General features: G+C 53.9%; 15 protein-coding genes across 15 annotated transcripts; 7 read left to right on the forward strand and 8 right to left on the reverse strand.

The window, feature by feature from the left end:
- Positions 1-949: 949 nt before the first annotated feature.
- BZA05DRAFT_457082 (uncharacterized protein) lies at positions 950-6,117 on the forward strand (the record flags this gene model as incomplete). Its single annotated transcript, XM_051487567.1, has 5 exons — positions 950-1,218; positions 1,279-1,352; positions 1,428-3,789; positions 3,851-6,029; positions 6,109-6,117. The coding sequence occupies 5 exons, from the start codon at positions 950-952 to the stop codon at positions 6,115-6,117; spliced, it is 4,893 nt and encodes a 1,630-aa protein (XP_051343894.1).
- Positions 6,118-6,691: 574 nt separating this feature from the next.
- On the reverse strand, positions 6,692-9,224 carry BZA05DRAFT_331031 (putative beta-glucosidase L; the record flags this gene model as incomplete). The annotated part of the gene is made up of 4 exons (XM_051480569.1): positions 6,692-7,645; positions 7,721-8,372; positions 8,434-8,904; positions 9,004-9,224. 4 exons carry the CDS (start codon positions 9,222-9,224, stop codon positions 6,692-6,694), a joined length of 2,298 nt encoding a protein of 765 aa, XP_051343895.1.
- A 3,022-nt stretch (positions 9,225-12,246) lies between these two features.
- BZA05DRAFT_331567 (uncharacterized protein) lies at positions 12,247-14,023 on the forward strand (the record flags this gene model as incomplete). Its single annotated transcript, XM_051480597.1, has 3 exons — positions 12,247-12,578; positions 12,656-12,714; positions 12,813-14,023. The coding sequence occupies 3 exons, from the start codon at positions 12,247-12,249 to the stop codon at positions 14,021-14,023; spliced, it is 1,602 nt and encodes a 533-aa protein (XP_051343896.1).
- Positions 14,024-14,601: 578 nt separating this feature from the next.
- Positions 14,602-16,333, forward strand: BZA05DRAFT_386130 (glycosyl hydrolase). The gene is made up of 4 exons (XM_051482464.1): positions 14,602-15,125; positions 15,180-15,325; positions 15,377-15,893; positions 15,974-16,333. The coding sequence occupies exons 1-4, from the start codon at positions 15,004-15,006 to the stop codon at positions 16,161-16,163; spliced, it is 975 nt and encodes a 324-aa protein (XP_051343897.1). The 5' UTR covers positions 14,602-15,003; the 3' UTR covers positions 16,164-16,333.
- Positions 16,334-19,206: 2,873 nt separating this feature from the next.
- Positions 19,207-19,808, reverse strand: BZA05DRAFT_457089 (uncharacterized protein; the record flags this gene model as incomplete). Its single annotated transcript, XM_051487568.1, has 2 exons — positions 19,207-19,359; positions 19,431-19,808. 2 exons carry the CDS (start codon positions 19,806-19,808, stop codon positions 19,207-19,209), a joined length of 531 nt encoding a protein of 176 aa, XP_051343898.1.
- Positions 19,809-20,756: 948 nt separating this feature from the next.
- On the reverse strand, positions 20,757-22,585 carry BZA05DRAFT_367974 (putative carboxylesterase). The gene is made up of 4 exons (XM_051481577.1): positions 21,993-22,585; positions 21,852-21,937; positions 21,124-21,797; positions 20,757-21,073 (listed from the first exon to the last, which is right to left on the reverse strand). The coding sequence occupies exons 1-4, from the start codon at positions 22,517-22,519 to the stop codon at positions 20,828-20,830; spliced, it is 1,533 nt and encodes a 510-aa protein (XP_051343899.1). The 5' UTR covers positions 22,520-22,585; the 3' UTR covers positions 20,757-20,827.
- A 3,270-nt stretch (positions 22,586-25,855) lies between these two features.
- On the forward strand, positions 25,856-28,022 carry BZA05DRAFT_386134 (cytochrome P450). The gene is made up of 3 exons (XM_051482465.1): positions 25,856-26,215; positions 26,331-26,841; positions 26,906-28,022. Exons 1-3 carry the CDS (start codon positions 26,040-26,042, stop codon positions 27,776-27,778), a joined length of 1,560 nt encoding a protein of 519 aa, XP_051343900.1. The 5' UTR covers positions 25,856-26,039; the 3' UTR covers positions 27,779-28,022.
- Positions 28,023-28,852: 830 nt separating this feature from the next.
- On the reverse strand, positions 28,853-30,488 carry BZA05DRAFT_386144 (4-hydroxyphenylpyruvate dioxygenase). Its single transcript, XM_051482466.1, has 2 exons — positions 29,562-30,488; positions 28,853-29,511 (listed from the first exon to the last, which is right to left on the reverse strand). Exons 1-2 carry the CDS (start codon positions 30,260-30,262, stop codon positions 28,962-28,964), a joined length of 1,251 nt encoding a protein of 416 aa, XP_051343901.1. The 5' UTR covers positions 30,263-30,488; the 3' UTR covers positions 28,853-28,961.
- A 168-nt stretch (positions 30,489-30,656) lies between these two features.
- BZA05DRAFT_386145 (uncharacterized protein) lies at positions 30,657-31,581 on the forward strand. The gene has a single exon (XM_051482467.1). It carries the CDS (start codon positions 30,730-30,732, stop codon positions 31,312-31,314), a length of 585 nt encoding a protein of 194 aa, XP_051343902.1. The 5' UTR covers positions 30,657-30,729; the 3' UTR covers positions 31,315-31,581.
- A 3,804-nt stretch (positions 31,582-35,385) lies between these two features.
- BZA05DRAFT_386146 (uncharacterized protein) lies at positions 35,386-36,949 on the forward strand. The gene has a single exon (XM_051482468.1). It carries the CDS (start codon positions 35,603-35,605, stop codon positions 36,710-36,712), a length of 1,110 nt encoding a protein of 369 aa, XP_051343903.1. The 5' UTR covers positions 35,386-35,602; the 3' UTR covers positions 36,713-36,949.
- Positions 36,950-38,306: 1,357 nt separating this feature from the next.
- Positions 38,307-39,131, reverse strand: BZA05DRAFT_441435 (cutinase; the record flags this gene model as incomplete). The annotated part of the gene is made up of 4 exons (XM_051486660.1): positions 38,307-38,559; positions 38,633-38,745; positions 38,814-38,908; positions 38,963-39,131. The coding sequence occupies 4 exons, from the start codon at positions 39,129-39,131 to the stop codon at positions 38,307-38,309; spliced, it is 630 nt and encodes a 209-aa protein (XP_051343904.1).
- A 3,705-nt stretch (positions 39,132-42,836) lies between these two features.
- On the reverse strand, positions 42,837-43,754 carry BZA05DRAFT_457100 (cutinase; the record flags this gene model as incomplete). Its single annotated transcript, XM_051487569.1, has 3 exons — positions 43,429-43,754; positions 43,266-43,360; positions 42,837-43,199 (listed from the first exon to the last, which is right to left on the reverse strand). Exons 1-3 carry the CDS (start codon positions 43,589-43,591, stop codon positions 42,837-42,839), a joined length of 621 nt encoding a protein of 206 aa, XP_051343905.1. The 5' UTR covers positions 43,592-43,754.
- Positions 43,755-47,715: 3,961 nt separating this feature from the next.
- BZA05DRAFT_457104 (uncharacterized protein) lies at positions 47,716-48,831 on the forward strand (the record flags this gene model as incomplete). Its single annotated transcript, XM_051487570.1, has 3 exons — positions 47,716-47,927; positions 47,996-48,342; positions 48,396-48,831. Coding segments are annotated over 3 exons (864 nt in total), but the record flags the coding sequence as incomplete, so codon positions are not given.
- BZA05DRAFT_117158 (Endonuclease/exonuclease/phosphatase) lies at positions 48,681-50,097 on the reverse strand. Its single transcript, XM_051478641.1, has one exon. The coding sequence runs from the start codon at positions 50,022-50,024 to the stop codon at positions 48,963-48,965; it is 1,062 nt and encodes a 353-aa protein (XP_051343907.1). The 5' UTR covers positions 50,025-50,097; the 3' UTR covers positions 48,681-48,962.
- Positions 50,098-50,381: 284 nt separating this feature from the next.
- BZA05DRAFT_386151 (fungal-specific transcription factor domain-containing protein) lies at positions 50,382-52,948 on the reverse strand. The gene is made up of 7 exons (XM_051482469.1): positions 52,784-52,948; positions 52,555-52,722; positions 52,384-52,495; positions 52,017-52,320; positions 51,519-51,948; positions 50,998-51,451; positions 50,382-50,943 (listed from the first exon to the last, which is right to left on the reverse strand). The coding sequence occupies exons 2-7, from the start codon at positions 52,665-52,667 to the stop codon at positions 50,482-50,484; spliced, it is 1,875 nt and encodes a 624-aa protein (XP_051343908.1). The 5' UTR covers positions 52,668-52,722; positions 52,784-52,948; the 3' UTR covers positions 50,382-50,481.
- Between the last annotated feature and the right edge of the window lie 5,918 nt (positions 52,949-58,866).

Raw genomic sequence — 58,866 nt, forward strand, 5'->3', positions numbered from 1 at the left:
TTCTCCGCGCCTCGAGAGCGGGGAAGAATGGTTCTGCGAAACATCACGTCGAGGGGGCATGGACGGCGCCGCCGCAATCGTTGGTAGATGTCCACTAATAAAGTATTCGCGCGGCTCCCAACGTGCGGAGAATCGGCTTCCATTGTGGCAGAAGGTACCGCGAGCGTGATAATGCGAAAACCAGCGATGCCGATGCGTTGATGCGTTCCAAGGACTTGATGTACGTATCGACGCTTATCGGACGTCGTCATGGCGCTGCACTCCAGCTCGGTCTGGCTGTCGATTCGGCTGGTGACAAATCACTGTTGATACGCGCATTGAATGTGGACTGGAAGAGCGGATTTTGCCTCGCCTTCATGTCGCCATTCACGGTCGATGCGAGATATACCGGAAGACAACTCGCTCCAATAGCGACGAGACAAACATGCGAGCTCTCCCCCGAGAGATGGGGAAGGCCTAGCGGGGTATCCTCGAGAAAAACCACCCCTTCGAGTTGGTCTATGGCTTCAAGTCCCGTAACCGTTTTCTTTGTTTGACATCCATCGTAAACAACAACAGCAGCCAGGCAGCTCGAACAATCCTTTGTTCCGACTGCGCGACGAACAGCTTCACCGGCTTATATTCCGACTCAATTCAGCGCCCCGCGCGCAAACCCTGCGGTAAAGAAAAGCAGAGTCTTTCGTGACAATCTCTGTCGCCTTCTCCTCACCTCACCTCCTCCTCCGCACCATCCATCACTCTTGCCCGATTGACCTGACCGGCGGAAACATTCAGAACAACATCGACAACGTCTCCTTTGAGCGCGTAATCGTAGAGACCCTCCCTCATAGCCGACGCTAGACGGAACAGCGGCACTCGCATCTTTACCAGCCAAGTTCGGTCGTAATTAGCCTACTCTTCCTCAACTTTTCGTGTCGTTTTTTTTCTTCTCCATCTGTGAAGCCCTGTGATGGTTTCCGATATGATGGTGCTCGACGATGTTCCGCCGCTGGGGATGGACGCAAGTGTCTCGTACTGGATAGAGGCCGTGCGAAAAGTCCTTCGACAGGAGGGGCACGAAACAGCTTTTGAGAATATATCCGCACACGAAACCGGCGGGTACATCGCCGAACGCCGACCACGGATCGCAGGCATCCTCTTGCGACTGCTGCCCCACGCGGAGGGAGACACGCCTCGGGTTGTCGTGGTAAAACACGGGCAGATAGTCACGCTTAGCAGGTGCGTTGGCGATTCCCTCGAGATTTACTGCCCGACGGACTAGATGGCTTACTATGTCAGGTCTGAGCGAGAGCCAGAGATCCACCCAAAGGAGTTTGTGGAGGATAGGATGGAAATCGACGAGATCGTGAGCGGTGAGAGATTTGCTACATACCTCGAGCGACTCCCCCGGCCTGCGCAGTGACTGATTGACCGATGCACCGAATCAGAACATCCGGTTACACCGCAAAAAGTCGGAAGGGTTTCTTTGCCTGCTGGCGCCACGGCTCTGAACTTGCAAGTCGCGCTGAATGGAAATGCCTATTGCCGGCCCGCAAACGCCGATGCCGATTTCCAGTATTCAGTCATCCTTCTAGACAGCCCTCTGGACAGATCTGCTCTCTTGAATCTCGAAACCTCCCTTTGGGTGTGGTTCGATGCCGAAACATGTGCGGCTGGATTGGATTCGGGCCCGGTCGACCTTGGAGGTGTACTGCAGAGCATACGTCGCCGACGGCACGAAACGTCGTACAGCAACTCCGAGGATCTCTCTTTCGCCAGTGGATCCGCGTGGGAACAAACAGGTATGGAAGAGTCGCGGTATCGCCAACTACCGTTGTTGTTGCAAGGCGGAGCCGGACCTTCCCAGAGCCCGGGACCAAAAATAAAGATCGATGGCGCACCACCCCCGGTACCGCCGGGCCACCCTCAAACGATGCCGCATTTCCATGGTCCACTGCGCTGGCGCCACAGTTTCGACATCACATGGGAAGCCAAAAACCTGCCGAATGAACATGACGCTGTCACACGGGTCGTCCGCGACCCGACCATCTTCCAGAAAATCCTCCGGGAGGCCGATTTCACACAGGCACGGGTGGATGACCGCACGAAGAAATTCGGCGAATGGAAGCTCGACGAGTATCTCAACCAACCTATAGAATTCGACGTCGAGGTGGCTTTCCACCCGACCAATCCCAGGGCCTTCGAGATCTACAAGCATCTCTACCACGCCGAAGATAAAGACGACAGCGGTCTTTCACCCAAGGCGCTGGTCTCGAGTGCTATCGGCGAACACATATACCACCAGATGTTCGAGCCGTTCCGTCGAGAACCGTACAAATGCGACATCGCTGTGATCGGCCGGCACGAGTTCATGTCGGGTCACCTCAATCTGAGGTTTCTCACCGGAGCACGTCCGGAACCTCTGCTGCATTATAAAACCGCCGATAGGGTGGATACGAGGCCCGATCTGCACATTGAGGAGCTCCGGAATAACCGCTTCTGGGCCTTTTACATGCACAACACTGGAGAGTGTGTGTATGCGATCGACCAGGAAACCACGATATATTTCGAAGACACCGACGGCGTCAAGTTAGCCGCGGTCTCCGTCTTCGACCTAAGGAAGAAACAGAAGTTGCCAGGCCCCGGACTGGGCGAATACGAGGCGAAATTGTTCGAGCACATTCCCAACGACTTGCTGAAACTCGAACCGAAACTGTGGACCCGCTTGACAAAAACCGGAATCACAAAAAGCGAGATGTACTACTACATCCGGGAGGAGGAAGAACTGTACAGAAAGTTTAGCGTCACCAGGCCGAGGAAATACTACGCTCTCAAGAACGAGGCCGATCTCAGAGTGCTCGAGTACAAGGCTCGTTCCGCTGCGGAATCGAGTCGAACACCCGACAGAGTCCACATTGTGATCTCAGAACTCCCTGCTACGTGGGAAGAAGAGATGATCACGCATGACTTCCCCCAAAGGAGAGGCGAGATTAATAATCACTGGTGGCTTATGATCTATGACAGGACAACCGCAACCCTATGGGACCACAACACACGTATGCCCAAAGAGAGGATACAAATACGGCGGCTCGAGGTGAACCTGCAGTGGCTCAGCCGTCTGCACAACCTTGGTATGCCCGCAAAGATCAAAGTCAGGCAAGCGCACTCCTACCCACAGGAAGACGATTATAGTTGTGGGATTCTCGCAATCCATACCCTGTGGATGTTCCATCTTGACCGTGATGCGGCGCTCCGTGGTCAAGAGACTTTGGGGGAGATAGACCCGAAGAGACAGTTCAAGGACGCAGCAAGTTTACGTTACACGAGCCTAGGTTTCGAAGCTAGGTCCGACAGAAAGTTCCGACAAATGCTGAACCAAATCTGCCATGTCAGTCAGGAACTCAGAAGCGGGGATTGGCACATCAAACAGCGTGGGCGCACGGAGACCATCCCACACACGGAGATTCTTCGCAATTGGTGCCCGCAGAAGTATTTCCTTGATCCCGCACAAACCAATGTCGAGGAGGAGGAGGAGGGACGTATATTGTCTTATAAACACCCGGATTTTTCCGAGTGGGTCCAATGGTTCCAAGATTGCAATGTCATGGCTTTGAACCTGATACACGGCAACCACAACAACGCGCTCGAACGCATACGATACCACTTGGATCACGCTGGAGGCGTTTTATTTTCTTTCAAAGAGCATCCCGATCTGATCCTAAAACCGGCAACACAATGCAAGGGCAAATCGTGTCCTCACTTGATCGATATTATTCCCGTGCCCGTGAACTGCCAGGTCATCTTGCAACCGTGAGTGCCTCTATGGGTACATACCCAATGCGAGCAAGCCCCCCTGTTGACATTGTACTAGTTACGAGCCACAGACGGAGGATAAGAATGCAACAGTCAAGCAAATGGCCGACCGTCGTATTACTGCATTGTGTACGCAGAACGACAAGGTCATGATTTGTCACTCGATCGATGGGTTTTTCTCGAGAACGAGCTTCAATCCTAGAGAAGACAACCAGACACTATTAGAGTTCAACGGGTACCCCTTGACCAGTGAAGAAGAAGTCGAGCATGAGTTCCGAACGCTCAAGCTTCCAGAATTTGGATACTTCCAAGTCGGCGATGACAAGTGGGGTTTTGTGACGCGGAAAGTTCCCGATCGCAGGGTCCCCAAGCGGTGCCTTGAGATCGAGCCGAAGAAGGTTTCGGGACACCTCATGTGCGACACCATCATCAGCAGATACCTCTCGTACGAGTTCCCACCCTCATACATCGGGGTTTCCCACTGGAGGGGTCATCTGGATCGCTTTCTGTACGCGACCACCGACTACCCACGATATCCCTACGATGGAACCCGAATCAAGCCTCTATCTGAGACCCGGAGAAAGCCTCTATCGACTGGGATCGAAACGCCGATGACGGTCCCCGAAGAAAACTGGACCGCAGATGATATAAATGTTAGCGGCGACGAGACTTTCGGGAACAGCAGCGGCAACGAATCTTTCGGGAACGCCAGCGACGACGAGTCTTTTGGGAACGCCAGCGTCGAGAGCGCCAGTGACAACTCATCCTGGAGTGAAACCACGCCGGACGACACGGCTAAGCCACGCTACTTCCGGGGCAACGCCACGGCGGTCATAGAACCCAAAAGTGTCTCAAGCTTCAACTGGAACCACGTGCGTGGCACCCACCCTGATGTCGCGGACAGAACAGCCATGGGATATATCCTTGAGCGATACCGCCAGCGGGCGAACCGCCGGCAGGACGCCGTGGTGCCCAAGCGGCGCAAGCTCAACGCCTTCTGGGAGCCCAGGGAGCACGACGACGCCTCGTCATCGGAGAACTCAGTCGACTACCAGCTCGAAATCTACATGCCGTCCGGAGTGCGGCCCCGGAGGCGACTCCGTCGCGATCCGGACTTTGACGGGCCCAAGAATGAGGCGCCGTTCATGTACGATCTGACGTCGTCGGACGACGACGAATCGAACTTGCTCGATCCTAGTGGCCAGACGAGAAAGAGACGCAGAGCAGATAGGGCCACGAAGTGGTCGACGAGCCGCGCTTACGAAAGAAACGTTGGTGTCCTGGACACGGTTTTGAGGGCGGGGTGGAAGCCCGAGAAACCGTTTATAGTGGACGATCCGCGGCCGGGGGATCCTGGTGGGCAACGCGGAAAAGGGCCTAAGAAGCCACAGAGGCCGCAAAAAGGTATACGGAAGACTGGTGAAAGAGCTGTGTGTATAGGGGAGAAGCCGACAAAACCGACGATCAAGACGGGACGTCGAAGAGCTGATGCATCAGATGGGGAAGATGGGGAAGATGGGGAAGATGGGGAAGATGTGGATGTGACGGAGGAAGCGGAGGCGGCGGCGAAGAAGAAAGAGGAGGAGGAGAAGAAGAAGGCTGAGGAAGCGGCAAAGAAGAAGGCTGAGGAAGCGGCAAAGAAGAAGGCTGAGGAAGCGGCGAAGAAGAAGGCTGGGGAAGCGGCGAAGAAGAAAGAGGAGAAGGAAAAGAAGGAGGCGGCAGCGGCGGCGGCGACAGTAGCGAAAACCGCGGCGGAGACGGCGGCAAACGCGTCCACGGAGGCGGAAGCAGCGGCGAAAGCGGCGGGGGCAGCCGCGACGAAAAAGAAGGATAAGACCGCGAAAGCAGCGGCGTTGGCAGCGGCGAACAAGGCGAGAGCCGAAGCGACGGCAGCGAAGAAAGCGGCAACGGCCGCTGCCAAAGCCGCGGCAGATGCGGCGAGAGCGGCGGAGGCAGGAAATGTCGAGGCGGCGGAGGCAGCGGCAGAATTTGCAGAGAATCAGGCGGAAATTGCCACGCAGGCGGCTACCAATGCACAAGAAATCGCCGAGACAGCGCAGAAGCCGGAAGTGAAGCCAAAGGGGACAAAAGAAACTCCGGAGGCGCGGAAGCAGAGACTAGCAGACGAGAAGAGTGAACAGGAGAGACAGAGGCTGGCCGCTAATGGTGAGGAAGTCGACCTCCACAACCAATCCACTTGGAAAGAGCATAAAAACAGCACATTCAAGTTTTGCCCAGTTTGTGGAAAAAACTTGCTCTCGCAGAGTTATCAGGTATGTATTCAGTTACCAATGGTTGATGGTTTGATACGTGTAGGGTGACTAATTTATTTTAGAATGCGGTAAGAAATCACGGACGAAATTCCAAGTGTGGCGTGACAGATTGGACACGTCTCCTGGACGTCAAGCCGTGATAGGTGCCGAAGGGTCCCGCGACAGTAAGGAGGCAATTTTAAGGGAAGAATGGGAATGGGGAACGGTTGGCAAGGAGCAATTGGATGCTGAGTTATGACTGGATGGTTATGTTTTTTTAATCATGTCCGAATGTGTTGTGCGATATCAGTGTATGTTCTTAAAGCTGTGGTAATAGAGCTGGGCCCGGTCTGCTTGTGGGGAATCCCAAAAATGGTGATGAGCTTCTCACGAACCCTTGAATAGGAAGTACTCCCGTATGTGCGTGGAAAAGGTTTCACACATCACCTCCCTCAAAAGAGAACATCTCGAATCAAGGAGAAGGAAGCACCAAAAAACTTAGTGAATGGATTGTTTTCTCGGCTTCATATAAGGGAGTCAGAGGTCTGTTGCCGGAAGACACGAGCTTCTATACGAGCGACAGGCCATTTACTTTAATAACTACTAAAGTAAATACTCTGATATCCACCATAGCCTATGTATTAAATTCACGAAACCACCACATTCGCCGTAGCCAACAAATCTCTGGAACTTGCGCCTACAGAAATCTCATATGCCCCCTTCAACGCGAGCCACCCCTTCGCAGTCTCGTCCCAATAACTCAGGTCCCTCCTCGTCACCTTGAACGATACCTGTTTCGTTTCTCTCGGTTGCAGAGCAACTTTTTCGAATCCCCGAAGCTGCCGCACAGGTGTACCGGCCGGCGCAGCAGACGGCAGTGATAGATACAGCTGCACAACTTCTTTCCCCGCGACATCCCCGCTATTCGTGACCTGCGTCGTGACCGTGAAGACGGTATCCACGAACCCGGTCGCGGCCAAAGATTTGGGCGTGCTGATACCCAGTGTCCCGCCATATGTGAAGTTGGTGTACGACAGGCCGAACCCGAACTCGAACCGGGGTGCAATCCTCTTAGCGTCGAACCATTTGTAGTCGATCAGGAGGGCTTCGTCAAACTTCTGCTCGGGAAAGAACCCAGTCCATTCGTACTGCACTCGGCAGCAGTAATCCGCTTCCTGCTTCGCGATCGTATACGGTAGTTTTCCGCTGGGGTTCGTGGCGCCCCACAGGACGTCGACGAGGGAGTTACCGCTCTCCTGCCCCGGTAGGTTTGCGAGAACGACCGCGGTGACGTTGGGATGCTCGATCCATGGTTCCATGATTATCGCGCCGACGCTGTGGATCACCACGATTGTGTTGGCACACTCGCCGGCAACGGTCCGCACGAGCGTGTCACCGTCGCGCCACGCTGTGATGTTGTTGCGGTCGCCCTGGTTGCCTTGAACGTTGTTCGTGCCCTCACCGCTGCGCGAGTTAATGAAGGCCAGACACACGTCCTGGTCCCGGGCCTTCTGGCGGATACCCGCATAATCGTAGTCATCCAAGACACTGTCGACACTTCCGGAGAGCGCGGACACGTGTTCGGTGATGGCCGAGAGGGGCTAATAAACGTTAGCTAGTGTTCCCGATCACTCCGTCTGGAGTAACCGATTGCGGTGATGATGATTGGCACGAACATCAACAACATGATCAATGAGGCCGCTACCGCTGCCCCAACCCACAACCAGAGTGCCCTCCTCACAAATAGTGAACGTGCCGCAGTCCTTTGTGATCGGTCCAGCATCATTTCCGAATATTCCCACCCGCTTGATTCCTGCACCTAGTGGCAGAGCGCCCTTGGTGTTCTTGAGCAACACCGTGCCCTCGGCCGCGATTCGGCGCGAGATGGCCGCATGCAGAGGCGGATTCGCCGGGACGTGGAAGTTGATCTGACCGATATACGCCCTATCTACCCAAGCGCCAAACTCGGAGTCGGGATTCCACGACGAGAAGCTGATGTTTCCGAGGCGTCCCTCGTCCTGGCGCATCTTGAACCACGCCGCTAAGGTGCGCACTGCCATCTCGTCCAGCCTCGTCCCGTTGAAGCCGGTCGATGCGCGCTTCGTCGCCGCTGCTATTCCGGTCAACCCGAGATCCCCGGGCATCACCATGTCCACGCCCGCCGTAGCGGCTAGGTCCGGCGCCGCGGACGCGAACCAGTCCGTCATGACGAAGCCGCGGAAGCCGAGGCCGCCCGTCGACGAGTTGCCTTTCAGATGCTGCGCGATCATGGTCGCCGACTCGCAGGCGTACTCGCTGTTGACACGTTGGTAGGAGCACATTACACTCCTGCGTATCTTCATCAGCACCCTATGACATGTACCAACATCGAGCCATCGGACATAATCACCCAGCACCAGCCTGCACCGCATCGAAGAACGGCCACTCATACAGCTCCCTTAGCGCACGCTGCGACACCTGACTATCCAAGCTCTTAAATATCGGGCCGTAGGCGATACTATCGATGACCAAGCGATACTTCTCCTGTTCGTTCGCGATCCAATGTTTCGCGCAAGCGACGACGCCCTCATCCTGCAATCCCCGGACGCTCTCGGCATTCGCAACGCCATTCAGCCATGGATCCGCTCCGAACGACTCCCAGCCGCGGCCCGCGGCAGGGGCCCGACCGATCGCTCCGCCGACAGGGGCTAGCGCTACGTTCACGCCCTTGAGCCGGTTCTCGACGCCCATGGCCCGCGAGCGCAGGTATAGCAGCTCGCGGTCCCAGGTCGCGCCCGTGGTAATCCCCGCGGGGAACAGGGTGACCAGGTCCACGCCACGGAGACCGGCGGGCCCGTCTTGGAGGCACAGGTAGCGGAAACTTGAACCCCGTCAGCGATCAAACACCAACCAATCAAAAATAAACAATAAAACAATTAAAACCCCGGGAAGGGCGGGGAGAGACAAAACGGGGACTCACTTTAGCCGCGGAATGTTCGCAACGTTCCCACTGCACGGCCCGAGCGCGATTCCCGTCCCGGTGGTGAGCGAGATCTTTTCGGTAAGCGACAGCTGCGCTACGAACGGCGCGGCAAGCACATAGGCTTCGTCCCAAGTTCGAGGTGTGATGGCGGTCGAGAACTGGGAGAGAAGATCTGCATGCTGGCCGGCTACGAACGGCGTCGCCAACAGCACAACCATCGCATATCCTGGGAAGCGCATGTTGCCGGTGATAAAAAGATCGGACGGTACGAAAGCGCACGATTAAGTAACTGACTCTTCGCTCTCGCCAGGACTCCTGGGCTTTATACATCTTTCGACGATCGCGGGCACCGGAGACGGAGATGAAGACGAAGGTGATTTCCTGCCGCCGCCCCTTTCCCCCTTTACTGTGGCCCGGTGATCTATCCTATTGTAGCGGCCGTGTACTCTATGTAGGTACCAGGTAGCCACCGGGTACTAGGTACCACCTGATAGGTAGCATCCGCAGCCACCCTCAACTCTTTACTTTTATAAGCAAGCTGAACTCAGGCTCTATACGGCAACACAGTTGAGCAGCCACATTTAGCCATGATCAATCAATCAATCAATGCCACAGTGCCCCACCAAATCGCGAGAGGCAGGAGAACAGGAGTTGCAATGCATCGGCAATCGCATTGGGTCGTCGACCCGTGGCGCTCCATGGCAGCTGCCCCCTGTGGCCATGAAAGTCCTGTACTACGCAGGCGTGACTGGCAATCGAGCCCGAACTCGGTCCAGAATCTAGGTAATTGGAGCGTCTGTTTGCGCGCGTGCGCCCCGCACAGAGGACGCTATGTACCAGTACGGATGAAGGGTCCGCCGCCAGGTGGGTTTTCCGATTCCAGCGAGTGCCTGTGTCTGCCTCGGCCCTCGGTCGTGCACGGTGGGCATATGGTACCTAGTAGAGACGGAAGTTGGCGAGATTCTATGGTGGAGAGAGTGGAGAGTGATGGCGTGTGATGGGGTATGAAGGACGGCGAGGTGGCTTGATATTTGAGCAATGCCGGATGTTCCTTCTACCTAGGTGGGTATAAGTTATTCCGTAAGGATCGAGGGAAAGTGGGTATGTGGGCATCTAGTGGCCGACACCCACAGTATGGCTTCCGAAGGGTCGGGAGTGGGCACCCAAGGATTGGTACCTATCCGGCCGTGGATATCTCACCCACACGCCGCTAATGGCTACGAGGGTGTTTTGATTATGTAGGAAGTATTTACTCTTACTGTAAACTGTGGGGGTAGGCGGATGACCTCGATATATTGCGTACTCGTACCAGACTTGTACTTGTACCAGAGTTGTATTCGTACCAGACTCCGTACTCTACCTATGTCCATGATGGATTGCATACCAAAGGGTTTTTATCCAACTTTGTGTCGTGTAAGTACATTAAGGACCTGTATAGATCTGATGCTGAGCCCGACATAATTGCTATTTCCGTATTGAATCCACCATTCATTCTTTCCTCCTATGTATGATTCATACCTTTCGTTTTCAACATGAAGATTGTTCCGTCAGGTCGCCACCGAGGATCAAGTGTTGTCGTACATACTCAAGGGCTACCTATGGTATCTATGGTACCTATGCATACTTGCTCGATGATGGCGGCACCTTCCGTCCAGACATTTTGCCACTGGGCTGTGCTGTGCTGTTCTGTGTTGTGCTGTCGAATGCAAGAATCCCCCACGCTCAGCGCTGTCTGTGTCGGTGGTCTTCCCGCTATATGTGACCAATCCAAAACTCCACAACTCCACAACTCGATAACTCCCAAAAATCAGGTGCGCCAAGTGCCAAGCACAATTGCTTTTTCTTCGCATCGACTAGAGTGTGAACTGTGCGATGTCTAGACTCCATAGTAGGAGTATCCATAGTACTCGTATTCTGTCTGGACTCCAGAGTACCTATATGTACTCCGACGAGACGAGTGCGAAACGGCCCCCCTCAGCCCTGGAGGATCGACTGGGGGCTAACCAAAGCATGGGTAACTACCCAAGACTCTACTCTACTCCACTCCAGCGTAGAGTGGGTACTTTGGAGTAACTTCCGGTACAGTAACAGCGAACCATAAAACGACGTACATACCAAGCTGAGCGTTTGGCCGCTCACCGTGCATCGGCATCGACAGCCAATCACCAATCCGCCTCAACCGAGTTTTTGAAGATTCGCAGGCTCGGAGAACCGCCCGAGCATGACTTTGATCGTGAGTGGCTGCGAGCCATCACGGTGTCACTACCGACTCTATGCGTATTGGCAACGGCAGTTGCTGGTTGGCCGGCACGTGCTCCGTAGGGCTGAAGCTGCAATCGACCTGGGCCCACACCGCTCCGCACTGCGCCGGCTGTGGAGAGATATAGATGGATCGAGTATGCAAGGAGTAAGCGACCTGACTTGGGTGCCTACCTGGTGTGCTATCGGCACGGGGAGGAGGAGGAGGCCTAGTCGTGTGGCCAGTGCCCACGACGTCTACATACAGCGGGGTAGATACCTAGAGTCGGTACCAACCTCTCTACAACATCGACAGCGGGGTACCGAGAGTACGGTACTTATCTCTACATCAACTTCCTCGCCCCTTCCATACGGTATCTCCCGCTGTGGCTTGCGCCCCCAGTCATGCAGTGCCCCGCTCTGAATAAGAACCATTGCTGATTCAGAACTGTTCCCTTCAGCTCAGGCGCAAACTAGTGCCACATCATGAATCCCATTGGCCGCTTCGAGGCAGCCTCTGATCAGTGCTCGAGAGAGTCACAGCGCCCCCCCTCAAAACCCCCCTCGATCGCTTTCAGTTGGTCCCGGCCCTTAACCGTACCTTGCGTCCTCCGCGATTCAACTGAATATCAGCCAAAAGCCCCCTCTCGAACCTTCGGCTGACCTCGACTCTACATTGTACAATACTAGATACCACCCGGTACCATGGAGCGACACGGTCCACATTCTCGCTCGGACAACTCGAACTACATCCCCTTGGAGAACATGGATTCGCCGCCTCAGACCGGACGACGGTTCTCACAGTCCGAGCATTCTCCATCGCGATCGCTGTCGTCATCGCCAACCTTTCCGCTCGGACCGAGTATGGAAGAAATGCTACCACCGGAACCCGATCGGAGCGCATCACCGGATCTGACGAAAGAAGCGCTGGAGTACCGCGGCCGACCGCGCGGGCCATCATCGCGGCACTCGGACGCCCCGTCATCCATGTCCCGGACGCACATGCATCGCTACACGTGGTGGTTCGAGTTCGTGTGTTTGATGTCGTCGGCTACTGCTATCGCCATCACCACGGGATTACTGATTCACTTTGATGGCAGAGAGATCCCGGCCTGGGCAACGGCTGGTTCCGGTCTTTCCCTCAATTCAATCTTGTCCGTCTTCTCGACCATGTCGAGGGCTAGCCTTCTGGTTCCTATCGATCAGTCCATCGGCCAGTTGTATTGGCTCGCAGTATCGAAGCAGGGCAGGCAGCTGTCGGAAGTCGAATTGTATAACGAGGCTGCCAGAGGACCATATGGCGCGATGAGGTTACTCTGGATGAAGAGGGGAACGTGAGTGGCAACCCGTGGAAGCCCCCTTCCCCCCGGCCGTATTTACTACTGATCGATGGATTCTGACTCTTCCCTAGAGGCCTTGTATCGATGGGATGTGTCTTGACTATTATGGTCGTAATACTAGGTTTTGCGCGTAGGACTTGCCTTTCAGTCCCTCAACCGCTCCCACCGCCGCCCCCGCGATGTGAGCTTGACGCTGACCTGACGCTGACCTGACCTGACGCGTCGCAGAACAACAACTGATCTCGTACCCAACCCGAACCTTTACCACCAGAGATCCCCGCAACCTCACCTTGGTTGGTCGTTCTTTAGAAACATACGACACCTTCCAGGAAATCACCACCATGCAGGGCGTCTCGGTACCATCGGTCGAGTTTGCCGTGACTTCCTCCGTCTTTTCTTCCCTAGTTCACTATGTAGTTCACGACCCGCTTTACCGCTGCGACTCCGGCAACTGCGAATATCCCGCCTTTGCGACGCTGGGCATATGCTCCCACTGCGACTATGCCCAAAACGAGATCGTCTCCGCCTGCGATGGCGATCGGGACCACTGCTGGGCCACCTATCGCGACCTGGTCGGACACGCATGGAAACACACGGACGAGAACGCGTACTCGACCATCATCAACCAGACCACCAACACCGATTCCGCACCCATCGTGGAGACCTTCACCCTCAACGTCAGCATAGCCACATGGCCGCCGACATACAACGCCTGGGCCTGCGAGATCTACTGGTGCATTCGATCCGTCAACGCTACTGTCATTGATTCCACCTACCGGGAGCGTGAACTGGGAGAATACAACAGATCCACGGTCCAGCCCGACGGCAGTGCCCTGTTCCAGTACACCGATCTCGAAAACCAGGCCAAGAACTTCACCGTCACACGGAACGCCCAGCTAGCCTTCAAGAACCTCGGCTTGACGCTGCGGGGGTGGTCCCAAAAGTCGCGGAGGGGCCAATGGGTGCACTCGTCGCCGCTGTTTGGCGGAATAGCCGCCTTCGCCACAGCGGACATGACCGTGGGCGGCGAACACATGCACCGTCACAAAAAGAATCCGATCGCTGTCATGGCCGACGGCATGTCCAATGCGATCCGCACATCCCTTTCGGCTAGGGGCAAGAAGGTCGAGCGTCGCACTATAATCGTCGTGCGTTGGTGGTGGATGGTGTATCCTGCGGCGATTTGGATTTTCAGCGCCGTCTTCGCGTGGGGCGTCGTTTGTACTACGAAGTTGCACGATGAGTTTGTCGGTGCTTGGGGGTGCTCGAGCATCGCGTTGCTGCTGTGGGGCGTCGATGACGATGTCAAGGAGCGTGTGGGTGATTGGAGCGCTGAGGGGATGGCCAAGAAGGCGGATAATATTATTGTCAAGCTGATGAGGGATGGGGATGGATGGAAGTTGAAGGAGGTGAAAGGGAGTGAAGGCTTCGGTCCATGAGTGATCCGGGGGAGGGGGCAGGGAGGATGGATGGCGATAGCGACGATGAGATGTGGGATCGGATACGGGGTGCGGGAGTTCAACTCGGCGTATGCACATTACAATATCAGTTTGCAATTTTGGTTATGATCACATGTTGAAGAAATTCCGGGTGAGTTGAGCGGTTGATCATGAGCCTCCCTTCGTCGCCGCGCCGGTCGGAATTGAGAATGGTACTAACTACGGCCACACCGCCATCCGACGGCCGGACAAAACAGACTCAATTTCGAAGGCTTGAGGACCCCTAATATCGCCGGCTGAAGACAAAGACCTCGTACACCCCACAGTCATCTGCTTGAATTCGCTTCAATGACCTCCGAACGCGGTATTGCGTACGGAAGCGACCCCATATTCCCGCTTAATCCTGCTGCTGCCAGGGCAGCTGTTATACAACAGGAAGAGGGCTGAGCTCACTTTCATCCTCCTACAGGCAATCAAAAAAACTTCCTACAACTAAATTGAGTCGCAATTTAGCCAGAGTCGAGCTTCGTCAGTTGTGCGGGGAACGCCTGTATTCCCCAGGGACTGATTAATATCCGAAAGATTTTCGTCACCATCGGTATGTACATATCGTCTTCAGGCTGATTTGTCCCCCATCCTTTATACCCCACAATTTTAAACGGCAAGGTACACGCTGCATACAGGTACCATCGCCGCCTAAATGCAGTTAGGCGAACTGATGTTCTTTGCATCATACAAACAACGTGTCGGACATTTTCTGGGCAGATACTTCTGTACTCACCCAGCATCACGGGCACCTCGGGGGTTTGACACACGCGACGGGGCTAAATCACCCGACACCGGGCGGCCGATATTGCTCGATACCGGGACCCGGCGCGGACGAAAACATCTGGGGTAAAAGACAAGCATATAAAGCCTCCGCCATGGGACCGTGGGTCTAAGTCAGTACGACAAGATTCTTGACGCCAACATCTGCAGCTATGTTGATCACTCCCGCTCGTATTCTTTGGCTCTTTGCCTTCCTCGTTTCCGCCGTGTCTTGCGCTTCCTTCACGAACCCGCTCAAGGCAAAGAACGGTAGTGACCCGCATATCGTTTACACGTAAGTGTCACCGCTTCGACCTTGAGGAGTGACCATTAGGCTGATTTTGAGAAGCGGCGGCTACTACTACCTCGTCACCACCACCTGGACCAACATCCAGGTGACGCGTGCCACCACCCTCGGTGGCCTCAAGACCGCAACCCCCACGACGATCTGGACCGACTCTACCGCCAGCCGAAGCGGTAACTTCTGGGCTCCCGGTTAGTCCTTCGCTCCCGCACATCCCACGTACAATCACTGACATCTCCCAGAGCTCCATTGGATTAATGACCGCTGGTACCTCTACTACTCGGCAGGCACCACAGCCTGCTGTGACAACCAGCGCTCGCACGTCCTGCAGGGGACAACCGACATCCTGGGCTCGTGGTCATACCTCGGCCGCCTCTCTGCAGAATGGGGCATCGATTCGACCATCCTCCGGATGTCTGACGCGAACTACTTCGTGTGGTCCCGTTTCTCGCCCAACGGTCTGCAGTCGCTTTACATCGCCAAGATGACCTCACCCTCGGTGATCGGCACCCCATACCTCCTCAGCGAGCCCACCTTGTCGTGGGAGACCGTCGGCGGCGCGGTAAACGAGGGGCCGGCGGCCATGTACCACGGCGGAAAGACCTACATCGCCTACTCGGCCAGTTACTGCTGGACCGAGAGCTACCAGCTCGGCCTCCTGACCTGGAACGGCGGCGACCCGCTCCTGCAGAGCTCCTGGGCCAAGACCGGCCCCGTCTTTAGCAGCTCCAACGGGAATCTCGGCACTGGCCATAACGGGTTCGTCATCCCCTCCCCTCCTCTCTCCCCCCCCTCCCCCCCCCCTTCGGCAGAGGTCTGACAGCGATGGCGATAACTAGCTTCTTCGTCTCCCCCGACGGCACCGAGATCTGGAACGTCTACCATGCCACCACCGTCTCGGGCGGCTCGTGCGATGGCAATCGCTACACGATGGCGCAGAAGGTTAACTGGAACTCGGATGGTACCCCGAACTTTGGCAGTGCGCCGAGTCTGTCGACTGTGTTGCAGGGGCCGAGTGGTGAGCCGTAGATGGGGTACCTACCTAGCTAGCTATTTGCATGTTGATGAGAGGATGAGAAATGAAGGATGCATTGCTGTCTATGATTTCAGACTATCTTGTGTTACTAGTGATGTATGTTGTGAATATACGATGGGAGAGAGTATACTGAGATAATAGATGATGTTAATTGCTTAGAGAATAGAAAGGAGCTCGGTACAAGACGGGGGTATGGTGATAGCTATGGTGATGTCAAACCCGAAATGAGACAGTCTAGGCCAGAATAAACAACAATGTGCGGGAGTGCTGGTTCGAGTGATGTCCGTCGTAGAGTGCAACATCAGGGAATGCCTACGTACGACAGAAATAACACAGCCAGCCAGTCTGCTCGATACACCATCACCTACATGTCCGACGTTTGTGAATTTGTTGCTCCCCAGGGAGTCCCTGGCAGTGACCCCACACTAAGTTGGCTCTGCAACGAGAGATATCCAAAGCATTCGCATGAATTCCGCAGAGCAACTTGTGTAAGCCAGGAGAAACCTCCCTACCATGACGTATCTACCGTCGTACATTCCCACTTCCCTCATCCCGAAGCGTTTCGAAACACTCGACAATGTAGCAGTGCTAGTAGCTAGAGTCCGCCGCCGGTGTAGTAGCATCCGCCGGTGGCCCGTCTGCAACCTTTCTGCGACTCGAGTCTCGGCCCCATAACCTCTATATCAACCCTGTTGCTTATTGTCTCTGCTATTTGTTGGAAAGACTCGAGATAAGGATCGCTAGAACGATGGAAATAGAGTGACGTGGGATGTTCGTGTCGAGGAGCTACGGGTACAAGGGAGAGGGAGAGAGAGAGAATACCAAACTTGGATCCGCTACTGCACCGAATGTTCCAAGCACCCACGACCGGCCCTCCGAACAGCTAGTGGACTACTCACAGGAACACACGCGTTCCCACAAACCTCTGTATCAGGTTTGTTGCTCCTCATTGTCTCTGGTACTGGCACCGAGGATGTATGACGTTTAGTAGGCAAGAGGCGGCGACGGCCACTGTCATGGTAGCAACCGTGACTGCTACCTGCACAGCTGCAACAAGACTAACTGAGCCAGTGAGCTGTGTGGTTGTGTGGACGCACTGCCGCCTCCCAATGGGGCATACTACCTATGCAGTGCAAAGTGTACACATGGCCTGGACATGTAGGGGAGAGTCGACGTCTAGAGGCGGGCATCGGTCTCGCGTAAGCGTGTTGGCCCTTGGAAGCTAGCCCGCTCTCCGGCCTTTTTCATTCAAGGTGCTGTCCCTCTGTTCTGTCCGGTCGAAGCAACTCTCACAATACTACATTTCAATCCTCTACATCATTGCAATCCTCTACGTCCTCACCGTCCGCTCCTCACCGTCCGCTCCTCGAAATACGCTGCGCGCAATTTGCTACTCACAATACGCCGCATAATTCGATCCTTCCATCCTCCCGCCTCCCCGTCCATCCACTCTCCCGCCGCCCCTTCCATCCGCTCGTCCGCCTCTCAAAACCATCCACTCTCCGCCATTCATTCTACACCCCCTCCTCTCCACCACCATTCAACGCTCTCTCCGCCCCGCCGCCACTCATTCCGCCAGTCTATAAACCCACCACCCTCACCACCAGCCACGATGTCTCTGTCCCTCGAAGACAGCAGCAACACCTTCCCCCTCGCCCCGGCCGCCGCCTTCCCCAGAATGGCCACGACCTTCCACACGCTCACCAAGCACGAGTCGATCGACCACCCACCCCAAACCCTTGTCGACAGCGCCCGCAACCTCTTCTTCGTCACCGCCCTCGAAAAATGGAACGAGCAAGTCAACCCTACCAAGGTGTTCGTGCCGAGTCGTCTCCGCCATTGCGAGGTTCCGCCGTCTGACGAGAAGGCTGCCGCTACTATTGCTGCCGATGAACGGAAGGAGAGGCTTGAAAATGAGGAGAGGGAAAAGAGGTTTGAGTTGCAGATGATGAGAACTCAGGCGATGTACGAAAGGTTGAGGAGGAGGCAGTTGAGGCGGGAGGAGTTGGAGAACAAGGAGGAGGAGAAGAAGGAAGAGGAGGATGACAACGAGGAGGACGAAATTCTGGTGGCGTAGGTTCAGGGAGATTGCGATCGTGAAGGTGGACTTAATAGGGCTGGAGAGGGCTTACTCTGTGGATATATATCTTAATGTGGTCTTCGGTACTATTGTTCTTGCGTTGATGATGATGTTGTACACATATTCTTGCGGTATCTTTCGCCTAGGCACAAGCGTCTGACGTTTTCGGGGATTGTTAATACTAAATACCTAATTCATCCCATCGTGCGGTATTATCTGCCAACTCCCGGTTGCAATCTGCATTCGGCTGTGCTAGTTCTGTCTATTTGTGGTAGCGTGCATAGAATCGGCAAAGTCAACGACCATTGTCGTGTGAGTCGCTAGATAGTAGTCATGTTTCGGTTTCTCGAGGAGCCATAACTTTTAAGCAGAGCCAGGAAGAAGAAGGCGGGAGTGGTCTATAAGTATGCCCTTGATGTCCCATTAATGCAAACAGATGCAACCGCGTTCATGGATATCACTCGGTTAGATAGATTCATGAATATCACTCGGCAAGATGGATTACGATGGGTGTATGATTCCACCGGTGACAGCCTTTCTATTCGCACACACACCTCACTCTTCCTCGGTCTTCTTTCCGAGTGGACGTTCATGATTTGAATACAAAACCAGAATCCATAGATTATGCAAGTGATGTAAGTACAATCAAAATTCCGTCCAGCAATACGTATGGTGCCTGAGTCATCTCGGAAGGTTAGACGTAGACTCTACAACATCCTGTAACTCCAAACCCGATAAGGAATTGAGACAGAAGGATTTCCACCTCACCTGTCGCTGACTCCCATGACTTATTCATCCAAGTCTATTCAAGTCCTCGACAGCAGATCACTATTCGTGATTAAACAGATCAGCCTCACGAACGCCAGAATCATTGATTAGCCAGGTGCAGAGGGCCACAAGTGACAGCCTCCATACTTGGCGGAACGGGAAAACGGCCAAACAAAACTCCGAGCACTTCACCAAATGTCGGCTCCTCCATCGTCGTCGTCGTCATCATCGTCGTGGTGGGAGGGGAGGAGGGGGACAACATACGGCAGCCAGAAGCCCACAGTTACCGCGTTGAACAGCGCCACCACCCACATCTGGTCCCCGGTGTAACGCGAGAACGCCTACACATCACACATCAGCTGCGATCATCACGCATCGCTCGGCGCCAGCGGGTAGAAATTGGAGCACATACATTCTGGAACCGGATCAAGCAGCGATCCACCCTCACGTCTGCGGCTATTTTCTGCATCGTGCGCTGCGCCTGTACCGCATCCCACCGACACTCCGTCACCTCGACCACGGCGCTGACAGGGGTTTCCAGCGTCATCATCGTGCGCTTCCGCCACAGCGGGCTGTTCACCAGCTTCGACGGGTTCACCTGACACTGCCACTTCGTGAGCGCGTTGCCGTAGTACTGCTGCTCTTTCACCCCGCGGTACCAGACTGGTCCCCGCGTGGCGGCCAGGTGGTGTTTCTGTAGCGTGAAGAAGGTGCTCGGTGGTGGATGGCCGGGCCGCTCGGGTGCGCGGTAGGGCGGCGTCAGTGGGTTGCGGTAGTTTCTCCGAGACATGATTGTGGGCTGGCTGGGGAATTCTGCTAGTGAAGTCTAAAGATGCCGAGAGGATGGGCTGATGGACGGATGAGGAATGTGTGGGAAATGGTAGATATAGTAGTCCACAGGTGTCCTTCCATTCTATGGCAAGAACGGGGCGCTTTTAGAGTGCCTCCCGTCGAAAGGCCTTCGTGTTGAAAGGCATGTTTGTCTGCACTCGGACTTTCAAACAGAATCACCATGAAGCACTGCAAGCGGTGTGGACTGGTGTGATTGGCGGGTGGTAGACCAATCATACTCTAGTTCTCCAAATTAGAATAGAAAGTGGCAGAGCCAGGAAATATCTCGATTCGTCAGAACAAGCGCGAGCGAGTGGACCTGCTGGGTCTCCATTCATAGAGAAAACTAGCCTGATGCAAACCGAATCGCCGGTAATCCTAAGAAAATGCTCGGAGGTGTCGCTTCGACGCTCACTCGTTAGCAAACACTGGGGCCCTGTAGAAGAAGTCCCGCTGTTACCTCGATTTCAGCCCATCCTCCGTCTCACGAACTCATGCCCCTTAGCAAAGATGAAAAATACTGACCCATTACCTTCACATCCACCGCCCACCCTCATCTCAAGTCGAGATAATCACCCACCCATCCCGTAGGCTCGGCATGGAAGGCTTCGCTCTCGGGCATTAAAAAGAGTGCAAATCACTCAAATTACTGTGAAGTGGCCCCTTGAAGGCTTGCTACGGTAGATGGAATGAAAGGTCAATCGTACAAGTGGGTGTACCTTACCTAATTGAAGTAAAATCGCGTCAGATTTAAAGGAAGGATGTGAGGCATTTCTGTTGGGTTGTGCCAACGGCAGGCGGGTCCAGTGGTTTCGTGTGAGCAGTTGGGGTCAGGGGTAGATTGTTTGAAGGCCGAGTGATTCAACCGTGCTTTGAAGTCTCCATTATAAAGCAGCTCTCCTCCCAAGTCCCCTTTATTTACGTCGGACATGCTCTGCATATCCCTTAGTATTACATATTCACTATCTACACCCCCGTCTAAACCGGCACAGTTCCCCCCATGCTCCTCCAAAAGTCGCATTTCTTCTTCAGATCCGCCAACGATTGTGTTCCAAACTGCTCCAAGTTGATAACCATGCCCAGTCCTTTGCCGTTCCGTATCGGCGGCCAGGTCACTCCACTGATCGCGTTCGGATTCCCTTTCGTAATAAACCCCGCGAACCCACCCGTGTAGCCCTTGTACGTAATCGGACTGGTCGTTTGTAGTGAGTTGACCGTGTTCCACTGTGGAGGTTAGTAGGTACTTCAGCCAGTTAACTCGTGAAAGAACTTACGTAGCCGACATCACTAGCATGCCGCGCCGGCGAGATCTGATATTCGCCGATCCAGCCGCTCTTTGCCCCGGCGGCCAGCCAAAACGCCGGACAAGACAGGACCACGTCGCGGTATATGAACCCCGCGCGGTCCCTAGCACTCACGTTCGCCGACGGAGGATAGGCATCCTCGACCTTCTGCAGCGCCGTCTCGTCAAAGTTGGGAAGAAACCCCTTCACCCATTCGCGCGTCTTATTCTCCGTCGAGACGTACCCGGGGATGAAAGTCGTGCCTTCGTACGTGTTGTAGACGGCCAGCACAGCCTCGCCGTTTATCGCGCCGCGCCGCGTCGCCTCCGACAGCGACAGCGGAAGGAGATCGTCATCGATCACGGGCGCCCACGTGTACGATGACGTGGTGTTCGTGTGCATCGCGTTGATCACCACGTTCGCGTCGAGGATGGTCTGCACCGGTACAGTCTTGAGGCATTCCAGCGGGTCGACGGTGGCGTTGCCGGCGCAGCCCGTCAGCTCGGCGAGCGTGTCGAACAGGTCCTCGGCTTCCGTGGAGTCGTAGCGGTAGTGCCGTGGCCAGAACGGCGAGGAAAGGATAGCCCGCCGGAATAGCTGCGGCTTCGTCTTGCCGCCGTTGGCGATCAGCTGGGAGACGACGCTGCCGCCGCCCGCACTCTGTCCTAGATAGGGGTGTCAGCACGTGTGGAATGCCTGGGGAATGGAAGTAACTATACCCCATATCGTCACGTCGTTCGGATCGCCGCCGAATTTACTTATGTACGACCGAACCCACTCCAACGCCCGTCTCTGATCGAGAAGTCTTCTCCATCATTAGCATCACTCACACAGCTCACATCTAGGCGGGAAACACATACCCAACATTCAAATCCGCGCCGTCCTTGACCCGTTTACCAGGGAGGAACCCAAATGCATTGACGCGATAATTGACATAGACGGCGACGAACCCATCGGCGGTGAGATTAAGCACCGGATAAACCTGGGGCCAGGGCGCCCTCAAATTCGCATCTCCCTGAATAAACCCGCCACCATAGAACGACACCATAACCGGCCTCTTCCTCTGTCCCTCCTTCCACGGCCGGCCATACACGCCGAGGTACAAACAGTCCTCGCTGCCGTTGCTCGCGCGCTGCGGACACATGTCGAAGCTGCGGGTTGCGTCGTAGACGCCCGCGGCGCGGACGTCCTGCGGTGGCTGCGGCGCGCGGAACCGCGATGGCGCCCGTGCGAACGGGATCCGGCTGTATACCGTCAGGTTCGTGTCAGTGGAGGTCGTGCCTTGTAGTGTGATGTAGGGCAGCTTTAGGATGACCGCCTCTGCCGCCGCCGCGGCGGCGAGAGTCAATTGCAGCACCACCAGTGGTAGGAGGCCGGAGAGATGCATGTTTGCGGCGCCCGTGTTTGTAGGTATGTGTATGTGTGTGTGTGGCGGGAATGCATGCAGCAGCGGTTGGTTCCCGCTCTATATAGGTATGTAAATGGGATTCAATCCGGGGGAGTAGATTGTCGCTGTGATTCCTACGTACACGACTATAAACTTGCCCCCATAGTTCGTAGTTCGTATTGCGTCTTGACGTCGGGGTATTGGGGTCCGATGGGTAACTACCTAGGCTAAGCTGCCTACATACCTAGTGCTCTTCCCCGGATGTACTTGTACGTAGGAGTCGTAGGGAACCGTACATATCATAGCGATATTCAGGGGCCCGAAAGTGACCGGATATTAGCCGAACTCCATGCATGCTCGGGAGTGGGGAAGGCGAGCTGGGAAGGCGAGCTAGAATTCGGCAACGGCTACTTAGGTAAGCAGTTTCATCTTCACCGTGAATCACTTGTCGTGTCCCGATTGAACGAACAATTTCCCGATGGCTCTGCCATCCCGTATTCGAAGATGGCTATAGTGCATCCTAGTAAATCACGAAAATCGGACAAAGCGTACCGTTGCAGGAATGGAAAGGGAAGCATGCCGAATTCCCGTTGATAACGCACGCTGCAGTAGGGTGTTCTGAGAATCATCATCTGCCATAGTTGAAAGCCTCTGACAAAGATCCAGTGCCAGTATCGGTACTGCAATTTTACTGCAATCGTATTCGGGATTCTGTTGCCGAACTGGTAGAGTCTAGTAGCAGTACTGGTATTTATGGACAACGTTGTCCTTCGACTGCTATTGTAGCTGAAAACGTGTTGTCTATTGAGTGCGGCTGGGTCAACTCCACCAAAGTGCGGCTAAAGCGCTACAGAATTTAAAGGATTACGTGCTACGGCAGGAACGGTTGCACGACCGTCTTACTACGGAGTGACTGAGATCGAAAACGTCATTTCACAGCGTGGCGAAACATGAATACGCATTTCTTTTACCAATGTATCCAATCCAAAGACCACCGCCATAGTACGGGATTCTCAGCTATCATTCGCATTAACGTCAATGTGGTAACAGTATCGTAGCGCTATCGTAGTGATAAAAACAGGTATTCCATTAGGTGAGCGAATCCAATCAGGAGATATCACTCGGCATAAACGGCTGCACGTCGTATCCTTCGGGATATCGAGATACCAGCGGCGCCACATCGTGCTGGCTGGTAACGGGGTCTCAGCTCCCGGCCGGCCAGAGTGGGCAGCAAAGAAGTGCGACGGTTCGCCATGGTCTAGATAGGTAGGCTACATGCGAAATCAACTGAAGATCTCTCTTTTACCCAGGCCGTATGCAACTTCAATCCGACGATGAACCCCAAGAAAACCGAGTGATACAACTGCTAGCCTTCAAATGCACTCCCCAGGGCAAAAATTGAACGGTATTCTACGCGCTGATAGTATAAAATCATCTGCCTCTCTAGCTCCCTTTCCTTTTTCACGATCAGATCACCCACCACTTTTGAGTCCTAAACCATGTAAACCAGGCCTTAACTTCCATTCTAGTAAGCTGAGCCCACTGCACTCATTCAAGGTGCGAACCCACCCTCGAATACTCTATAAAATCGTTTCCCCAAGGCAGTCGGCCGCAACTACCACCGTCGAACATAGGTAAACATCTCCCGACCACACAGCTAGTAACCATGCCTTCATCGATACCAACAATATCATCGAGCACCACAGAGAGTAACATCCTACACATACGCATGACCGTTTCCAGCCGCGACCTGGCGCCGGACACCGAGGTTGAATGGCCGGACCCCGATACTTCTAATACTATTACCACCGCAGCAGAGCAGGCCGCAAGACTGGAGACTCTACTTTGCCCCGAGGATGTGCGCAGTGAACGTAGAAAGGTGCTTTTAGAAAACCTTTTATCGCACGATTGGCGGGATATTAGAGCGAACATCCTGGCGACGCAGGGGAAGAGGCGTGGGGATCTTGATACTAGATCTACCACGGTACTACCGTGTGAATAGTGGAATCGCCATCTGATGGAGTTTTGATTGAGCGTGGGCTGTGGGGAAGGGATAACTACATCTACTTGTTGTTTACTCACGCTCATTGGACGAGATCAGTACAATAGTAGAGTAAACGCCGGATGAGGTTGCCGCTGTGCGAGGGAGTTTCCACGTGGACGGCAGTGGTGCTGCTCTATGTAGAGTCTACCTATGCCTTCTACATATCGGCGACCCACGTGGAGATCATCGATGCGTTGGTTACCCTCCAATCGGGTGCAGGAGTGGAAGCTTATGTCTTATTTGTTTTTTCCGATTCATCTTGACTGGTAGAGACCAGACATCTGACGGACGCCTCCGAAAATAGAATCTCGAGTGACACCTGATGCAAACAGTAACACAGCCCCAGCTTTGACCGAACGGCCGGAAAAGCTTGACATGGATTCTGCATGGATGATGGCACCGCACAACATGATTCGGCGATAGCGATACGGTGGCTATTGTGGGATCAGATCTCGGAGTGGGGAGGCTCGGCTTTGGTTTCTCGGCCGTGAATTGAGGCGTTGCCGGTGAGGCGCTCACAGCGAGGCGCACCTCTCGCGTGCTGACTGTGCCTGCATCGAATAACGGAGTGAGTATTAACAACACTTAAATCTGCAGAAATCAAGAATTAAAAAGCAGATGTTCACTCTCTCCTTGATTGGCTGGCTACCTCCACGCCTTGCTTCGTGGGCGCCCCTGCATCCGGCTTGTCGGTATGCAGCACATGGCCAGCGACCACGGTGCCGCGGGCTGGCCCCAAGCGCATCGGGAAAACGGACACGGCGAGTTCCCCGCGAAACACAACGGCCTACCAGTAGCCCCTCTTCTCTATATGCCATATACGTAGAGCATGCATAGCAGCTCGACGTGAATTGAACCTTCTCTCTTTGTCGTCTTTCCGTTCGGTAACTTCGGCTTCCGGCGGACTTCGCGGTCGCAGGCTGGTCAACACGGCCGAAGCTGCTAACGTCATTCTCGGCAGACTCCAGAGTAGCTTAGCTGGCGACAAAGCTTGCGCATGATCCGCACACAGCCGCACCTAAGCGGACAGCTGAACCGGGGGTGAGACATGACGATGGCATTTTCTGGAACACTGCGAGAATTGGGAGCATTTGCCATATGGAGCTGCAGCAGCTAGTGGGAGTGCAGCAGCCCCCGCCACAGCACACAGCTTTGATGCCTCGATACCGACATGTGCCGCTGTGCGTCTGGCCCAGCCGGGCGAAACCCTTCCCAGCCACTCGGACGAACCGTGTACATTGGTCAGTCGGGAAGTCTGTCTCTCTTCGGTCTTCGGTCTGCAAAAAGATAAAACCCGCCCAGCTTCCTTCTTCCATTGTCCTTCCTTCTGCTTCATCATCAGTCGAGTCCTCCTTCGCGGTCCCACCACCCCCCCACAGCAAGCAAATCGGATATCTCAACATCCCCCCCCCCCCCCCCCCCCCACAGCTAGTATACCTTGATACCAGTGTCTCTGCTCGCAGTGCCACTGCAACAATGGGCGTCCTCTCCGACATACCCATCGCACGTCCGACCACCGTCGACGTCGTGACGCTGCTACGCAATGCTTTCCTCCTCGGTGCAGTCTACCTCGTCACTCTCGTCGTGTATCGGCTCGTCTTCCACCCGCTCGCAAAGTATCCGGGCCCTTTCCTCGCAAAGATCACCGACTGGTATGTCCCCCGCTTCTGCCCTGTTTTTGATATATTGAGGTTTCCTGCCGAATTGCCGCAGAGTGGTGGTTGCTTGCCGTATTGCCGGATCGCTGACTCGGCCGAATGGTGACAGGAACACTGCCTGGCATGCCTTCAAGGGCGATCGCTACATGGATCTCTACGAGGCGCACCGGAAGTACGGTCCCGTGGTCCGCGTCGCTCCCAACATGCTCAGCTTCAACACCGCCACGGCCCTCAAGAGCATCTACGGCCACTCGAACGTCTCGCGCCACATCCAGAAGGGCCAGTTCTACTCCGCATACCCCGCCGTCAAGGGCGTGCACAACACCCACAATGCCATCTCGAAGCTGGAGCATGGCTTCAAGCGGCGTGTGCTCTCGGTCGCCTTCAGCGAGGCCGCCTTGAAGAGTATGGAGGGTGCTGTGATGGATGCCGTCGATACGCTCCTCGAGGGTTTCCGCAGGGATGGTGCCAAGGGTGTTGATATAGGAGAACGCTTCTCGTGGTTTACTTTCGATGTCATGGGTGATCTTTGTTTCGGAAAGTCCTTTGGCATGTTGAAGGATGAGACCCAACGCTTCGTGACGGACTTGATCAGCAAGGCTACGCACAACCATTACATCGTAAGTTCATGCATCCCCCCGCCTTGAAGTTGAAGAGCAGCCACTGACTGTCTACTTTTTGCAGTGCGGAAACTATCTCCCCATCAGACGGATGGGCTTGGGCCGTTTTCTCTTCCCCACCATTGCTCGTGACCGCTGGCGCTTCATTGAGCATTCGCGAGCCTGCGCCAACGAGCGAATGAAGATGGACCACTCGGCGAAGAAGGACTTCTTCTACTACCTCCTCAACGCCAAGGACTCCGAGACCGGCAAGGGCTTCTCGACCAAGGAGCTTTGGGGTGAGGCCAATGTCCTGATGATCGCCGGCTCCGACACCACCGCCACCGCGCTCTCGTCGACCGTCTTCCACCTTTGCCGCAACCCCGACAAGCTCGCCAAGCTCCAAGCCGAGATCCGATCGACCTTCGCCTCACCCGAGGACATCGTCACCGGCAAGGAACTGGCCGACTGCCACTACCTCAAGGCGTGCGTCGACGAGGCCATGCGCGTTTCCCCTCCCGTTCCCGGTCTCCTGCCCAGGGAAGTCATCTCGGCGTGCAAGATCGACGGTCTCGACATCCCCGAGGGCACCGGCGTCGGCGTCCCCATCTACACCATCCACCACAACCCGGAATACTACCCGGAGCCGTTCGAGTACCGTCCCGAGCGCTGGATGCACGGCGACGAGGAGCAGCTCGAGATCGCGCGCTCAGCGTTCAATCCGTTCTCGCTCGGCGCGCGCGGCTGCATCGGAAAGAGTGTCGCGTACATGGAGCTGCGACTCGCGATCGCAAAGCTGGTCTGGAGCTTCGAGATGAAGCAGATCGTCACCGAGGGCAAGGCTGAGTGCTGGCGCGAGGGCTTCGCGGCTAGGGAGGGAGAGTATAGGCTGATGGATCACTTTACGAGCAAAAAGGAGGGGCCGATTGTGGCGATTACGCCGAGGGAGCGTGCGTAGTGAGTCTTTTTCATTCTGTTTTCTGGGACAATTGGGGTTTGGGGGGGTTACATGGATGGACTTTTGGGCTTTGATTATCATCTGCATGTTCTTTTTCTGGTTCTTTTTCTTGTCTTTTCAACGATAGCATTTTTATGAGGAACGTTGGTTGAGTTTTTATGTATCTGGGCAGCAATTTATATTCCATCTTGCACAATATCCTGAACTGTGTCTGGCTGAGATCAACTCAACTCTCGACCCATGGATGAGGACGGATACCTATGCGTGGTTCAGCTGTAGCCAGGGGGATGCAAGCCGTTGCAGGCCGTTGCTTCTTCCCCCGCGCAGAAAGCACGGGCCCTTCCACGTCCGCTCGTGGCACGTGCGGCGCACGCCCCTTCGCGGCGCGGCTACCGTCGGCTTCTCCCTCTCAACTGTGGGGTCGCCAGGATGTGCCCATGGCCCATTTATGACGTCGCATGCCGACTACGCGGATTGTTATTCAACACTCTATTCGGACGGGCGGATGAGAGTGTTCCGGGACGTGGAGTTCTTTCAAAGTGAAGAGGGGAGGGGAGTAAAGAGAGGATGTTCGGACAAATGTGCATAGCTTTTCCGTGAGTATGTGCCTACATAGGTGGAGTGGAGTACTATGAGAATTGATATGGTTTAGAGATGTGCGGGAGTCGCGTCGCGTGGAGATCATTCTGTGTGTGAGAAAAAATAGGTGCGAGGTTCGGACGAACGTGCATGGCTTTTCCGTGAGTAGGGTATGTAGGTGGAGTAAACATATGATCTGGAGTGGGGTGGAGTTGAGTGAGTGCTGTCGCACGAGAGTTCGCTCGGTGTTGAACGTTCTCGTCGGCCGGATCTAAATTAAGCCTTGCCCCATCTCACGCATCTTATATCGCAGGCTCACAGCAGCCATAACATCATGGGCGATCATGTCATCACTTGGAAAGTTGATTGTGAACCGTGAACAAGAACAGATGAATTCTTCCGTCTGTCATGCGCTCGAACCAATACCTAGACTAACAACATTCCCGATATCTCCCAAAAAAAAAAAATCCGAAAAAGAAATCCGAAAAAGAAATCCGAAAAAGAAATCCGAAAAAGAAAACCGAAAAAAAGAACAAAGCCTGCTCGGAATAATATCAAACAAAGAGAATAAAAAAGAAACAACCTGGATCATGTGGTTCCTGTTCTACAGATTCCCCCGCATGGCCTGCTCCCTCTCAATCGCTTCAAAGAGACTCCTGAAATTCCCCGCGCCGAAGCCGGAGAAGTTGTTCCGCTGAATGATCTCGATAAAGACAGTGGGGCGATCCATCAGCGGCTTCGTGAACAGCTGGAGGAGATACCCGCCCTCGTCAAAGTCGAGGAGGATATTCAGTCTCTCGAGCGTCTCAAAGTCCTCGAGCACCTTGAGTTTACTCATAGCCAGCCGTTTCCGCATCGCCTCATAGTACGTATCCGGCACGCTGATAAACTCGACGCCGCGCGCCTTGAGGTTCGTCACCGCCGAGATGATGTCCGTCGTCCGCAGCGCGATGTGCTGCACTCCCGCCCCGCCAAAGAAGTCGATGTACTCTTCGATCTGTGACTTGCGCTTTCCGTGCGCTGGCTCGTTGATAGGCATCTTTACGAGCTCGTTTGGTGACGCCATCACTACTGACTTCAAAGCCGAGAAGTCAGTGCAGATGTCTTTGTCGTCGACGCTCCAGAAGCGGTGGAAGCCGAGCGCTTTTTCGTAGCTGAAAGACGGGTCAGTGGATGAACGAACGGCAGGGAATGGGTTGCTTACTAGTCGCATGCATCCTCCATCTCGCCCCAGTCCTGGTTTCCGACGCAGTGATCGATTGCCTCCAATTTGACTTCAGGCAGGAGCGACGGCACCGTCCTCGTCGACTTTCGGTATCCAGGGAGGAACGGGCCGCGGTACCCCCTCCGTTCCACCAATGTGTGCGTGGTGTCTCCGTACGTCTTTACTGTCGCCATTACTACCTCGCCGTCTTTATCACTCTCGATTCTCGGCGCACTCAGTCCCACTGCGCCGTTCGCCACGGCCTCGCTGTACACAGCGTTTACATCGTCGACCTCGAACGCGACGTCCTTGACCGCGTCGCCGTGGGCAGCCAGGTGGGCATTCATCTCCCTTAGCAGCACGCGGTCTTCGTCGCTGATGTCCTCGGCGCTGGGGGACCGCAGCGGCGACGTGAGCACGAACGTGACGTGGCCGTTCGAGATCGCGTGCGAGGCGAAACATCGAGAGCCGGTCTCGAGACCTTTGTAAGCTAGTGACCGGAAGCCGAACAGCGTGCTGTAGTACGCGGCTGCTTGCTTTGCGTTGCCGACCCACCAGTGGACGTGGTCGTAGCCGCGGTAGGAGTTGTCGGTTGGGTTGGCGTGGGCGGAGACGACGCCGCTCAGCGCATATGTCTGCCCGTTCGAGGCGAGGATGCTGGGTTCCCGTGGAGGGGAGGAGGAGAGTGCTACTGGAGGCATGGTTATCGTGCGGTAATTCGGGAACGTTTGAGACTGAATGGATGGTCAAGCAGTGTCTCGATATTGATGGAAGTAAAATCGGGGCGACGTTGGGGGAGGCGAGGAAGGAGTCAATATATCTTCATTCACGTCCCTCATCGCTCGGATACCTGATACCATCTTTCCCCGCCATTCACGGTCTCTTGCTGGACCGGTAGGTCATCTCGTCCGACTTGATGATGATAAGCATAGCTCTCACCTCCATTCCTATCTTGCCATCTCAAGCCGACGCTTACCGCCGGCCACCCTCGGCTTGCACCGGATGACGTCGTAACGCACCGTCCAGACGCGCAAGCAGATCCCGTGGCTTGCCGGGCAAATATAGTGTAGCCTGGACCTTCTCTAGACGCGAGCGCTCGAGAGATACAGGTACCCCTCCATTCCCCGGTGCTCCTCCAAATCCCTTCCCATATCAAACCACAGACACAATGACAACAGCAGCAACCCTCTCCCTCCACGACAGCAACACGCTCTCGCTCCTCTTCGACCCCGAGTCCTCACCCTCATCCACCACCGGGACCATATCCCCCTCACTACCGCCAGACCCACACTACCCATCCGCCGTCCTCCCACTCCTGCAAACCTTGGAGCGACAAGCCATCTCCCTCGCGGAAGCATCCCCAGCCGAGGCGCTCACCATCCTCTCCTCCCTGATCACCACATACCCGCAATACGCCAGCGCCTACAACAACCGCGCGCAGCTACTCCGGATCCTCTCGCACTCTTCCACCGAGATAACAGCGGACCTACGCACAGCGATTACCCTCGCTCGCCCTGCGCGGAGTATCGACGCCGTTTCACCGCTGCAGGCAAAAGTGCTGAGTAATTCGTATACGCAGCTGGGCGCGGTGCTGCTGAGCGAGGGGCGGGAGGAGGAGGCCGGGGAAGTGTTTCAGGCCGGCGCGAGGTATGGCGGCGAGGTCGCGAAGATGATGGCTGTTAAGTTTAATCCTGTCGCCAGGCTGTGTGGCGCGATTGTGAAGGAGGCGATGAGGAAGGAGATGGCGGGGTAGAAGGTAGAACGCAAGGACTGGTTTTCGTTTTGGGTTGGAAGATACCGCGTTAGGTGTGCGGAGTGTGTGTGATTGTATATAGAGATGGTAATAGAGGAGACGGTTGTCCGTTTTTGGGAGGGCCGGTCATGAGATGTCACGTTGGAATGTTCTCACTGGCCGCAATGATAACTGAATGCGTAATGCTCGGTAACCTCTCATAACTCTGACCAATATGTAATCCAAGTTAATCCGTAGCAAGCGAAGAAGGCGGAATCGTGGGATTGGATTGGATTACCTCGTCCTCGGCCTACTACCTTCATCAACTATAGTTCGAACCGTCAACCACAATGGGCCATGGCATCGCCACAACCCCGTCACCAAAAAAAACTGCATAAACCACAAGCAGCACCTTGTCCCAACTCCCCACTCCATCAGAGCAAAGGAAACCGAAATCACCATCACAGATGAGTTCGTTTGAAAGTCCTTTCTCTGTCCTCTTCCGAACACTCACGAAATCGGATTAAACGCCAAATCCTGCATTGTTGCCGGTGATCCTCCTACTCTCCAATCACGAAGACGATACCTAGGGAGCTCCGCAGACTGCATTTCATGCCTCGTTCTGGGATGTCCGTCTGGCTGACCGCGCACTTGGCTGACCGCGCAGTCCTGGCGATATCCCGCGGATCATCGGTGATCCTAGTTCTCTTTTGGCATGTCTTATACCTCCTCTTCTAGCTGCACCCTCACGCCTACAATGTATCTACATATATTGTACATGTCTATGCCGCAGAAACGTATCGACGGGGAATCGTTCTTTGGGAATTCTCTGGCAAGCTTACTGTGGTGAGCGATGGAGGAGCTGTCGGCGCGAGAAAACGGATATCGTTAGGTTAGTGGTGCGCATCGCCATTGGTGGGCATAGCGGGATTTCTTCTTTTCCTTCTTTTCCTTCTCCTTCTTCTTCTTTCTTGACCATCATCTATCGAATAGGTAGACGATCAACCCTCCATCTTCGCCCCCTACTCTATGTGTGCTCATCGAACGAGTGCGAGTACTCGCCTGAGACATCGCGAGGAAATACTTTTCTCTCTCGCCACTACGTTCTCTCTCTTGATACTTCTATCTCATTCACTCATTCTCTCTCGCTACTCCCCTTCATATTTGAAAAGAAAAGCCCTAGGACCATCATCTTCGGGTGTGGGTGACAAGAATAGCGGGCACCTCTCGAGATTAACCCGTGAGCTGTCTGCCCGCACCCGTTCGTTTCCCTAGGAAGTCATCTGGTTCCTACCCTTGTGAAAAGCAGCGTATTGACACATGGAGTTGTCAAACTTTGGTTGCCCGGAGACGTCGGCGCCAATAAGGTTTCGCGGTTGAAGATCGAGACCAAGTCTCGACGGCCGCGACGGATTGTCTACGAGTATATGATTACGCGGCGGCGGCCAATTTTAAGCGGCACCTTAGTTTCAAAGAAAGGCCTCGCCGCGGACGATAGGCCCTTCTTTTCTTCTGCATCGAATGAATTATCTCTTCTTGTCTACCCAAATATTCCAACAGGAGTCAAACTGGCTGGTAGTACTACCACTACCGCCGCAACCTGGGAAGTCGAGTCGTTTGTCTTGCAAGCGCCCGCCTACATTCTCGTCAAGTGTGAGCAAGGAGGTAGCACCCATCCAGTTGCCCACACGAACGTCCGCAGTTTTTGTACCCCGAGCTACCTCGCGGAACTGCTTCCTTGTGTCATCGGACGGAAGACTCGTTGCTGGAACTCTCGAGTAGGACCCTATGATACGTTCTTCCGGATTCCGAGTTGCCCGCATCGCTAGACAAAGAATACCTCGAGGAGATATCACCGGATTTCCCAAATTCCAGAAACCACCCCTCCCTCGAGGTCTCAACCTCCCATCTCTGCTCCCTCCTCTGTGTGTGCGCAATTTCTCGTCCGAACGCCTATCGGCCTGGAGAGGAGTTGGCGAGGAGCCCGTCAGACCTGGGCCCAAATCTTGGGGCGGGTCTCTGGACGGAACCGAGGCGACCGCGGACTTGCGGTGGCGTTCCTGCAGGTACATGCTGATATCTGCAGGTACCTCGTGATTCCTGCAGGTACTGATTCCTGTGTTGATGCTCCACCTAGCCCATTGCGCCTTCGGCGATTTCCTAGAAGGTTATACCTAATCCCAGTATCGCGGGCGTTAATCTGAGTTCACCAGCTGAAGTTTTATGGTTTGAAGCGAAGTCTATACCCAGTACATTTATAGCCGACCCGTGGAGGGGTTAAGCATGAGGTCAGCTAAACGCGATATCTGCAGTTGCCTTCAATACCGTTAAGTATAACTCTAGCGATCTCAAAAACGAAGACAACTGCGCTCAGTGATTCGGTTCAACAAAGGGGTGGGAGGGTTTACGGCTTTTAGGGAGATTCGAGGGAGAGTAACGGAAGGAGTCTGTGGTAGCACTACGGGCATGGAAGGCGGCCATTGTTCTTGAGTCTTTCCTTGTAACATTCGCAGATTTGATACTTTACATCGCCACAATAGCTGATGTTTGCGCCACGGCTCTGAACCGGAATTTGAGTATCGCTATAGATTCTTGCCTCCGGGTGCTGTCCCCATCTCACAGCCCAGTCGGTAGTTTCTGGTACCTGCGTGTGAACTGAGCTTGGCCGGGAAGTGCCCTGCCGCTCGGGTTGGGCTGAACCGTACATATCCATCTTCCCATTAAAACGATCTACCCTATAGTAGTCAGCTGCGGTCCGCGGTCGATGCTGACCGGTATCTATTGATGCTTGTATAGACGGACTGCGGGGGCTGCCGTCATCAGTTCTCATCTACATGTATCCGTGGACGGGACTGGACCGGCGCAGTCCAGACCGGTCTATCATGCGAGGAACGCAGGCCGTTTCCCTTGTATCTCCCTACGGTCTTAACTAGCCGCAATCTCCACCGGCGAGGAGAGAAATCTAGAGTACTCTACTCTATATAGAGTACATCTCTCTGAGAGAAGCTAAATTATGCGAAAGACGCTACTATAAATCACGAGCCACAAACCCACACCACCAAATCCTCAGCTGCCCTCGCCACAAATAAATCAGGCGGGGTCAATAGGGGATATCTAGATGTAGAATCCCTTTAGCTAGGTATGCGAAAGATCGGAATGCGATGGCGAATGTTTCCGACCGGGCTAGGCACTAATATAGGTACCAGTAGATACTTTAGTGTGGCTGATATGACTGCAGAGTTCAGCTGTTCGCATCGTTGTCGGATGGGACCATGCAGTACCGTGATGACTGCGGATTTGGAGAAGAAATCAAGGCTTAAAGTTGCTGTTGCGATCAAACAAACCAAACATTACTCTCATAATCCTTCGTCAGGTCCATTGGTATGCACATACTTGCTCCAGGTGCTCAACGATTGTAGAAGTTGGCCAGATGTTCACGTTCGGTCAGTCTATGAGGGCAATATGTATAGTAGGTATGTACCTCCAACCAACCGAGCACTTGGTAACTCCATAGTATGGGTTTTAAGCTCCCGCAACCCAAGAAGATGCCGTCTTGTCGTTCAAGGTGGTTTGCGGGAAGGATTTTAAGGAGGTGTGTACCTGCATCACGGATGCGGTAGTAGTTAATGCTGTACCTATGTAGTTACCTAATTACGTGCTTGGGGCACTTTGGTGGGGGTTCCGGTGGTCCCGTATGTATTGTACTCTACTAGAGTAGGGAGTAGTTACTACGAATATCCGCACTGCTTGTCGCTTCGCTTCTTCTGAAAATTCTCAGCTGAAATCCTGAAGGTTTCCCCTTTTCCTGCTCGTTGACTAGTAAGGAGGTACCTACACAAAGGTCAGCGGCATGGGAGCTCGTAGTTCCGACGCCTGCAAATCTGTGAAACCCGCTGTTGTCCCCCGGTCGCTGATACTATCGCGTTACCGTATCGGTCTGTTGTCCAGATCAAAAATCCCTGACGCTACTCGCTTCGCTAATTGGAGCCAATCAACTACGCGAGTTTGCCACAAAATCCATGGAGGCAGTTCGGTTCGCTGCCATAGGGCTATTCCATAACGCGGCAAGGCGTAAAAGTACCGCGTCCATATGGTGAGATCATCATTGAGGGGCTCAAAGCACCGATCTGAGTTTGTGGTTACAACGAGTATTATATATTCAGCACTGCGGCCTTGGATATGGAACTTTCTTCATCACTCAAGGCACATCGATTCGTTCTCCACCACCTCCTCCTCCTTCAGAGTTGTCAGGTCTTGGGTTACAGAAGATATACCTAGTTCATTCTCAGCCTATCCAAGGGATTCGAAGATGCATCACTTCTCCGCCCTCCTACCAGCACTTCTGCTGTCGCTGCTCGCAACGACAGCACTCGCATCCCCCCGACCGAACCACGACAATCCTCGTATCAGCTACCGTACCGTCACTGTCACGAGGCATGCGCCAGCAAAGACGGTGGTGAACACCCGATATGCCACTACTACCGTCACTCGCTACGGCCAAGGCCCGGGCCGTACCGTCACGGTTACAGTTCCGACAACGAGGACGGTAACAGGAGGCGCAATCACAGTCACCCACACCAGCACGGTAGTGAAACCGGCGACGACGGTGGAGGTGACGCAGACACAGCAGATCACCCGCACGGAGCATCTGACCGCGACCGAAACCGAATCCATCTCGGTCACCGCAACCGCCACCGAGTCGGTTACAGTGACCCAGTCTGCTTCTACCATCACGGAATCCGCTACGGTTACCGACACCGAGTCCATTACGGTAACCCAGTCTGCTTCCACCATCACGGAATCCGCTACGGTTACCGACACCGCCACGATCACCGACACGGCCACGGTCACCGACACAGCCACCGAGACTACGGCGTTGACGGCAACTGAAACATCCGTCTCCTCGTTCACCACGACTGCCACGGAAACCACCACCGTTACTACCACCTCCGAATCCGCGGCCCAATGCACTAACACATCTCCACTGAGAGACCCCGGCTTCGATAAACTAGCAGAGTACTGGGACTTCTCGACTAGTACTGCCGGTGGTACGTTGCGACGGGCGTCCGACTCAAATGCCCGCAGCGGCATCCTCGTGCTCTGGTCTTCTCTACCCGCGTCAATCAACGGTGTCCATATGATCCGTCAAGCGATCGCCGTGTGTCCCGGTGCCACATACCGCTTCAGTGCGTGGACGCGCCAACTAAGCGCCACCTCTCAAATGATCGCGACTTTCGTCATCAATGGGAATTTGGTAGCCAGGACAACCGCTCCGGTGATGGCCTGGACTGAGGTCACTGGGACCTGGACAGCACCTTTGGCGGGGAGTGGCGCGGCCCTCTTTGGGATTCAGTTTTCGGGCCCTACTGCAGTGACAAGGGATATGATAGTCGATGATGTTGTGCTGCAGATGGTGTAGTAGTTCTCTTGGAAGCAAAGGTTGGCGGATGAGAGCTAGGATGCAGGAGGAAAATGGGGGATGCGAGAGGGACTCAGTAATACATATTTGCGGGAGGAGATGGGGGGAGAAAGGGATTTAGCATACAACAGGCCCAGGGCTGTTGATAGGTTTTATTTGGGACAAACAATTTGCCTATGTAACTACATTAAGTACTTACATACATACCTACATACATCATAATACATAAGTACCTATGCAAAGAGCCAGCTATTTACATAACGTATGAAACCCACATCGGTGATCATTGTGAATATGGTCTCCTCATGCACTATACCATCCTCGCAATACGCCAACTGCATATGACTCTCAGTCGTCCGCCCGAGCCACAGCTGGCTACCGTCATTAACGGACCATCCATAATGATCGTCATTTTTCGGTCGATGACTTTGCTGCGCTGAATTCCGACGTGCTTAATACTTACCTAGGTACCATCCCGCGCCTCTAAGTTGACAGCTATCACCGAGATACGGACGAATACCTGGTACATGCCATGGCAAGGAGAACTATTTGGACAACAAGGATACATGCTCCGACCATCTACGATGTTGTGGCAGTGTGGCAATGTGACGATGTGGCGAAGTGCGGTGGGCTAGCAGAGGAAACGGATGTGGTTAGGTTAGCTAGCGGGGAGGGAGCCAACTTAAGCTGGGACCCGGGAAGCTTCTTCGTCCCTTTCTTCATCACCTATCGAATGGACGGTCAACCTTTATCTCCTTTCTCTCCAGGGTGTGTTATCCTTTGCTCGTCCCGCTTGTCGGCCTGGAGAGGTATTGGCAAAAAACCCCTTGTAAAAATGGCACCGATAAGTCGAAGCCTCCAGTACTAGTCGCCAACTCCTTCCAGTACTATGCGAAAACCCTGTTGGCGGGGTACGGGGGTAATTCGTGTATGATATATAGGTGATGATTTATGCATGAATAAATTCATGTTGGAAATGGTCATTGGATATTTGAGTCGAAAAAGCTGCGATGTCAAAACTCCGAGAATAATATCGCATTTCTAAAATAACCTCCGACCACCGAAAGGGAGGGGCCTGGGCCTGGAGGATACGATTTCTCTAAATATAGCTGTAAGTTGGTATATCGTCCCATCATATGTACTCTACTCCGGTCCATTGCTTCTAAGAGCTTCCGGTCTCTCAGACCCTTGCGGACCGATCTACAGAATCCATCATGTAATCAATCTTGTTTCAGAGTACGGATGTTGCCGCAATGATTATAGTGATAGTGCGATGGGCCTGTACGAAAGTGAAACGAAAATATCGTTCGGTGTGAAAAAAAAGCTTCGTTCCAGAGTCAATTCCATGGAACAACATCAAAAACCAAGAATTGCTTTAGGCGTACTAGATCACTCGACTTTGGTAACCAGTGTCTGGCCAGAAGTTTTCTCGATATATAGCTATAAAATACAGTAATACGAATGAAAGTTCCTCTTCCCCTCCGCTGTCACTTGACACGTGCCTCTTGTCTCCCATTCCATCGAGTGACATATTATGACGACGCACCTGGCCTTCCCCGTGTCTAGCTATTCCAATCCCTCTCCCTTTTTTTTCTCAAGCACCAACCATCTGCTTCACGAAATTGGCAGCGGCGGTAGCATCCGAGCCGTAAGTCAAGTGAGCCGGCAGGATCACGCTGGTTCCGGCACAGATAAGATCCCCGACGTTGCAGAACGTCTTGGTCTTGGCCTGGAGCGCACCCCAGGAGTCACCGTTGTTTGGGTCACCGAAGAGTACAATGGCCCCAATACTACTCTGCGCAGCGCCCAGCTGGTTGACGGCCTTGCGGGCGACTTGGGCCCCTTGACTGTCGTTCCCGGGAACGAATTAGCGACTGATCTGGATGCGCCCAGCTTGGGATGGATGGATGGAGTTCTAACCTGTAGCCGGACATGACAAGCTTGGTGTCTGGGCAGTTTGTGATGGCGGTTTGAGCATACTGAGCCATGTTCTTTGCGCCGTCGCTGCTGCCGCCAGCCAAGAAACCGACGACCTGGATCGTGATGTCCCGTATTAGAAGCTTCTCCCATAAGGAAGCGACCCCCAAAAGGGGAAACTCACATCGGCGGGATAGTCGACCCCCTGGACGGCGATACTGCCAACAGCCTTATCGATGGCGGTAAAGAACGGGGGACCAGCAATAGATCCAACGTTGCCTAGTCACCGGCTTAGTTCAAAGTTGCCCCCGGGGAAAGGAGATGAAGACGAACCTAGTTCGGTGGTGCCACGGGCGAAGATGACAGTGACGGGCGCACACTTGCGGCTCTTGACGTCGTTGCGCGAGCTGCTCAGTGATTGCCGGGCTTCGAGCTCCCCGGCAGGGGCGGCGAGCGCGGTGGTTGCCGCGAAGATAAGACCGAGGGTGGCGAGGAAGTGCATATTTGTTGGAAGTTTTTAGGGAGTGAATGAATGTTTATTGCTACCAGGCAATCGATGGATAGAAAATGAATGAATGGCAGGCTGATATGACACTTGGAACTCCAGGTAGTAGGCTGTGCTGCTGCTTGTGGAGCTTCAACAACACTGGGGAGTACGTAGGGTGTTCTTATACTCGGATTATTCTTTTTCGTTTTTGTCCTCATCGTGCGTTCGTGTCATTCATTTCACTTCATCGTCTTTCGATAAGAGTCCGAGATACCGAATACCGAGGCAGTTTTAATCCTATCTCAGTATCCACTGATATCTCTGGCTTTCGTATGAGGAGCGGGGGGGGCACCTAGGCGAAGAATGGAATATGGATTATAGGAGAGGCGGCGGCGGGGGGGGGGGGGGGGGGGGGGGGGAAGGTTCCAGCAGACCAAGTGCCTCAATAATTAAGAAACCCTGAAGTCCCTTTAGTCGTGATTTGGCCGGGGGAGGACATTTATCCAATAATGCGGCGGCATAAGATCGACTATTCGGAGTATCAAGCATATGAGGAAAATTAATAATATTAAAAATCCGCTGACAGCGCATAGTGGGCCAAGCTGTTCGAGGCTGTCGTCCCGGATTCACGGAATTCATTGCGCCGAATGATGTTCTCGGCGCATGGAATGCACCAAAGTCTCCTGCCTGTCGGCTTCACTTGATGGTCACTGAAGCAAGGTTAGCAAAGCCAATACCCATTTACTCCCGCCGGTTTCATAGCAACAAGTGAAGCGGCGGCGACATTCGGACCTTCTACAGTTGACCGACACTAGATCTTTCGATTCGACGGCCACAGGGTTGCTCTTGGCTAATTAAGTAATAGAAGATACACATGTACTTAAGAGAAGGAGGCGGAGATTGTGTGGGGAATTCTAAGGTGCGCGACTCAGTTGCGGGGGATGCATCGATAATGGGGTGGATGCATCGATAGTGGGGTGGATGAACAAACGTACTCTAAACAAGCGAGCGGTCCAACCATACTATACCTAGGCAACTCTCTACGTATCCTGAGTTACTCTGTCCACGGATGGCCTTGTCTGGTGGCCGTCGGGAAACCCAAGTGATGCCACGGCGACACGTGAGAGCCGGATGGTTCGAGACGAAAGGAATGGCCGTCATATATTCCATTGCCGTGGGGCCAACCTCAACCGTGCGCCAAGTCCGGGAGGCCGCCGAGTTGGATCCGGGCCGGCTGAAAGCCGTGACAGGGGCAATTCTGTCTGTGAGTTGCCAGCCGCTAGCCATATGGGTAAACGGTGAGATGAAAACACTGAAAATCATCACCTGCCTCTTGGTTTCGCAGATCGGCCAAGCCCAACCAAACAGCAATCTGAAAGGCATGCAGTATGGAGTCGTAGCGAAGCTCTAGCTCCAGCCCCAGCGTGAAGGTGATTCTCATCCCAAATCGCAGGCGGTAGACTTGGCATCTGCTCTGCCCCGCGACCACCGGCCACCACTGGCGGTGGGCAGCCAAATAGAATATCTACCGGTAGTTTGGTCAGTCTGCGTGATCCACGGCGACCAAGGTAGTCAACTGTATCCATTCGACATCGACCGAGGTAGCAACGGTGTGTCCGGACGAGCGAGCTTCTTACGCCTTAGCTTACATTGTGCCCGGTCAAAGCAACCTCCATTCTGCTCTGAAGTATGCGGATGCTTGTCTCTATGCCTACATAGCGCCGAAGAATACGGGTGCCGCGCTTCACCCAGGAAGCCTTCAAAAACAGCGGCCCAGAGATTCGGAAAACATGGTAATTCTGCAGCTCCATGCGTATACAATCGGGACGACCTGGAGATGTGACACTAAGCATTACCGGGCGTTGACCTCTGCCAGTTTATACGGCAGGTGGATGCGGGTACCTGTAGTAGTTGAATAGACTCCTCCCTTTAAGATAGGTAAGCATTGGAGAGAAAGCTTTTGAGAATAGGTGAGCGTTTGTGTGCTTCATGGTCTCGTGAAACGCTGCGCCATTGACCGAGGATCAACATCCAAGCGTGGCGGTAAGCCATCGTCCCAACGCTTGAGATTTACCGCATGTTAGTATCCGCGAGACAGTAGTAGAGCTGCAGGTGTATTTCGGAAATTTTGAGCGGAGGCAAGCAGGATGTTGTCGATGGCATGTAAACCAAGTTTCCGGAATTCCGTACCAAGGAAACTGTCCTATTAGGAGATATGCACAGTTCGCAATATACGTGTTCAGATTTTGGAGTTGAAATACGGCCGTATTCGTAAATAAGAAATTATGGAAAGGGGAGGCGGTCTAAGTACGAACACATTTGTTGCCAATAAATTACGGGGAGAGGGGGGAGTTGACGTATAAACGTATTTGTTGCCCATAAAGTAGGGGAAGAGGATTAAGGTGCAATCTTTCTCGTAGCTGCATATATATAGAGCCTATAAGAACGTTGCGCGTAGAGGGATACTCTACTTATCTTGGTTTCGCAATATGACGGAAACTCGGAACGCGGGAAAGCGATCAGCCCTGGTCCCGCTTTGCAGCAAGTGGCCAGGCCCTCGAGGCTTTAGTATAATAGCCCTGTGGATCTCGATTTTACCTCGAACCCCTCACAGAGTCCGCATCTCCTAGACCTCTTTCCATCCAGACCCCATGATGTCCGCTGCCCGTATCCTGCGACATCCAACGTCGTTTCATAATGGAGTCGCGATGCCCCAGCCCCACAAACCCCTGTGCCAGAAGTAGTCCTCCTTTCCATTGTCCATATTTTGTACTTCCCATGGCCGTTTTTCTCTTGCCTTGCTCCGCATGATTCCCTGGCTTTCACATCCTTTCTCCTGCGACCTCCCAGGTCGGCTCCTCTCCCGGCCACCTCATGGTGGAAACTTCTTTGCCGCCGGTAAGACACGTAGATTCATACTGATGATGTAGAGGTCCGCTTATCAAGCCTCGTGATCCCGGTGAGATTTCGCGCGAAGTTTACTACCTAGTACGTTTCACCGTGTGGTGGCCAGAGAACGGCGAAGGCGATCGGCCCGAAAGAATTGTTTCAGGTTCCTCCCGAGGCCATTGCCGGGGGTTGTGAGTCAGTCCCGAACATCGATGAGCAGGGGGTATATAAAGCCAAGGTACTCTACATACATAAGACTGCGACGAGATTATGTAGCTGCCAAATTCAGGGATTAGGATGATCGGGAATCCCCACCCTCGCCTACCCTCCTGTTTCATAAAACTTCCGAGCGAAACTCAATTGTAGACTAGTACTCTGCAGGCGCTCGGACTATCAAAATGTTTGGGTGAAGACATTGTGGCACGAATTCATGGCACCGACGAACCGGGGGACATCTGTCACCCGATGGAACCCAGGGAACAAAGGAGGCACGGCAGTGCGGTTGAAGCGTACACAAACATGTCCATCATTGAGTGCTGCAGTGAATGATGAGAGACCTAGAAACTAGATCGTAGTCACGGGTGAACTTCTGCAGGTGAGACTTATGTTGCACCGAAAATCACGCGAGAGGCCCTCCTCCGTAGATAATGCTGTGCACAGCGTATATTTTCTTCGGTATAGGCGTTCCAGCACCCTACAAACCCAGAGAATCTTTCCACACATTCAGCACTCTGGCTCCCATTGCATCTTTGTTGCCCCTCCCCCGTCCCCACCCCCGACCATTCCACCTTCCTCTGATCGATCCCCCACGTCCCTCGATCACTCGTGTACCTAACCGATCTGGCTCTTGACAAAGCTCGCAGCCGCAGTGGCATCGCTACCGTAACCGAGATGTGCGGCCAGGATGATACTCTGTCCAGCGCAGATAAGATCACCGGTCGCGCAGAAGGTCTTCGTCTTGGACTGCAGATCGCCCCAGGAGTCCCCGTTGTTTGGGTCGCCGAAGAGTACGATCGCAACTACCTTGGCCTCAGCGGTTCCAAGTTGAGCGGCTGCCTTGCGTGTGACTTGGGCGCCCTGACTGTAGCCCGACAGGACGAGTTTGGTGTCCGGGCAGTTTGTGATGGCGGTTTGAGCGTACTGAGCCATGTTCTTTGCGCCGTCGCTGCTGCCGCCAGCCAAGAAACCGGCAACCTGGAGATTCCATCAGCAAATACAGCACGATTGAGGGGGGGTGGTAAAGAGGAGGCCTCCACTCACATCAGCGGGGTAGTCGACGCCCTGCACAGCCGTGGTTCCGACGGCTTTATCCAACGCGGTGAAGAAAGGTGGTCCGGCGATGCTTCCGACGTTTCCTTCATCACCTTAGCATTAGCTACTTTGCCCTCACTTGGAACTTCGCCGTTCACTAGGGTGACTTTACCAGCCTCTGTGGTTCCACGGGCATAGATGACCGTCACTGCTGCACACTTCTTGTTCTTAACATCGTTGCGTGAGCTGCTTAGCTGTCGGGCCTCCAGCTTGGTGGGAGCTGCAAGAGAGGTGGCCACGAAGGCAATGCTGACAAGGCTGACGAGGAACTTCATGGTGGATCAGGACGAATGGACAAGAGTTTGAAGGAATGCGAGAGTCGTGAGTGACGAATGAAAGTGTTGCGGATGCCGATGCTGATGTAGGTCTGGAAGAAAATGGGACGCAAACCACACCTTTATATCCTCGTCCTCCATTTCCTTCTTGCCCCACATCCCGTGTGATGTCGCTCTAACTGGCAGAATACCTACTACTAGTAGATGCGATAAGAGAAGGACCACAACCTAGGTGGGCTTCCAGAGCAATTCCGAGGGCTGCTTTCAAAGTTCTTGCCAATACTGTGGAACGTATGTGGTGGGGTACATGGATACCAGGGTATCCTGCGTCTGTACTGGAAGCCGCCGGTAGGGCCACCCAACTCGAAACGTAGTCTCTTTTTTCTCGTTATAGGCGTGTGATCCAATCTGGTCCGTCGATAGGATCTCGGAGTAATCTATCGCAGAGCTGTGAATGTAACAACACAACAGTGACTCTTGGCGCGGCAACCATTGGCACTGGTACCGGATCGTGCGACATATCGGTTGACAAGCGATGTAAGCGCTCAACCAGAAGAGGCATCTATCTCCGCCTCCGATGGCAATGGATTATTTTCACTGACTACACTCGCAAACCGAGTCTTGGGGGGTTTCGTCTCAACAGTAGGAACTTTTCAAGTCAAAAGTACACAGCATACGCCCTGCGACTCGGAAAACTCGCCAGCATCTACTTAGAATCGACAAGCCTTTTCAACTCTAGGAACAAACGGTTAAACTGGAAGGTAAATTTGCGTGCCGAAATAGATATGCATCCATCCTACATAACGATGCATTGCGGGGTACATAAGCGCATAACCCGTAGATTACGAGGGTATTCCGGCGCCGAGAAACCCTGCAACCACGTCTTGGTCTTGAGGGGATCTTTTTACATGTAATAGCATCTACATATGCAGTTCAGAAATCGCCGGTGGCGATGCGGGGTTCAATCACAGCCGATGGTTATGGTGGTCCTGCTCGGTCGTTCTAATGCACTCGCGCCTAAGCCAGGGCTTCTCCGGATGACACGAGCCTATTCACTGTTCCCGCCCTGATGTATTCCCACAAACCTTACGTGCTCTGCTGGAATCGTGATGCACGTCGCTAAGCTCGAACATCTGTTCCCCATCTCGGGAGCAAATTCATCGGCATGGAGGGCAACCGCGGGTCAAGCTCGGCGCTGCTCTACTGAGTCGGGCCCGGCCAAAAACTCGGTAAGCCCCCCCTCGGGCCTCTCTGCGATCTGTGGCCCAGCCGCTTATCGATCAATAGAACAGTGGTGGAGCCACGGATTGTAGCGAGGGGGATCATAGACTTTTCGGCCGCCCGAGTATGTACACGAATACGGTCTACTATTAGTGAGCATGTATCAGGTGGATTCCATACCGTGCAGACGGGACCACTTCCTCCTTCGGCGGTTCCGGGAGGGTAGCGATTCCGCACTCTACTCTAGCTCAACTACTGAGTAGTCTCCCGCACTAATCGTAGCGCAGCCGAGGTTGACTTCTTCGAAAATACTTATGTACATCGCTTCGGAAATACCTCCTTGAGCACGGGGAAGGCCGCCTGTCTGGCTAATATTGGAGATCTTTCCTTGCTGCGCTGCAGAATTAAGGCATTGAAAACAGATCCGCCTGCGCGATCATTGAAGGAAAATTATGGATCCCGCCGAGGGATATGTCCTACACAAGGACCCTGTAATAAACAGATAAATTTCTATGTATCTGAAAGTTCATATGGTATCCAGATCGTTGTGTTTAGCGGTTAAACGTTCTGAGATGCAATTAATGTAAGCCGCGGTTCGCGTAACTGGGCGTGCGCCTCATGCTACGTGCACTGGCTTCACTGTTTCTCACTCAGATGAGATTATGGGCAATCAAGCGGGTCTGTGTCGCAATGTAACGCGTCACGGTGCCGTCGTTATTAATTGTACGTTCGTTGGCAAACGAAACCGCCGCATCAACTCACATGTGACATCAGCTGCCATCACTCAGTCACGTTCGATATGAACCATGAAAATTTGCAAACCGACGTTGGACGAAGAACGGTAAAACGGCCCACGAGAAGGCTGATAATCCCAACTGTTAGAATATCCAGTGTTCTATATAGTCCGAACGGACTGGACAGGATCATTCGGGTCCGGTCTGTTCCTTATGGGGGACGGGATAAAATTGGTCCGTGCCGTCAGCCGCCACATTGTAGTAGTCCGTTAGTGGGAAAAGAAAAAAAAAACAGTTCCAATCTTTTCCAGCCGCCACATTGTAGTAGTCCGTTAGTGGGAAAAGAAAAAAAAAAACAGTTCCAATCTTTTCAGAACTTAGCCCACGAAAGATGGCAGTGAACCTCTTCCAGCTATTGTGTGAACTTCAGCCTACACGTCAACGCAGAAAAACGTCATAAGACACTGTGGAGGGACCGAGGATGATTTCTTACCGGGGGATACAATGCGGCTCGCCCCAACGTTGGAAAAGATCGTCAGCCCTGCGAGGGTCTGGTGCCAGATTGACAACCATTAAATCCATGGGACCACAAGCGTCTGGCTCTCGGTCAGCAGAATCAGATCATTCACATGATAGGCTGTTTTCAGCACGATCTGCCTTTCGGTGACTGAGTTATTGAAAAGAGATGATGTACGCTCTATGTGAGAAGGATTTAGAATAGTTTTCGACAGCCCAAAGTAGGTCTGCAACGTGGAGGAGCTCTCCCTCTTGTATTCATACAAATGTCGCCTTATGATTTCTTTTCCGCGGTACTATGTAGCATTCTTGAGAGTCGACTGCAGCCGACTGCAGTCCCACCTGCCCAACTTTACCGGAGATTAATCCGTCCAGCACACACCTCCGGACGGACGTGATGAATGTAGTCCAGTCTCATTCATGGATCCGGACGGACTGAACTCAACTAGGTATATCGAACTCTGGGAATGTCAGTACCTAGGTACCTTAGTCCTTTCTCAAAACCACGGTAACCTCTGCTATGGCTACTATCGTAACAGGCGGTCAAGCAGCCCAGAAAAGTGAGCTGTGACATGTGTCAGTATCTTAGTATTAAACACCGGGGCTACCTTGAGCTGTAAGGAGTGAGAGTATGCTCCAGGGGAAAACAATAACCCCGGATAGGTACTTCAATGAGAACCTAATTGTCAACTGGTTCGTGACCCGGCAAGAGCACCAGCGGGGTTCTTATATCTTGGTGAGTCGTCTCTCGGGGAGTTCCTCGCGATTCTGCATCGGAGAGTTTGTATGAGCTAACTGAATCCGGAGCCAACGGATGAGAGGACCTCCCGACAGGGGATTGGGGTGCGTGGGAGTGTCAAGCGGCATCATCATCCCCAAACCGGGCAAGTACTGTACTTTCTGGGGTTCTAATATTGGCTGAAGGGCGGTGATTGCATATATGGCACTTGCTGTCTGGAAGGTGGTGGAGGTTTGATGCAGGTCGGACTTGCGTGCGTTTCTCGGCATGGCATTGAGTGAATCATGAGTAGGGAAAATAATTGTATAAAAATCAGGACAAGTCGAATGTCGACAAAGATGTGGATAAAAGGGCCCAGAGTCATGTCTACAAGCAAATGGCAAGATACCTGTTCTGTGGAGTCGTATAAAGGCTAGCCTTCGACAAAAGCGTAAGTGAGGCCACATCATGGACACCCAGAAACCATGCGGTAATACGTGCATACTTAAATAAGCTTATGTGCACTTTTTGGAGAGCCTGAATGCTTCTAATAATCTTCCGAAGGAATATCATGTGTTTTTGAGGGAAGATTCCCGTGATTTTCAGCTAGTGACACTATTTCCGAGTGATATCCGAAGCATGACGCCACTACCTAGTTAGGGCATCCCGGCAAGCCACCGTGCACTGGCCACAGTCGCTTGCGTAACTCTAGCCACTCCCGGCTTTCACGAGCGATGACCAAAATATGACGTATGACATCGCCCTCCTCTGTCGCAAGGAAAACAATGAAAATGACCGAACCAGCGCAACGCACAAAACCGATCTACTTTCCTCTTCTCCTTCATTTCTCCGTCCTGTAACAACATCGCTGTCCCCGTTACCACCGCCACCTCAACCTATCATAGCCATCTCTAACAAGACTCAACATGTCGTCGCTCAAAGACACTGTCCGAGACACCGTCAAGACGGAAGCTGCCGGCGTCACTTCCCTCGGCAAACAAGCTATCGAATCCGGCACCTACCTCTACCCTATCAAGGGAATTCTCTACTTCTTCACGCACCGCCAGCTATGGAAGCCATTGACTTCGCGACTCCTGCCCTTGTTGACCCTCAGTGCTGGCGTTGTGGTGCCCATGTTCTTGTTCACGTACGTCCACTCCTCACTCTCTCGCCTCAGATTTACTCCTAGGAAGTGCTCCCACTAAACGAACACAGCTACATCCCCCAGTCCTTTATCCTCCAATTCGTCAATGGCCCGCTGGCTTGGATCTCGACTATCGCGCTCGTTCTCTCGGAGAGCGCGGCCATCATCACCGCATTGAGCAAGAGCTTCTTGATCGACGATGCTTTGATCGATACGTTTGATTTGGTCCTCATGTCCGAGAACCAGACTTCTCTCGTCAAGAACGGCCGCGAGCTCAAGTCGTCCGGTGGAGGCCTTGGGAAACTGTTGAAGCGCCCGTTCGCCAAGTTTTCGCCGCAGGCTATCATTAAGTACTTCCTATACCTGCCGCTTAACTTTGTGCCTGTGGTCGGAACTGTCATCTTCCTGCTTGCCCAAGGTAAGTTAAAATTCATCGGTAAAGATGATGACTCGCAAATACTGACAACGGAGTAGGTAGAGCTCAGGGACCCACTTACCACTCCCGATACTTTCAACTCAAGAGCTACACCCAATCGCAGAAGAATACGTTTATCGAACGCAACAAGCCCAAATACTTGGGCTTTGGAACTGTCGCAACCCTCCTGCAGCTTGTGCCTGGCGCTAGCATCCTCTTCCTTTACACCAACACTGTCGGCGCCGCCTTGTGGGCTGTGGAGCTGGAACGGAAGGGTTTGACTCCGCCTGGAGAGGACCGCACCGGAAACGAGCTGGGTGATGCTCCTGCCACGAGGCAGCAGGCGAAGAAGGAATTGTAAGTGCGTTCAGGGTAATGATGGCGTAGGGGGATAGTTGGATTTCGGTTGTACCTTGAAATTTGTTTCCTTTCGTGTTCCTGTATGTGGGTGGGGCGGATAGGCGCACACAGTTCGGGGAAAATAATGATTGCCTGCGATGAAATATTCCATCTCGGATTCTGTATTGTTTTTCTATGACAGCTTAAGTCCGTGACGGCACGATTTCATGTAGAAAAATGTTGGACGGCTTCTGCCGCTGTGAACTAGGCGGGGTGACTGGCAACTAATCCCGACCGCGCATATCTCCACTACCCTTCCTGCTCAAACGGACCTTAACCCAAAGCCCATAGTGATCGCTTGCCCATTCGGTCGTGTCATCGTCATCGCCACCGTCATCGTCGTCACTCTTACTCCCGTCGCTGACCTCGCCCGTCGGCTCCTCGAACCTTAAGCCCACGCCGATACGCCTCAAGAGCCGCCCTTCCTCCACCTCATCGAACGCAAAATCTCCACGGAACAGGACCTTATCCAATCTTCCTGGTGAAAACCTACAGGGCGGCTGATACCCCCAAGTATAGCCCTCCGTCTCCTCAGTCCCCTTCTGTAATTCCCACACATCTCCCAAGCCACAGCTTTTCGGGAAATCGTCGTCCTCTGGACAAATCGCGTTCATATCGCCCGCGATTACACCTGCCCGAATGTCTCCCTCTTTCATCATCTCTGCCGCCATGGCAAGCTGCACGGGGCGAAACCTAACCCCTGGATGCGGTAGCGACTCCAGATGCGTATTCCCCACTCTCAGGATACTGGGGTCGCCCTGCAGAGCTACGTCAAGGAACAGCACATCTCTTCCCATCTGCGTGCGCTCATAAGGCACTCTCCTCACCGCGATGACGGGTACATCGCGCGTCGCCAGAGAAACGGTAAAGTACCGTACCGATTCCGGACTTTCCAGGTGCGAAATCTGGAAGTTTTCCCTGATCCACTCGTTCCGAAACAGCACCACATGGGACTCCCAATCCACCTCCTGGAAAAGAACGATTGTATGCGACGGCGGCGAAGGCAAGGTGAAGGAGATATGGCCCAGGATCGCTTCCATCCGAGCGCCCGAGTGGTACGCGAAGGTATCGATGTTCCATGTGATTATCGAGATCGGTGTAGATGGGAGAAGTGATGGCGCTGTGGGCGTGGAGATCTGTCGCCACGAAGCGTCTCCGGTAGCGTCTTGTACAGGTGCCGCGAAGATGCATGGCATAGTGGGGGTGACCTCAATAGAAGGCGGTGTCGGCTCCCGAGGGGGAGTCTTCGACGTGAGAGGAGGCGCGGTGGATAAAGGAACGCTCATTGTTTCGGTGTGGCGAGCAAAGATTGGTCGTGATGTGCAGCGTTGGTGATGATTTTGATGTCAAAGCGGGACAATACCTGATCGTCAAAAATATTTCACTGTAACGTGGGGGGAGTGGCGGACACAGGGGGTAGGTAGTCCGAATTTGGTTACTATGTAGCAAATATCCGCCATTCAGCCGGCTGAAGAAGGCTGGCTTGTGGTGCGGGCATAGGTGGCGCGGCGGCGGCGGCGAGGGATCTCATACTCGGCCGCACAGTCGCCTCACCATACCATTTGACATCAGCCCGACATCATAACCTATACACAAGTTGCCTCCACCCACCTGTCTCTCTAACCCCCCCCCCCCCCCCCCCCCCCCCGTGCCGTAGCTCGACTCCGTGGAAAAAATCAAAGGGATCTGATGGTATTACATAAAATTAACAGTCCAACGCCATGAATGCAAGAAACCCGTATCCTACATGCCCTGTGGCGGGATCGGAAACGATGGCCACTGCTGTTGCCCGACCAAACCTGCCGCCTGCAACCCGCGCTTCGACTCCAGCTTAGCTTCAACATGTCCTAACAATCTTCCCAACTGTGTGTCGACCCGCTGTGCTGCCAGGTCAACACTGCCAACGACATTTAACCACTCCAATGGCCGACGTGCCTCTTCGACTAGCTGTTGGCAAAAGTCGAGATCGTTGTTCCGCACGATCTCATGCAAGAGTACAGCTTCAGCGCACACTAGATAATGCAAGAGACACCACCAGGGTAGTACACCGGCCGTCTTGTTGTCGGTGTGGTGGAGGATAAGAGACAGCATCGCGCGAGCGGCAGCTACACATTCGGCAGCGTCTCGTTTGGAATACCGCCGAGACATACTGTTGAAGTAAACAAGAATCATCGAATTGTAGTAGCGGAGTGCAAGGTCCGCTCTCTGGACAGCCTGTTAGAGAGCTACTGAAAGGGCGAATAGATGAAGAGCACCAACCTGTGTAATTAGGCCCTGATCCTCACAGGGTGTTGAGAAGTTCAGGATCGGTGGCAATTCCCACTTCCAATGGTCGAGTCTCCGGCGCAGAACACGGATAGCCTCCTTCAATGCCCTCTTTCCTTTATTCTCCACAGTCCCGAAGGCCGTTGTCGAGTATATTTGACTCTGCACGACCGTTATTATCACGGATAGTTTTATCAGAGCGCTGTAGTAGGCGTCCGGAGAGCTATCCGCGATCGATGCGGAGCGGGGAATCTGGCTCAGATCCACCTCTTGTAGAACCGTCGGACGTCCGGTCACGAGAGACAAGGTTGCCTCGAGGTATTCCACCGAATACCACACGCGCACTCGCATCTGCCGCTGATGCTCGTCGAGTTTCGAATCCAACATGCGGAGGTGTAGGCCTAACCCAAGTGCTAGCCTGATGGCAAGTCCTACGGCATTCCACGCGCTGGTGCGTACTCTTCTCAGTGACCGCCGTATACGTAATCGAACTACCAGAATGGGATTACACCAACCGATTCGTTTGCTTGCTACCAAGGAGATATATCCCGGCGAGGCCCAACGCCTGTACGTCCTTTAGCACGGCAATTTCGAATAACGTGCCGCCGTCCAATGCCCCAAGGACCCGAGCTCTGTTGAAGCATTCGAGATGGGAACAGCCCATGTCTATTCCAACACTCTCGCCCGAGCGCGAGCCAGAGGCGAAAACGAGGTTGATGATCATCAACCAGTGGTTGGCGATCCTGGTGGGACCGCTAGCATGGAGTGCTTCGTACGCTGCCTCGAATTCCGGTTTCGAGATGATGGGAACTAATGGGTGGACAGTGTCAAAGTACCGCCTAACGAGCTCGTCGGCGATGTTTTTGGGAGGGATATGATAGGTGTCGATCTGATATTTATCCCCGCTTAGAGATAGATCGATATCGTCGAGGTGATAGGTAGCTCCTGGCCGGAATCCATCCGTAAGTACTTCCCTCGGATACGCACTGGATACAGACCTCCAGAGAACGAACCAACCATGTCCAGCCCGGCATCGGTCAAACTACCGGGATCACCTTTCCTCGCGCAAATCTCACGAAGCGCCTCATCCTCCGCAGCCTCGTCCAGCTCGAGTGCTTGTCGTAGCGACCTTAGCCACGAGACCTCCGATCCGCGACCCATGTACCCAGTCGGCTTGTTGACGGAGAGCGTGTTGATATCGTCGGCAAGAGTGTCATTGGAGCCAATGGAGCCCTCATCGTCCGACATGGAGAGATCGCTGCCGTCGTCGCTTGGGAAATCCGTGGGTTCCGATGGCGGCACAAGTGTAAACGGCCCCTTCCTACACGTATCAGCTACAACACCACACCAGCACATCACAAGGGCTTCACGGATGATTACCGCTGCGAGCGCATTCTGCACTGCGAGTTTTTCCGGTCCGTCGAGAGTGCTTTCGAGCTCCCGCAGAAGGTTCTCGTAAATCTGAACCTGCGCTTCCAATTCCCGCGTCCTTCTGTTGCCAATATGTTAAAGAGTGCTTCGATTTGTGATGAGGATCGACCTGCTGCAGACTTTCTCGCCGATTCCCGCTTTCCATCGGCATATCGGCAGATTATGAGAAACCTAGTGCAATTCCCGCAAGTCGGCCTGGGGATCGCGAGGAGCAAGGTCAGTTGAACAGGCATCGCAGTGGTTTCAGCCAGCGTCGTATGGGAGAGAAAGGAACCTTTCGCCGTCGCACTATGGGAGAGTTAGAATTGTCAGCAAGCTCGATCGCCGCCATGAGGCTTGAGCAACATGCCCTCGTCTTCCGTCGCCGACACGATTCGCAAGCGTGATTTATTCTCGAACGATCCTTTGGCATGTTTCTGGCGGAGGGTGGAAGACGTTCGATCTGTCGGGGGGGAGTGGAAGTTGACATTTGCTGCAGATAACGATCAGGATAAAGTGGGTACATCTAGAATACAGGCCGGCCTACCGTATTTGAACTCGCACGCGGGGGGCGAAATAGGGTACGACGTGGGGCAGGGATATGACGTCAACCGAGAAAATCATCGAACCGGGAACAGGTGTCGTAGGTGCTCTACGTACGTGTGGAATCAGAGTCCCGGGAACCACCCCTCTCGCCACTTGAGGCCGATATGCTAAGCGAGTAACCCTCTCGCCACTTGATGCAGTTATTCTAAGCGAGCGTGTGGGGAATCGGCGGTGAAACGCGGCGGGTTTGCGGATCACAGAAAGCTTGATATGGCGGTGGAAGGAGGGCACATGGCAGTCGTAGCACGTTACCGGACACTCATGTTTCGAGCGTGTCCGATAGAACTTGAAAAATACACATCGTTGCATACAGTGTTAGTACCCAACGAAATGCTCGCTCCTCCAGACACAGGTTGGAACGAGTCGGTCGAATACGACTGCCAGCCATCAGTGGGAGATCTGCGGCACGAGACGTGCGGTATTTAGAGCATGCACCTACGAGGTCAAAGGTAATCTCGCGTCCTGTCCACCATAATTCAACCAGACCACGAACTTCTCAGAGGCGAAATGACTACGGGCCCGGTTGGTTTTCGAAGTGCTGCGAAATCGAACTGATGACCTGTCGAAGGTATTTGGGCGCTCGGTCGATCGCAATCTACGGTCCACGAGAACTGAAAGACACTTGCATACGGCGACATGCAACGGATAGTGTTGATGGGCGTCTTGAAGGGTTCAGCATCCGTCATCTCCTTGACGCCCGAGAGAAACAAGATGGCAATCAGACACCCACCCTCTTCTGTACTCCCTAGGACCGGAAGTATTGGTACTGTATATCCGGCGAAGTTGGAGCACTTCGAGTTGCGGAATGATGGCCTTCACGCGGGGCCGGTTCCACTAGCCTTTGATGTGCTCTGGTCGATGGCTACTCAATCTTGTACGGACGCGGCGGAGCCATCATTACCATTGAAATCGCTTCGGATTATTGGTCTTTTGTCTCTCTCATCGCACCATGGAAACCACGGCTTCAGAGTGTACTAGACAGCAAACTGTATGACACAGTCCGCCGGGTGATGAGGCGAGCGAACAGCACGTCCAAGAACTAGCAGTTGGGAGGAACAGCGATTTCAGTCACCCCCAGCCCAAGATCACCGTCAAAGAGCGGTCCCACAGAGAACTTTTTATGGCGTGAAACATTCCCGTGAGTGCGGAGACAGATGGTATTGGAATGCGGTAAACAAACGATGAGAAGTCGCTGAGCGGCGCCCCCCAGTACCACCAAAATAGCGATTTCAATCCCCCCCTAGCCTAGGAGCACCATCAAACAGTGGTCCCATAGAGAACTTTGTAAGACAAAAAAGATTCTACTATGCATGGGAATGAATGGGGTTGCGGTTACGTGTCAATCGGTTGCAAACTCGCGGAGCGGCAGCGGGTCCGACGCAATTTACCGGTCGGCCGTAGTCGATCTGGTGAATCTACAGCCTAGCAGGACGAAACACTGCTGTATCGCAGTCAGTATTCTCCTGTTTCTCTCCACCTGACACTCGTTGGGACCCTCAAAGTATGCTCATTACACTCGGCGTACCAATCTCTGGGTCAGACGTAGTTTACTGGTCGGCCGAAGGTGATCTGATTGCTCTACACAAGCGTGACAGTTCAAGATGCGTGGTGTACAGCGTGATGTTTCATGATGTAGAATGTATTGTGTGATATTTCATGAAGGAGTATATCACACGATATATTAGTGAACGAGGAGACTTGCGATATGTGGAGCAACAACCGCCATGGTACATAGTTAGAATGCTGAATAAAAGGACGGTAAATCAATCCGTCAGTTGAAATAAAACGTAAATGGGGATTACAAGTACATTTTAACTGTTAGCATATTCACGGCCTGATTAGATGCAGAGCGCAAACATGCAGCCCAGACCTTATTGGGATCTAATCAGCAAGGGTACCCCGAGCTGACATTTTACTGCGCTGCACTGATAGGTAATGCAGATTACCAACCAGTACCGCTATCGCCGTACCGCCAAGCGCCTGACGAGTACTATATGAGATTAGTGTAACGGCACGGTCGGGCAAGGCTCCAGGCAGCGAAGCCAGGCTAGGGATCGGGCTCTGGGTTTGGCAGGGGCAAGGCGGGTTCAGGGGACAAGGTGAGGCAGGGCTCAGTGCAGACGGCAACTGAGAACAGTGTCACGGCTCACAACGGAACGTTTGAGGAAGAATCGGAATAGGGGTCGGAAGGCTGTGCAGGCGGCAATGCAGGAATGAGTCGGAGGAATTGGGGCTGTGTGTTGGAGACAGGGGTAGCGCGGCAGCGCAGGCTGTGAGTCACTGGAGCGGGGTATCGGCGAGGAGGATTTCTCAGGGTCTGGCACACGCCCACGGTCATTGTCAGGTTGCGGGAAGAGGTGGAGGATTTCCTATATAAACGGGCCAGCGCCCCTCTGTAATTAGTTCTTCATGCAACAACTTGTTAATTCAATCACTGTTACCTCTGTCCTTGCCTCGGCTGCCGTCTGCACCGTAGTCCTTGTCCCTGCCTCTGTTCTCAGTTGCCGTCTGCACTGAGCCCTGCCTCACCTTGTCCCCTGAACCCGTCTTGCCTCTACCGAACCCAGAACCCGATCCCCAGCCCGGCTTCGCTACCTGGAGCCTTGCCCGACCGTGCCGTTACAAACAGAGGCAGGGACAAGGACTGCGGCGCAGACGGCAGCCGAGGCAAGGACAGAGGTAACAGTGGTTGAATTAACAAGTTGTTGCGTGAAGAACTAAATACAGAGGGGCAACAGCCCGTTTATATAGGAAATCCTCCACTTCTTCCCGCAACCTGACAATGACCGTGGGCGTGTGCCAGACCCTGAGAAATCCACCTTGCCAGTACCCCACTTCCGTGACTCATACCCTGCGCAGCCGCACTACCCCTGCTTCCTGCATACAGTCCCAATCTCCTGCGACTGATTACTGCGCTTTCCTGCTCCCTGCACACAGCCCCCAATCCTCTGCGGCTCATCCTTGCACTGCCGGTGCACTGCCTCTGCACTGCCCCCCAACTCTCCCGATCCTTGTGCCGACCCTCCCTTCGTCATTCCGTCGCGAACCGTGACAATGAAGGAGGGATATAGGAAATGTTCGGTGCTTCTGAATGGTGTCCGGGATGTCCAATTCGTAGGCGAGGGTTCCGATTGTCCAAATCAGACGGTAGGGACCATGATGTTTGTTTTCCAGCTTGCGACTGGGTCTCTCGGTGCGCCAGTTCCGACCATCCACCCATACCATGTCGCCTGGTTGGAAGGCTGGCGCAGGGGTTTGGTGCCCGTCGGAGTCGCCCTGTTGCTGTGCCTGGGCATACCGCATTTGGCTGCGGGCGACGTCGTGGATTTGATGCAACCGTTCCGCTGCACTCTGAGCTTGATGTTCCTCCTTGGTGTCGACAGGGATATCCAGCTCAAAGTCACACCGTGGGTGGTATTCTAGGTTAGCGAAGAATGGGGACAGGGTAGCCGTGTGTGACACCCCGATAGGTATCGGAGGTCACGACGGTCGCAACAGATGTGATTAGATAGTCCGTGTCACGGCTCACGACGGAATGACGAAGGGAGGGTCGGCACAAGGATCGGGAGAATTGGGGGGCAGTGCAGAGGCAGTGCACCGGCAGTGCAAGGATGAGTCGCAGAGGATTTGGGGCTGTGTGCAGGGAGCAGGGATAGCGCAGTAATGAGTCGCAGGATATTGGGGCTGTGTGCAGGAAGCAGGGGTAGTGCGGCTGCGCAGGGTGTGAGTCACGGAAGTGGGGTACTGGCAAGGTGGATTTCTCAGGGTCTGGCACACGCCCACGGTCATTGTCAGGTTGCAGGAAGAAGTGGAGGATTTTCTTTATAAACGGGCCGTTGCCCCTCTGTATTTAGTTCTTCACGCAACAACTTGTTAATTCAACCACTGTTACCTCTGTCCTTGCCTCGGCTGCCGTCTGCGCCGTAGTCCTTGTCCCTGCCTCTGTTCTCAGTTGCCGTCTGCACTGAGCCCTGCCTCACCTTGTCTCCTGTACCCGTCTTGCCCCTACCGAACCCAGAACCCGATCCCCAGCCCGACTTCGCTACCTGGAGCCTTGCCCGACCGTGCCGTTACAGTTCGGGTGATTAGAATAGAGTTGCGAGCCGAAAGGATAGTTAGAAGCGATCGAGGACAAGACAGGAAGGAGGGAGCAAACGGATTCCAGAGTCTAGACAGTGATCGGAGATGCGGGAGATCGGGATAACAGTCCAGAGGACTTTGAGATCTCCGTTCATAGGGCCCCGCAGTAGGAACTCCGATCCAGGGAAAAACTGTTATGACGAGAGAATCGAACATCGACCGATGGTGGCAGACAACTTCGAGCGAAGAACTCTGCCGGCGCATGAGGGAGATAATTGCTCGGAAAACTCCGATCTATCTTGGGCGCGTGGTGTTTACCACCTGCCTAGTCGGGAAGACTATCCGAAGAGAGCTGACGACGACTCAAGGCTAGGCCGCGGAACTCCGATGCAAAGGAAGCAACGCAGCTACGTTAGGCCGCACTCCAGAGAAATCACGTGCTGAGGATCGGAACGGCTATAAGTCGAACCGAGCGGGCAACCGAACCAAACTACAATCATCGCACCGAACAAACCATCGAAGAAACACGCTTGAGATTATTCCGTTGTGAATTATCGAAATCCCTGACTTTTATTCTACACTCGATACTACCATAGACTCCGACGACGCAATCTCGTTCCAGTCTCACACCGTGTCGGAGACCTGGTTGTTGCCAGCGAATTCGGCCAAGAACAGGTAGTCGACCCAGTCATCCTGGAGGTAGCTGACGTACGCGCGGAGGAGCTGTTCCATGACGGCGTTCATCCGTTCGGTTTGGCCGTTGGTCTGGGGGTGGAAGGCAGTCGACAGGCGTGGCTCGATCTTGAGGCATGAGCATAGGTGTTTCCAGAATCTCGAGGCAAACTGGGGACCCCTATCCGAGACGATGGTTTCTGGCAACCCGTGGTACCTGAAGAACCGGTCGCAGAACAGCTCGGCTAGTCCTTCCGAGGTGATGGTCGTGGTACATGGTAGGAGATGGCGTTGCTTGGTCAGTCGGTCAACAAAAACACAGATGGTGTCAAACCCCTTTGAGGCCGGTAAGCCAGTGACAAAGTCGACTGAGATGTGTTGCCATGGCTTCTCGGGTACTGGGAGGGGGCGCAGGACACCAGAGGGTGCGTGCCGGGTGGCCTTGGTTCGTCGGCAGGTGTGGCAGTTTCGGACAAACTGGTCAACGTCCTTTCGCATCTGTGGCCAGTAGTACCTCCAAGCAAGTAGATCCAGGGTTTTCACGCGCCCTGGGTGCCCCATGGTCGGTGGATTGTGGTGGTCCTGGATCAGTCGTAGTCGGAGTCGGTCGTACTCTGGAACATAGAGGCAGTCTCGGTAGATCAGTTGCCCGTTGACTTCGCGGCATTCGGCCAAGGAGATCTCCTTCAAGTGGCGTGTACCATTTCGGAGTAGCTCGAGGATTCGATTTGGGACGGGGTCTATGTCGTAGCCTTCTGTTATCAGTGACGTGAGGAGGGGACGGTCTTGTTCGGGTGTGTTGGTTGCTGCCAACCGGAGCTCTTCCGGTAGGTTGTCCGGTTTCAGGACTGCCTGCTGGTTGGCAAGCAGTCTTTCATCCCCTTCTTTAGGCAGGTCTCCTGACCTCCTGGTCAGTGCATCCGGTTTTCCTCCCGCTTTGCCTGGTCGGTAGACAATCTTGAAATGGGTTAGGGTTAGGGTTAGGGTTAGGGTTAGGGTTAGGGTTAGGGTTAGGGTTAGGGTTAGGGTTAGGGTTAGGGTTAGGGTTAGGGTTAGGGTTAGGGTTAGGGTTAGGGTTAGGGTTAGGGTTAGGGT

This window comes from Tricharina praecox, assembly GCF_024521635.1.
Source record: "Tricharina praecox strain CBS 144465 chromosome Unknown BZA05scaffold_2, whole genome shotgun sequence".
NCBI lineage: Eukaryota > Fungi > Ascomycota > Pezizomycetes > Pezizales > Pyronemataceae > Tricharina > Tricharina praecox.

What these genes read in the sequence shown, in the direction of transcription:
- BZA05DRAFT_386134 (XM_051482465.1), top strand. Translation starts at nt 26,040, where the DNA reads ATGGGCGTCCTCTCCGACATACCCATCGCACGTCCGACCACCGTCGAC. An exon ending in CTCGCAAAGATCACCGACTG is followed by an intron (nt 26,216 to 26,330) that starts GTATGTCCCCCG and finishes GAATGGTGACAG; the next exon opens with GAACACTGCCTGGCATGCCT. An exon ending in CTACGCACAACCATTACATC is followed by an intron (nt 26,842 to 26,905) that starts GTAAGTTCATGC and finishes TACTTTTTGCAG; the next exon opens with TGCGGAAACTATCTCCCCAT.
- BZA05DRAFT_117158 (XM_051478641.1), bottom strand. Translation starts at nt 50,024, where the DNA reads ATGAGCGTTCCTTTATCCACCGCGCCTCCTCTCACGTCGAAGACTCCC.
- BZA05DRAFT_386151 (XM_051482469.1), bottom strand. Translation starts at nt 52,667, where the DNA reads ATGCCTGTTCAACTGACCTTGCTCCTCGCGATCCCCAGGCCGACTTGC. An exon ending in TGCAGAATGCGCTCGCAGCG is followed by an intron (nt 52,321 to 52,383) that starts GTAATCATCCGT and finishes ACGTGTAGGAAG; the next exon opens with GGGCCGTTTACACTTGTGCC. An exon ending in TGCCGGGCTGGACATGGTTG is followed by an intron (nt 51,949 to 52,016) that starts GTTCGTTCTCTG and finishes GATTCCGGCCAG; the next exon opens with GAGCTACCTATCACCTCGAC.
- BZA05DRAFT_367974 (XM_051481577.1), bottom strand. Translation starts at nt 22,519, where the DNA reads ATGCATCTCTCCGGCCTCCTACCACTGGTGGTGCTGCAATTGACTCTC. An exon ending in GGCGCGGATTTGAATGTTGG is followed by an intron (nt 21,938 to 21,992) that starts GTATGTGTTTCC and finishes ATGATGGAGAAG; the next exon opens with ACTTCTCGATCAGAGACGGG. An exon ending in GAACGACGTGACGATATGGG is followed by an intron (nt 21,798 to 21,851) that starts GTATAGTTACTT and finishes ACCCCTATCTAG; the next exon opens with GACAGAGTGCGGGCGGCGGC.
- BZA05DRAFT_386130 (XM_051482464.1), top strand. Translation starts at nt 15,004, where the DNA reads ATGTTGATCACTCCCGCTCGTATTCTTTGGCTCTTTGCCTTCCTCGTT. An exon ending in GACCCGCATATCGTTTACAC is followed by an intron (nt 15,126 to 15,179) that starts GTAAGTGTCACC and finishes GATTTTGAGAAG; the next exon opens with CGGCGGCTACTACTACCTCG. An exon ending in CGGTAACTTCTGGGCTCCCG is followed by an intron (nt 15,326 to 15,376) that starts GTTAGTCCTTCG and finishes GACATCTCCCAG; the next exon opens with AGCTCCATTGGATTAATGAC.
- BZA05DRAFT_386146 (XM_051482468.1), top strand. Translation starts at nt 35,603, where the DNA reads ATGCATCACTTCTCCGCCCTCCTACCAGCACTTCTGCTGTCGCTGCTC.
- BZA05DRAFT_386144 (XM_051482466.1), bottom strand. Translation starts at nt 30,262, where the DNA reads ATGCCTCCAGTAGCACTCTCCTCCTCCCCTCCACGGGAACCCAGCATC. An exon ending in ATGGAGGATGCATGCGACTA is followed by an intron (nt 29,512 to 29,561) that starts GTAAGCAACCCA and finishes CCCGTCTTTCAG; the next exon opens with CTACGAAAAAGCGCTCGGCT.
- BZA05DRAFT_386145 (XM_051482467.1), top strand. Translation starts at nt 30,730, where the DNA reads ATGACAACAGCAGCAACCCTCTCCCTCCACGACAGCAACACGCTCTCG.